Source organism: Podarcis muralis, chromosome 5 (genome assembly GCF_964188315.1).
Source record: "Podarcis muralis chromosome 5, rPodMur119.hap1.1, whole genome shotgun sequence".
Classification (NCBI taxonomy): domain Eukaryota; kingdom Metazoa; phylum Chordata; class Lepidosauria; order Squamata; family Lacertidae; genus Podarcis; species Podarcis muralis.
Window position 1 is genome coordinate 97,331,342 of NC_135659.1, and position 70,862 is coordinate 97,402,203.

The window sequence follows — 70,862 nt, forward strand, 5'->3', positions numbered from 1 at the left end:
TTCCCTCCCTGGCTTCCTGTTGCATCGGAACAGAGGCGATGATGTTTCCAATCTTAATGCGAGAGAGCAAGTTGATTTCCCCCTTTTCAATGCAAACTGTCCAAATGTGTTGCTGAGATCAAGACAGAATTCGGAGAGCAATCCCATAATTTCAGGATAGTGGCGCCATCTGCTGGCGCTCTTGTTAAGGCAGGCACTTCTTCCACATCAAAGACTCTCATATACAGCAAAGGCCATTCCATACAGACTGCTCATATTAATTCATACATTGATCAGGAAACAGGGAAACATTTTACCGCTGGAGATAAAAGCATGTACATAAACACCAAAAAGCAATGCAATTTTAAGGGTCAGGCTGTCCATGCGCATTTAAGCACATTTCTCTCCCACCCAAAATAATGCTGGGAATTGTAGTTTAAGGGTGCTGGACAGTGCAGGGTAAGCTACAATTCCCAGGATTCTTTGGGGATGTATACTTTAAATGTATTATTTCAGAGAATTTATACACTGCTTGATTGTAAAAAAAAAAGACCCTCAAAGAAGTTTGCAAAAAAGATGATAAAATTATCAATACCAAAAATTACGGTAGTAAGAATTTAAGACTTTCAAATTGTTAAAATGGACAAAAGAGAGATGAAAACGTACATCAGCTTTCTAAACATCTATGATAAACAATCTTGTTTTTTGCAGGTGCCAAAAAGAGCACAGTGAAGGCAACTGCCTGATGTCAATAAACAGGGAGTTTCAAAGGATGGATGCTGCCACACACAATAATAATAATAATAATAATAATAATAATAATAATAATAATAATTTATTATTTATACCTCGCCCATCTGGCTGGGTTTCCCCAGCTACTCTGGGCAGCTTCCAACGGAATATTAAAATGCAATAACCTATTAAAAATTAAGAGCTTCCCTAAATAGGGCTGCCTTCAGATGTCTTCTAAAAGTCTGGTAGTTGTTTTTCTCTTTGACATCTGGTGGGAGGGCGTTCCACAGGGCAGGTGCCACCACTGAGAAGGCCCTCTGCCTGGTTCCCTGTAACTTGGCTTCTAGCAGTGAGGGAACCGCCAGAAGGCCCTCGGCGCTGGACCTCAGTGTCCGGGCAGAACGATGGGGGTGGAGACGCTCCTTCAGGTATACTGGACCGAGGCCGTTTAGGGCTTTAAAGGTCAGCACCAACACTTTGAATTGTGCTCGGAAACAGTCAAGTTATCACAAATGCGAAATACACAGCTTTGATTTGTGAAAGCGTTATTTCGCTTCCAGCCGTTTCTAAATCGGGGCTAGCAAGATTGCAGAATAGGCCAGTCCCGGGAACAGGAATTGATTTAGCCAGTAAGCCAAGACAGGGCAGAGAAATGAAGCCAGGTGTGGAAGCAACACCTGGAAGTTGCTGGAAGTTGCCATGGCCCAAACACTCTGGGAGGGTCCGCCGGTGCCTGAACTCTGCTCCTCTGCCTGCCTAGTCCATGTGGTTTTCAGCAGGTTGCCAGCAGGTAAACCTATAGGCAGGGAAGCAGTGTTGTGTAGTGGTTAGAGTGTCCTGGCAAACTAGGGTTCAAAGCTCACTGGGTGACCTTGGGCCAGTCACTGCCTCTCAGCCTAACCTACCTCACAGGGTTGTTGTAAAAGCAGGCACACCAAACTTGGCCCTCCAGATATTTTGGGACTACAACTCCCATCACCCCTAGCTAACAGGACCAGTGGTCAGGGATGATGGGAATTGTAGTCCCAAAACAGCTGGAGGGCCAAGACTGGGGATGCCTGTTGTAAAAGCACAAAAATGGAGAGGAGTAGTGAAACCATGCGGATAAGCTTTGGCTCCTCGGAGGAAGGGTGAAATATAAATGTAATAAAAATAAATGATAAAAGCCTCCATGGTTATACCACCCCCTTCCTTCCCTGCTAAACTCCGAATGGGAGCAACAAGGCCTGACAGGATGGGCAAAATCTTTTCACATTAAGTTACGCATCTCGATCCCGTCTCTCAGTCAAGAGACCCTCAAGACGGCAACTTTTTAAACAGAATTAAACAATTAAAAAACCCAACAACTTCTGATACATTTTCCTTTATTCATTTATAGGCTTCTTTTCAATCTTTCCGAAGCCTATTGTGAAAAGTCCATAAAAAGTGTTTTAAGATATAAAAAACGTTTTTTTAAAAAAATTTACAAAAGCCAGATGACTAAAGCCAGCAGGAGAAATTACCTGAGGTAAAAAACAGTCTCTGTTTCTGTTGCGATTCAACAGTCTCCTTATCGGAAGCCTGCCATCCTGAGAGCAAAGCTCATCTCCTTGAGGAACATAAGAAGAGTGTGGCAGGATGAGGCCAATGGCCCGTCTAGTCCAGCATCCTGTTCTTGCAGGGGCCAACCCGAGGCCCGTGGGAAACCCACAGGCAGGATTCGAACACAAGATCAACTCTCCCCTCCCGAGGACCGCTTGGTCCCAAGAGCATCCCTACCGCAAATCAGGCAGGGAGGAACCCAGGTAAGTGCGCAAGTCGCTGATGGTGGAGCGGATTATTTTAGCCGGAATGGTCTCTTTGCCCAGCCGCTTGTAGGCTGCGTAACGGTGGCACCCTCCAAAGGAGTAGAAGTAGTCGCCCCCTTCTCGGCCCTTGATCCAGAGGACATCTATCGGGGGCACGCGGTCAGCTTCTTCCTAGGAGGGTGAGAGATGGAGTAAAGGGTGATTCGTAAAGAAGGTAAATAATTTAAAAAAGGAAGCTGTCTTCAGGGGCGGAGCAAGGTGGGTGTTAACCTGAGGTACAATTTCTGGGTTAGCGGAGTCTGTCACCTGAAGCATCTGTAACCCGACGTAAAAAGGTAAAGGGACCCCTGACCATTAGGTCCAGTCACAGACGACTCTGGGGTTGCGGCGCTCATCTTGCTTTACTGGCCGAGGGAGCCGGCGTACAGCTTCCGGGTCATGTGGCCAGTATGACTAAGCCACTTCTGGCGAACCAGAGCAGCACACGGAAACGCCGTTTACCTTCCCGCCGGAGCGGTACCTATTTATCCACTTGCACTTGGACGTGCTTTCGAACTGCTAGGTGGGTAGGAGTAACCCGAGGTACCACTGTAGTAAATCCGGCACTGCGACACATGCGAAGATCAGGTTGACCCCTGAGTCTCTCTCTTTTTTTTAATGATATTTATTAAAGTTTCAAACAAAAATACAATAATACGAAAAAGATAAGAAAAAGAAAATACAAAAAGCAGATAAATAAAATAACAATTAAAAACAAATCAGTTTTTCCATATCTTGTCTTTCATTTACTTGTTTCCCTGACCTCCTCACACCTCCCTTTTTTGCATTCCAGTTCAGTTAGTTAATTCAGCAAATCCTTTCCCTCTTTGTTTTTATCTTAATCCTTTATCTTAATATATTATAACTTTAAATTCACATCTATTAGCAATCCATTTTTACATACACCTTTATAACATTGCTGCTAGAACCACTTAACTTCATTCCAACATCGTTCTAACTTTCATTAATTTTACAGTATTTCTGTAGATAATCTTTGAATTTCTTCTGAGTCTCTCTCTCTCTCTCTCTCTCTCTCTCTCTCTCTGTTTTTTGCCTGATGCCGTACCTGGATGGTCCTCATGAGGCTCTCCACCTTCCCTTCCTCCAAGACAGGAGGGATGGGTCTGATGATCACCTTCATGGGCACCTCGTGGACCGCGGCGATGTTGTCCGAATGGATGCTGCGCCCTCCGCCGCCTTCGCTTGCCATCCTGGCGACGTTTTCGCCCCCGATGCGCCTCCGCCTTCCCAGATCCAGCCCGAGCAGCTCTCTCCAAGCTCCCGATCTCACTCCCCACATCCCGGGGCTCATAAAACGCCGTCCATCTGGCTTGCACCGGATCGCACCACCGCTGGGCCGCGGGGGTGGACGAGAGAGAGGAAGAGGAGGCAGAGGAGGCACAGACACCCGCCCCCCCACTTGCCTGGGTTTCAGGACGCCTTGTGAACCCGATCCCCGATGCCGGGCTTGCAAGAGAGCAAGGGATCCCCGCAGGATCCCGACACCCGTTCCCCCCTGCAGTCCCCAATGGAAGCGTCCCGTCCGGATGAATCACACGCGCACGTGGGCAAAGCGCTTTTCCTGGGCTGGGTCATAAGTTTTTTGGCTGAGTCACAATGAGGCAGCAGAAAAGTCGGCGAAGGAGGAAGCGGGGCGCTGCAGCAGCAGCCGTGGCTCGATCTGAACCGGGGATCAGACCCCGAACCGGTTTCCCCTCGTCTTGGGTGGGAGGAAGGGCCGGGGGAATTCCTCCGTACGGAGGTTCGGGGAGAGCCCGGCACTTGTTCCCCGGGAGGGACAGGCAGGTCGCTTTCGGCTGCCGAAACTTCCAGCTGCTGATCCTTTTGGGAAGAGGGACTGTAATAATAACAATAATACAGTGGTACCTCGGGTTACATACGCTTCAGGTTACAGACGCTTCAGGTTACAGACTTCACTAACCCAGAAATAGTACCTCGGGTTAAGAACTTTGCTTCAGGATGAGAACAGAAATCATGCTCCGGCGGCGCAGCGGCAGCAGGAGGCCCCATTAGCTAAAATGGTGCTTCAGGTTAAGAACAGTTTCAGGTTAAGAACGGACCTCCGGAACGAATTAAGTACTTAACCCGAGGTACCACTGTAATTGTTGTTGTTATTTAGTCGTTTAGTCGTGTCCGACTCTTCGTGACCCCCTGGACCAGAGCACGCCAGGCACTCCTGTCTTCCACTATCTCCTGCAGTTTGGTCAAACTCATGCTGGTACTTCGAGAACACTGTCCAACCATCTCGTCCTCTGCCATCCCCTTCTCCTTGTGCCCTTTCTCAACATCAGGGTCTTTTCCAGGGAGTCTTCTCTTCTCATGAGGTGGCCAGAGTATTGGAGCCTCAGCTTCACGAATTGTCCTTCCAGTGAGCACTCAGGGCTGATTTCCTCAAGAATGGATAGGTTTGATCTTCTTGCAGTCCATGGGACTCTCAAGAGTCTCCTCCAGCACCAGAATTCAAAAGCATCCATTCTTCGGCGATCAGCCTTCTTTATGGTCCAGCTCTCACTTCCATACATCACTACTGGGAAAATCCTTTAAGGAAGAGGAATTGATGGTTAGAGACCAGTCTGAGAAGAATCGTAGCTCTGTGGCATCCGGGCTGGAACGCCCAATGGGCAGAGTAAACACGTGGTTGGGTCTCACAAAGCAGAGTCGCCAAAAATAAATGTGGTGATCAGGGCCGGATTTAGATTGGATGAGGCCGTAAGCCATGGGTAGGCAAACTAAGGACCGGGGGTTGGATGAGGCCCAATCACCTTCTAAATCCGGCCCGTGGACAGTCCGGGAATCAGTGTGTTTTTCCATTAGAATGTGTCCTTTTATTTAAAATGCATCTCTGGGTTATTTGTGGGGCAAAGGAATTCGTTCATTTCCCTCTCCTCCCCCAAAATATAGTCTGCCCCCCCCAAGGTCTGAGGGGCCCCCTGCTGAAAAAGTTTGCTGACCCCTGCCCTAAGCTCCTGAAGGTAATGGGGCCCTTTATATGTAAAGCTGTCCTTTGTCAACAACAAATTGCCACTGCTTTTTTGTGTTGAATATATACTATAAGGTAATGTATGGACCTAATAGGTATGTAAAGTCATTTGCACATAACAAATAGGAGCCTACACAACACAAAACACTGTTGCTGTATGTAGGTTTTGTTTTATTTGTTTTTTTATCTTATATTTTGGAAATGCACATCCAATTTTTCCCCCTTTAATTTTTTTTGGGGGCCCCCAAGAGAGTGGGGCCCTAAGCTACAGCTTGTTTAGCTTATACGTGAATCTGACACTGGTGGGGAGTTTTTTTTTGGGGGGGGGGGATTAATTATTTATACCCAATTAGCCATGGGCGTAGCCAGGATTTTTGTTACGGCGGAGCAGGACTTTTGGTTTTTTTTGGGGGGGGCAGAACAGACGTGATTGGTCAGTTCAGTATTTCTATTGATCTAGGGGGGCAGTTGCCCCCTGCCCCCCCGCTACACCCATGCAATTAGTCATCCTGGGAAAAATCAGGGGGTTGTTAAACTTCCTTACATGCCTCCCCACATTTTTCTAAATACAGTGGTACCTCCGGTTACATATGCTTCAGGTTACATACGCTTCAGGTTACAGACTCCGCTAACCCAGAAATAGTGCTTCAGGTTAAGAACTTTGCTTCAGGATAAGAACAGAAATTGTGCAGCAGCGGCGCCGCGGCGGCGGCAGCAGGAGGCCCCATTAGCTAAAGTGGTGCTTCAGGTTAAGAACAGTTTCAGGTTAGGTACGGACCTCTGGAACGAATTAAATACTTAACCCAAGGTACCACTGTAATGCGAGGAGATCAGATCTGGTCCTGTGTTGCAAAGGACATGTTTGCACATGCATTTCAGCATAGCTGTAAGCTTTGTGCCATTTCAAAAAATAAATTTTTATTTTACGGTTTAGTATTTTTAAATTCAAATTACCTATGTGTGGTGTGGGCACCACGGTCTTTTCAGCCCTCTGAAGGTCTGGGTCTTGATCTGGAACAGAGTGTTGAAAGTTTCCCTGCCCTGGTTCCTTGGTGCTTAAATTCTCTCTCCCCCTTTTCCAAAGTGCACCTTGTGATATTTATTGTGTCTCCCCCTTTTGCCTGCAGCATAAATCTGCGCTGTTTGAAGTTTCTTAATCTTTCCCTTAGGCTTCAGTCTTTAGAGACTTCCTTAATTTTAAAAGCATTAGGTGGGTAAATGTCATGTTTTATGTACTGTACTTCCTGATTTCACAACGATGGTCGGCCCCGTTCATGACATCAGGCTATTGCATTATGCTTCCTTCTTGTCACTAAGAACGAGGGCCAAACACGGTGGTTGCTTGTTCATCTATTTCCCCTATTAGTCAAGAGGTCTAGCTCATGGGTAGGCAAACTAAGGCCTGGAGGCCGGATCAGGCCCAATCGCCTTCTCAATCTGGCCCGCAGACGGTCCGGTAATCAGCGTGTTTTTACAAAAGTAGAATGTGTCCTTTTATTTAAAATGCATCTCTGGGTTATTTGTGGGGCATAGGAATTCGTTCATTCCTATAGTCTGGCCCCCACAAGGTCTGAACATAGCTGTCAACTTTTCTTGTGAGGAATATTATTTGGAATAAGGGACTTTCCCTTTAAAAATGGGAAATGTTGGCAGCTATGGGTCTGAGGGACAGTGGACTGCTGAAAAAGCTTGCTGACCCCTGGAACTGCTTAACTTTCAAAATACCTTTTTGCTGAAGTATTGTTATGGAAGAACTATTTTTTTGTTAACTATTGTTATGGAAGAACTATTTTTTTGGGGGGGGGGGGGGCTGAGATAGATCATGTTGAAAGAACCTCTGCCTATAGGTGTATCCGCTGCTAAAAGAACCTCCAGCTTCATAAGAAGTCTATCTCACTGCAAGCTGGTTGCTGGGGACAAACTGTGTAGAAGCCTTTGAGGGATCTAAAATCTCCATAATGCAGCTGGGAAGGTGGATTTGTGGGAGTGGGGTGATAGGGGAATTTAGATCTGCTTGGGAAGAAGTCAAGCTATCCTACTATTCTTCCCAATGATGTATCCATCATCAATTGGGCAATGTACTTTGCAGGGTTTTGTAAGCAAAACCAAGATAACCCACATCCCTAGGTGGTGGGTGCAATTTTTGTTCTCAAAGGGAACAAATGCCATTTGGGTTTTCTGAATCATGCATCTACTCTTTTAAAAACAGGTGGTCTTTTCAGCAAAGGAGGTGTGACAAGGGTGGGATAACTGATGTGATCCTCCCTGATCTGGGGCCAGCTTTCGGGAAGCAAAAGTCTCCCCCTCTTGGGCTGGCCTGCGTTGGTCTTCAGGCCTTTGCAGTGGGACTTCCTCGTGGTGCTGACCTTTAAAGCCCTAAACAGCCTCTGCCCAGTATATCTGAAGGAGCGTCTCCACCCCCATCGTTCTACCCGGACACTGAGGTCCAGCGCCAAGGGCCTTCTGGCGGTTCCCTCGCTGTGAGAAGTCAAGTTACAGGGAACCAGGCAGAGGGCCTTCTCGGTAGTGGCACCCGCCCTGTGGAACGCCCTCCCATCAGATGTCAAAGAGAACAACAACTACCAGACTTTTAGAAGACATCTGAAGGCAGCCCTGTTCTGGGAAGCTTTTAATGTTTGATGTATTACAGTATTTTGATTTTTTTTTGGAAGCCGCCCAGAGTGGCTAGGGAAGCCCAGCCAGATGGGCGGGGTATAAATAAATAAATAAATAAATAAATAAATAAATATTTGAACCTCCTTGTCTCCTTAGGTGTGCCTAGCCCTGTGTCTATTGCAGGGGTTGGCAACCTACGGCCTATGGACTCCCGCCGCCCGCTCCGTCGGCTCCCATGCACCACGCTAAACTGGCACGGAGCAGAGTGGGGACTGCCTTCTGCGACGCTGGCCAGCTTCCCATTGGCTGCAGAAAGCTCCTGCAGCCAATGGGAAACTGCGCACACCTCAGCACGGAAGGAGCGCCGGAAATAGCGTTTGCACATGTATGCACGCACACACACTCCGGCCTGCCGCGGCATGAACCGGCCCAATACACAACAACTTTGATGACCCCAGGTCTATAGCTTTTGGTGATTGGTAAAGACCCACCTTTTCAACATCTGTTTGGAGGAGAGAGAGACCTGCATAGACAAAGGGATTACCGTATTTTTCGCTCCATAAGATGCACCTTTTTCTTCCTAAAAAGTAAGGGGAAATGCCTGTGTGTCTTATGGAGCAAATGTGTGGTCCCTGGAGCCGAATTGTCCAGGGGTGAAAAGCAGATCATGCTCTCTCTTTTTTGAAAGAGGGAAGTGGGTGTTGAAACAAAGCCACTGATCAGCAGGCAATCAGGGAGGGAGATAAGGGACACTAGTAATAAAGGAGGCTGCCTGGGAGGGGGGAGGTAAAGACAGCGAACTTGCAAGGAGAGGAGACAGGAAGACTAAAGCAATAAGGAGAGAAATTAGAAGAAAAGGAGGAGCAAAAAACTGCTGCAGCTAAGGAAAAGACACTAAGGCAAACAAGAGGGAAGGGAGTGTTGAAAGGAAGCAGCTGATCAGTAAGGGATTGGAAGGGAGATAAGGGACGCTAGCAATAAAGGAGGCTGCCTGGGAGGGGGGAGGTAAAAGCCCGTGGATCCTCAGGATTTTTGCATTGGGTCACCCCAAATTCACCATCAGATCACATAGCATGTCCATGGCTACAGCCTGCACCAAAAAAATACTCATCCACTGTTTCGTGGGGCCACAATGGCGCAAAAACGTGGCTAAGAAGCACAGATCCACATGGATTCTCAGGATTTTTGCATTGGGTCACCCCAAACTCACCGTCAAGTCACATGTCTGTGGCCACAGCATGAACCACAAAAATCGTACATCCACTGTTTCGTTCAGAATATTTTTTTCTTGTTTTCCTCCTCTAAAAACTAGGTGCTTATGGTCAGGTGCGTCTTATGGAGCAAAAAATATGGTAGTTGCTGCAGCTATTAACAAACTGAATTATTTGAGTTGTTGTTTTGCTGCATTTTAAGGCCTGTGCTACTTCATGGATGCTTTTTATCTTCCTCGATTCAGTTGTAAACTCCCCTCTTGGTTGTGCAAACGGCGGGACAGCAATAATCGGAATAAATATGTACAGAGCTTTGTGCTTGCCCCTGCTCTCCCCCCCCCCCACTCACTCCACCAATTCAAACACAGACAACACAATTCTGTAGCAGAAGAAGGCCCTTTTTTATTATCCCTGAATTGCGTTTTACAATACTGCAGGTAGTTTCATCTGGGGGAGATTTCTTTCTCTTCCCCGTGATCTGTCCAGTTCAAAATCTGGCAGGAGAAAACAAGACTCTATCATGCAGAGAAAATTATTGCTGTCTTATCTTATTTACAGTATAAACACTGATGAGGATCTGGGTTGACCTTGATTGTTCCCGGTGCAAAAAGCAACAGGCGAGAAACCAGGAACCTTCCTTTACAGAAAGAAGCTTTCTGCTGCTTGTCGCTCATGTCAGAGGGAGGTGGTTTTTATTTTTTTGCAATGAAATGATATCTATGACGAAATAATGTAAGCATCACATGGATGCTGCTTTGAGTGTGCATGTGCAAGCACAGGAATATGGTGGTGCTGAAACCATGTGCAGAATTCCAAAAGTGTCGTCATGGCACCTTAGAAGACGTTAGCAATACCTTGAGCCTCGGCATGTTTTTGAATTGTGCTATTTGTGCCCCGCGGGGGAAATTGCAAATGATTATTGTATACAGCCTTTTCCAACTCTGTGGTGGGAACAGCTAAGACTTGCCCAAGCCCTAAGAGGAGGGGAAATGCCTGTATCGAGGTCCCTGTAACCCATACTGTAGGGATACGGGTAGCGTTGTGGGCTAAACCGCAGAGCCTAGGGCTTGCCGATCAGAAGGTTGGCGGTTCTAATCCCCGCAACAGGGTGAGCTCCCGTTCTTCAGTCCCAGCTCCTGCCAACCTAGCAGTTCGAAAGCACATCAAAGTGCAAGTAGAGAAATAGGTACTGCTCCAGCGGGAAGGTAAGCGGCGTTTCCGTGTGCTGCTCTGGTTTGCCAGAAGCGGCTTAGTCATGCTGGCCACATGACCCAGAAGCTGTATGCCGGCTCCCTTGGCTAATAAAGCGAGATGAGCGCCGCAACCCCAGAGTCGGTCACGACTGGACCTAATGCTCAGGGGTCCCTTTAGCTTTAACCCATACTGTACGGCCAGCCTGCACCATAGATTCCCTCCCAGTGTGTGTGAGCTGCTGGGGTGGCGAAAACCTTGTGTGTTGCTGTTGTTGGAAGTGGGGAAAGAAACCTGGGGGAAAGCGAGAACGATGTTGAGGCAGAGATGGGGAGAGGCAGCTCTGGGGCAGAGAGAGGAGTATAAACCATGTTTCAAATGAGCACATCAAGTTGGAATTGTAGCAAAACTGCTTTTCCACCATTCACACATTCCTGCTCCTACGGAATGGTCATTTCCAAACTTTAGGTAGCCGAGGCACACTTTCCCCCTGAATTAAAATTGGAAGCACGTATTATTTTTTTACATACACACACCCTCAAAAGGGCTTGCTTTTTCTGAGCATGTAACAAACAGGGTTCCTTTTCCCTCAGAGGGGCGATGCTCCCCTTCCCATATAAAGTCACAGGTCTGAGAGCAACTCCGGTGCTCTTGGGGCAGAGACTCATGCAGAGAAAAGAGGCAACCTGGATTCTTTGAGCTCAGAGGAGCCTTTGATTATTAGCTACCCACCCCGTTAACCCTCTTGTGATGCATTAATGTGTTTTGGCTCCCCACCGGAAGTTACAACTCCAGGAGAATGTATGGGACTTGTGGCTTGTGGAAGAAGGGTGCATTCCAAAGGTGGAGGGGGATGCGTTGATGAGTTGTGGCATTTGGCGCACCTGTTCTAACAACAAACAGTTTTCTTGGACAGCCGAGAAGACCGTTGCCGAGTTGTGTCCGTTGTCCTGCGAGATGGCTCATTGGGTCAGAGGTAGAAAATAGGAAGGTGTCACAAAAAGTGGATGAGTCTCTTGTCACATTCATTGTTGGGGCCCTTTCCCGTCCCCAGAGGCTTATATGTCCACATCTGGAAGACACTGATGTTGTCTATGTACTGTTGTCCGCAGCGCCAAAAAGTTTTAAGCACATGCAAAATGGCAGAGGCTGGAGAGCTAACGTTCACCTGGAGAGTTTGCATAGAAGCGGCTGTTGCTTCCCATCAACTGGTATTGCAGCCCACGGAGGAGCCGACGTTTCTCATCAGTGAGGAAGACGTAACGGAACAGCTTTGCCTTCGAACAGGTCTTGCACAGCCCAAAACACAGTCTGTTCCGAAGGGGGCAATGGCACTGAAAAATTATCTTCTGAAACATTCCACTTCCCGCATGGCTTTTACTCGTTCGGCTGAGTGTAGAGTTCTGTGCCCCCCTACCTTTTTTCAATTTAAAAAAATCCATCACTATCAGCAAAATATAAATGTCATTTAATGAGGAGTTGCCCCCTCCTGGTTCTTAACTCTTGTTTTAGGCTGGAAATGATGGCTAGGAAGAGAACGGATGGTTGTTTGAGAAAGACTTTGGTTCCCAGAGCACGCCCGCATTTATTTTGTCCTGCTTTTTGTTCGAGAAAACTGGTGCCAGATATTGGCTACGAGGCAGAGCTGCCAATCAGGAAGTCTCCATCTGAAATATTGCCTCTGTGGCGAGCTGCCTAGGTGAGTTTTGGCTGCCTCCAGACTGTCACTATTTTGCAGGAAGAGTTCGAGCGCATACCGGAAATTTCGGGTTTGTGCAGTTAAAGTGGATTAAAGCGCTCTTGCTACAAATGCGCTTTAAAAGCAAACAGTTTGCACTTAGGGAAGTAATGGCAAAATGCTGTGAAAAGTATGGTATGAGCTAACGCATGGAGATGTAAATATTCCCACAAGCAGATCAGGATGAATGCAGGATGAATGCTCATTGTCATATAGCCTCACCACAAACAATTCAGATTGCTCTGTAGAGACCGGGTACAATCTACCTTTCCCCGTAAGCTTTGTGCAAGCAATTCAGGACACATGTTCAATATACAGGTCATCTGAGGAATCCTGTATTCTCTCTCGGTCTCCCCCCATCCCATCCCAGGGGCAGCATCTGACTAACCTTAGGCAAAGACCCACAGCGCAACGAAATAGGGTATGTTTTGCATGTGAATATTCAAAGTCCAGTTCCCATCATTCAACAACCATCACTAACACAGGTCAAAGTAAATTGGTGATTCTTCCTTGCAAATGGATCCTAGCTCTTTGAAAACAGCTGCCGCCGCTACAGAGCTCTAATATGCCTCCAGCTTCTGTGACAATGGTGTACCTGCAAGCAGCTTCTGCCATCGACGTCCTGCTTGCTAGGATTCATGCAAAGAGACCCCCAATGTTTCACCCACCCATTCTTCTTAAACAATAAATAGTATAAATAGGATAAATTAGAACTTTAAAATAGAGAGCTCCTAAATTTATGGCAGCAGCTGCCATTCTTGCTAACTCGCACGTCTGAAAGGACAAACTCCTCAATCAAAGGGAAATGGATGCACTATATGTCTGCTACGAGAGTGGCATAAAGCCCCCCCCCATTACATCCCATACCTCTGATAGGCTTGCAAAGGCAAGAAGGCGGGAGCTGAGCAGAGAGGCCTCCTGATTGGCTGAAAGGCAAATGGTTCTGCCACAATCCATTGACACTTCTCAAAGGAAGAATATGGGCATCTAATACGGGCGCCTCTGTAGCAGCAAGAAATTCCACACCCGTCATTGACAAATGTGGAATGACAACAGAAACAGGGCTTCTTGGCTACAGTGGTGTAGCTAGCTGCTCTGGTGCCCGGGGCGGTGCGTGCACCCTGCAGCCGGGGGCAGAGCAAGCTGCCCATGGGGACGGGGCGAGCCAAGGCAGGGCGCACTGCGTGGAGCCTCTCTGCAGCCTCCCCCTCAGCTGTAGGGCGGCTGAGGCGGTGGGAAGACGCAAGCCCCACGCTGCTCAAAAAAGCAGCACGGAGCTTGCAGGCAGTCTACCCGTCACCTTCCCCTCAGGAGAGACGCATGGCTCAGGCACGCTGCAGGCCCTGCTGTGTGGAGCCCAGTGCCCCCGGCTCACCTAGCTACGCCTCTGAATTAGGCAGTTTCTTGGAGGAGAGGGCTGTTGGAGGCTACTAGCCATAAGGCTGTGCTCTGTCTGCAAAGTAGGAGGCAGCAATGCTTCTGGTTTATGGAAATCACTCGAGGGGAGAGTGGTCCTGCAGTGGCGTAGCAAGGGGCGTGCGGTGGGTGCGGGAGTTATTTTTTTCAAAAACACATATTTTTGCCATTTTGTCACCCTCAGTGATGACACCCAGGGCAGCCCGTACCCACCGCACCGCCTTCCTACGCCACTGCCTGGCTATGCCGCTGCCTGGAAACGATGTTTGGATTTAGCTATGCAGTCAGTCTGTTTCTTGCCCTTGTCCCTTCCAGCCTTCAATGAAGAATGCTTCTCTTGCGATGACAGGAGGATGGAGAGGTTATGGTTGGGGTTTTTGCGTTGGGTTCTTCTCGGGAACATGGTGTGGTTCCTCAGAAGCTCTTGAGGGCATCCCACAATGTGGAGATGGGTGAATGAGTGCCATCTTTGGTGAAGTTCCCTCTCAAAGGCATCACTGTTAGCAACCACTAGGTGGCGATGTCAAGTAACCGGGAATGAGAAGACCTATAACCTCTGTGCAAACAAATTGGGATGGGTTCTCAACAAACAGGCTGTCTGGCGGAGATCCTAATTCTGACAACCATATGGAAAGAAAGAAATGACTGGTTCTCTCCCCCCACCCACGCATTGTGCCTTCCTGGGTCCTTCAAACATAAAAAAAAGTTCCCGTTTCCTATGCCAAACATGACAAATCAATCTCTTCCTCGCTTCCAAAGCTTGATTTGAGAAGTCGCTCTGTCTAAGCGTCCCACACCCAGCCTTGTCAGCTTCGTGGGTACCCTTCCTCACAATGCCCCCCTGAGTCGGGTTTCACAGCTTCTGCACTCGTTCTGTCCCCAAAAGATCTCAAAGGGCAACACTGATAGCTTTTCTTCCTCCCCATCAAGGGGAGAAGAAGGAGCAGCACACTAAATAAATAACGTAATAAATAATATAAATACACCCGGCATTTCCCAAGTTATCTGAAAGAGAGAGAGAGAGAGAGAGAAATGGAAAGAGAGACGACTGTCTCTTTCTTTCACTCTCTCCATCCCGGTAATCCTGAAGAAAAGTCAAAAGCTTGTCTCGCTCGTGCAAGACCAAGCGAGAAGTCTCCCAGAAGATGGCCTTCTGCTGGCGTTGACTGGAGTTATTGCTTCGGTTGACGATTTGGAGAAGGAAGGAGAAAAAGGCAGGTCAGGAGGACCAGGGGTGGAGAACGTTCTGCGGACCACAGCTCCCACCGCTGCTGAACATGTGGTTGATGGGAGTGACGGTCCAACAATATCTGAAGAACATCCCATGGACCACTCCTGGGTTTGAAGGTTGCTGGGCCTCAGGACCAATGCTTTCCATCTTCCCAAAGTCTCCATCACCTTCTGAGAAGGACAGGTTGCAGTCGCCAGGTTCTTAAGTGCTTCCTCCCAGTAACAGAACGACTTGCAATTTGTTGCGGTGGTCCCTTTCGCCTCCCAGGGCGACGCTTGTCCTTTCTTGTCCAAACCCCAGATCCCTGAAGACGGTTGCCGTGGTCCTGCCCCTGGACCTTCTCTCCTTCCCCTGTCCGGCTCAGTTCTCCTCCTCGCAGGCGTGCTCAGCCCCCTTGAAGCAGGCCGACTCGTAGTGCTTGTTGAGGTACGACTTGAGGGCGAAGGTCTTCTCGCATTGCTTGCACTTGTAGTGCTTGAAGGCAGAGTGCGTCTGCATGTGAGCCCGCAGGTTGGAGCGGTCGGCGAAGGCCTTTCCGCAGTGGGAGCAGCCGAAGGGCTTCTCGCCCGTGTGGGAACGCATGTGTCCCTGCAGGAGCCACGGCCGGCTGAAAGCCTTGCCGCACACGTCGCACTTGTGTTTGAGGTTGTGCGTCAGGATGTGCATGGCCAAGGCGGGCATGGAGACGTAAGCCTTGGAACAGGTGGGGCACTTCCTCGCCATCTTGCTGTCCAGGCTGCGGTGCGTCTGTTTGTGCCGGCTGAGGTTGGAAGACGTGGCGTAACTCTTGCCGCACTCGCTGCACGAGTGGCGGTGCGCCCCCCGCCGCTGGCCCTCTCCCCGGCGCCGCGACCGCCCGTCGGTGATGAAGAAGGCGTCCATCGAGTAGCTCTCGGTGACGGCGGCTTCGCCGTTGAAGTAGTGCGCCGACAAGCTGGATTGGGGGCTCTCGGGGTCGCTGTAGTCTTCGTGGGACGGCGTGTAGATTGGGTCTGAGGACGCCAAGTGGAGCTTCTTCTTCTCATTCTTGTAGCCGGACGACGCGAGGCAGGTCTGGAGATAGCCTACGGAGGACAGAAAGGGTTCAGTTAATCAGGGAATCCTAGAGTTTAAAGGGACCCCCAAATGCTATCTAGGCCAACCCCCTGCAGTGCAGGAATCTCAACTAAATCATTCATGACAGAGGGCCATCCAATTTATTTGTACCCTGCCCATCTGGATGGGTTTCCCCAGCCCCACTGGGTGGCTTCCAACAAAGATTAAAAATACATTAAAATGTCACACATTAAAAACTTCCCTGAACAGGGCTGCCTTCAGATGCCTTCTAAATTCGTGCCGGAGGTCCGTTCTTAACCTGAAACTGTTCTTAACCTGAAGCACCACTTTAGCTAATGGGGCCTCCTGCTGCTGCCGCGCCGCTGGATCATGATTTCTGTTCTCATCCTGAAGCAAAGTTCTTAACCTGAAGCACTATTTCTGGCTTAGTGGAGTCTGTAACCTGAAGCGTATGTAACCTGAAGCATATGTAACCCAAGGTACCACTGTAAAGGGACCCCTGACTGTTAGGTCCAGTCCTGACCAACTCAGGGGTTGCGGTGCTCATCTTGCTTAATTGGCCGAGGGAGCCGGGTCATGTGGCCAGCTTCCGGGTCATGTGGCCAGCATGACTAAGCCACTTCTGGCGAACCAGAGTAGCACACAGAAACGCCGTTTACCTTCCCGCCGGATCTACTTGCACTTTGACGTGCTTTCGAATTGCTAGGTTGGCAGGAGCAGGGACCAAACAACGGGAGCTCACCCCGTCATGGGGATTCGAACCACGACCTTCTGATCAGCAAGTCCTAGGCTCTGTGATTTAACCCACAGCCCCACCCGCGTCCCGGATTCTGAAGTGCTGCACCCCAAATATGCATACAACTAAAATCTGATAGCTATACAGTAAGAAAACAAAATTGCAAAGGAATAAAGGAACTAATCTGAGAAATGTGGTCTCACTGAACAAAGTGCCACATAATTCATTCATGAATCTTTTGATGTCTGCACAGAGCTCCATCTACTTTTGATCAGGGCTAATAATAATAATAATAATAATAATAATAATAATAATAATAATAATATATGCTGCCCATCTGGCTGCGTCAGAGAGTCTTATCGCCTTCCATCTGACGATCCTTATTAACCTAGATTTTCTCAGCACTGAACCTGAGAACCTTTGCACGCAAAACATGTGTTTTTGCCACTAAGTTATGCTTCGGTGTTGCAACTAGGAAACAGAGCATAGGAGAGTGGACAGACATTTGCATAGCCGTGTTTGCAGAATGTCAACTCCTCAAGAAGGAGAGGCCGGTGTGTTCCCTTCCCACCCTGGATGAAGGGAAAACCAAGTCTTCCTCTTGACTCCCTTTTCCAGGGAAGCCTTTGATGGCAGCCAGTGCTGTCAGCGAACAGGGAGTGCAATTCAGAAGGAGCTCAGCAAACAAAGGAGCATCGGGCGCACGGTTCCACAGCGAGAGGCTACTATGAACGCGCTTGTGTTTCCCCCCTTCCCTGGGGAAATAAGAGGAGCTGAAGTGGAAAGGAGTCGACCTCTTTCTCAGGCCGTTCCTTCTGTCTTGTCCAATTTCCTCTTGATTGACGGAGGGAAAGGCAGAGGCGAGCCGGGTCATCTCATTACCTCCCCTCATCTGCCTCACACGAAAATAAAAAAAGGAATTAAATTTTGTCAGCTGCCAAATAGCCTAGAAGTTAGTTAAACGGGAAATGGGTCACAGTCACGCTGAGCGGAAAGGCGCTTTGTACATTTTGTTCATGGGGTGCAATCCTATCCCCAGGATCAAACTCTAGGGAAACTGGGTGCGTGCACAGCACTAATTGGCGTTGGCCTGTGACGTCACCAACCCACCTTCCCAAGGTTTTTTTTTTCAACTGAAAAAGAGTGAAAATTTAAAAGGCTAATACCTTGCCAGAAGCTTTGGTGGAGATGGAAGCTGGGTGACTCTCTAAGCTAATACTGTAGGTCTGTCACTGAGGAGGCTGACTCAAGACAGACAAAAGAGTTTATTCACATAGTGTATAGCCAAAAATTAAAATTAACTCCCACAACATGCAGTGATGGCCAACAAGGTGGAGGGCTTAACAAAAGGATTAGACAAATTCATGGACAATAAAGTTAGTAAGGGCTGTTAGTCACAATGGCTAAGTTGTACCTCCACTGCTTGAACATATATGCCTCTGGCTACCAGTTCCTGAAAACCGCAGAAGGGGAGAGGGCTGCGCTTGTGAATCCTGCTTGTGAATTTCCCATTTGGGGTATCTGGTTGGCTATTGTGAGAACAGGATTCTGGATTAGATGAGCCCTTGACGTGATACCTGAAGGAGCATCTCCACCCCCATCGTTCTGCGGGCCTTCTGGCTGTTTCCTCACTGCGAGAAGTGAGGTTACAGGGAACCAGGCAGAGGGCCTTCTTGGTGGTGGTGCCCTCCCTGTGGAACACCCTCCCATCAGATGTGAAAGAGATATACAAGTATCTGATTTTTAGAAGACATCTGAAGGCAGCCCTGTTTAGGGAAGCTTTTAATATCTGTTGTTTTATCGCTTTATTATCATAATCACCAATTGTGTTGAGAGCAGTCTAGCATGGCTGGGGAAACCCAGCCAGATGGGTGGGGTATAAATAATAAATTATGAATATGATTATGATTTAGCAACCAGGCTCTTCTTATGAGACAGGGAAAACCCAATGGATTTGCTCCAAAGGTGGTCGGCGGACACACAACCAATTCATTTTGGAAAGGAAAGACAGCCCTGTGCTCCCTGCAATACTGATTGTGACTGTTTCCCTCAACTCACTGCAGTCGCTTGCAATTTAAACTGGAAGCCCAGAAATATATGAACAGTTTACTACCACTTCTCCTGAAATATGTAAAAATAAAATCAAATGATGCCTAAATTCCCCCACTCCTCCATTTCTAACTGCTGCCTGTTCTGACCTATATGGTGGCGCTGTGGTCTAAACCACAGCCTCTTGGGCTTGCCGATCGGAAGGTCAGTGGTTCGAATCTGCACAATGGAGTGAGCTCCTGTTCCTCTGTCCCAGCTTCTGCCAACTTAGCAGTTTGAAAGCACGCCAGTGCAAGTAGATAAATAGGTGCCACTGTGGCGGGAAGGTAAACGGCATTCCCGTGCGCTCTGGTTTCCGTCACAGTCCTCCGTGTGCCAGTAGCGGTTTAGTCATGCTGGCCACATGACCCGGAAAGCTGTCTGTGGACAAACGCCAGCTCCCTCGGCCTGAAAGCGAGATGAGCGCTGCAACCTGATAGTCGCCTTTGACTGGACTTAACCGTCCTGGGTCCTTTACCTTTTTACCTTAATATGGGTTGTCAAAAGTGAAAGAATAAAACCTAAAACTTCCGACAAAGTTGTGGGCCACACCCAGTGGGCCACTTTGACAGGTGGATGGGGCTGGACACCTGTCAGTCACCTGGCATTCCCCACGACACCAGGTGATGCAGCTTAAAAAAAAAGTAATGGGATTAAGTACCATCTATACATCATTTTCATAATATTTTCTTTTAATACAGTACATGCAGTAAATTTAACCCCTTTCTTCCACAGCCTTTCCCAATCTTCCCACATTATATTGTGTCCAACATCTCTTGCCCAATCAATCATCACAGATTTAACTTGTTCGTCCTTTGTATGCCAATCTAACAACAAATTACACATTTTGGAAAGATTTTTAACATTAGTGTCTAACAATTCCGTTTCCAATTTGGATTTTTCTGTTGCAAAACCATTTTTCTTATCAAGTTTATACAATTCGTTAATCTGATAATATTGTAACCATCCATCCAATTTATCTGATTCCTTCCTGAGCTCTGATTCCTTCCTTCCTTCCTTTGGAAGGGCCCCCCCCCCTTGAATTCAAGTCGGGGATGCAAAGGAGGAGTCAAGCGAATGTTATGAGTACTCTCCTAATTGTTCGTCCTTTTAACTATGGCTTGAAGTTCCAAGCTTCACCTTGAATATTCCCATATATGACACCAGGGCCAGGAGAAGAGGAAGTAAGTTTATCCTGCAAGGCCAATGTCCGAGGATGGGGGGTCCCCACCCCCGTTGTAAATGATAAGAGGGTAGTTATCCCTGAAGTGTGGATGGCAGCGACCCACAGGGAAGCCCTGTGACTTGGTTTCCAAAAGAAAAAGCGATTAGGGAGAAACGCTCTGGAATTCCAGGCTTGTGCAAACAGAAGCTTGATATTTTAGAAAACCACAACCCTGGAGTAACAGCTTTGGCTGGAGTAACAACTATCTGTGTTCACAATCTGAGAGACGATGTGTGTGCATGTGGGGGTCCTCATAGTCTGTTCTTCACTGAACTTCTGCACCAGTAGGTGGCCCCCTCGGGCAGGAGAAAGCTGCCAAGAAAGAGGAGGGCATGCTTGCAGAAAGAAGGTTGTGTCATTTCTCTGAGATGGGCTAAGTGCATCTCGTTTCTAATGCCCATGCATATAAATGCGCACATGCACAAATATTTCTGCACCGTGAAGTGCCCAGCTTGCTTCTGAGCCTGGAAATAGCACATAGCCATTGTTACTAGTAGCCACTGGTAGCCTTGTCCTTCATGAGTTTGCTTAATCACCTTTCAGTCACCTAACTTGGCCACCATCACTACATCTCAGTGGTCTAAACCACTGAGCCTCTTGGGCTTGCCAATCAGAAGGTCGGCGGTTCGAATCCCCATGATGGAGTGAGCTCCCTGCTCTGTCCCAGATCCCATCCCAGCTCTTAGCAGGCAACACAAATATTTAATGCAGGGATGGAGGGAGGGTGATCTGCAAGAGACAGCAATTGATCTGGATTGGAACTGGACCCAGAGTCATAACTATCAGCTGTTGCAGAAGCTTTTTTTGGAGAACAGGCTCCCACCAGTTAACTTAGAATCAGAAAGGGAAAGGGAAAGGGAAAGGGACCCCTGACCATGAGGTTCAGTTGTGGCCGACTCTGGGGTTGTGGCACTCATCTCGCTTTACTGGCTGAAGGAGCCGGCGTACAGCTTCCGGGTCATGTGGCCAGCATGACTAAGCCGCTTCTGGCGAACCAGAGCAGCGCACGGAAACGCCGTTTACCTTCCCGCCAGAGCGGTACCTATTTATCAACTTGCACTGATGTGCTTTCGAACTGCTAGGTTGGCAGGAGCAGGGACCGAGCAACAGGAGCTCACCCCGTGACGGGGATTCGAACCGCCGACCTTCCGATCGGCGAGCCCTAGGCTCTGTGGTTTAACCCACAGCGCCACCTGTGTCCCAACATAGAATCATAGAATTGTAAAATTTGAAGGGACCATCTAGTCCAGAACTTTCCAAAGTTTTCATGTTGGTGACACACCTTTTAGATACGGTTCATTTCGTGACACAGTTATTCAGTTTTACTAGCAAACCGGAAGTTAAACTAACCAATTTCCAGCGCCAGGAGTGCTGGGAGTGTTTGTGCGACACACCTACACACGGCAGCTGACACACGAACGTGTCGCGACACACAGTTTGGAAAGCTCTGATCTAGTCCAGCCCTCTGCAATGCAGGAATCTTTTGCCCAAGTAGGACTCGAATCCACAACCCTGAGATTAAGAGCCTCATGCTGCACCAATGAAACTATCTCAACACTATAGGACTTCTTTCCATAATGTGCCAAATCACACCCAGTGTGCTCCATGGCTAAGTGGGGTTTTGAACCCTGGTTTCCCAGGTCCTAGCTCAACCCTCTTATCCCCCCCCCCCCCGCATTCATCAGAATGTGTGTGCTGCTTAATAGTCAATGGGGACGTGGGTGGAGCTGTGGTTTAAACCATAGAGCCTAGGATTTGCCGATCAGAAGGTCAGTGGTTTGAATCCCCGCGATGGGGTGAGCTCCCATTGCTCAGTCCCTGCTCCTGCCAACCTAGCTGTTTGAAAGCACATCAAAGTGCAAGTAGATAAATAGGTACCGCTCTGGCGGGAAGGTAAATGGCGTTTCCGTGCGCTGCTCTGGTTCACCAGAAGCGGCTTAGTCATGCTGGCCACATGACCCGGAAGCTGTACGCCGACTCCCTCGGCCAGTAAAGCGAGATGAGCGCCGCATCCCCAGAGTCGGCCATGACTGGACCCAGTGGCGTAGCGTGGGTTGTCAGCACCCGGGGCAAGGCAAGTAATTTGCGCCCCCTAACCCGTGGATTTGCGCCCCCTAACCAATGGATTTGCCCTAAACCCAGATGTTGCGCCCGGTGCGGCCGGCCCCCCCTGCACCCCCCACGCTACGCCACTGACTGGACCTCACGGTCAATGAAACCTCTTAAGCAGTTTACAAAGGAAAGTTAGTTTAGTATAACCACATGAAGAAATCATTTCTTTCTTCTAGTGTAAACCTGCTGTAATCAATTCGACCGGACCATCCAAAGTTCTGGCGCTTGGGCTGACCGTGGTTAAAATGATGTTTCAGAGAAACACAGGAGTGACCATTCCCTGCTAGCTAATTGGATTCTTCCTGCGCAGAGTGGAACTCACACCACAGAAAAGCAACAGGCTCCTTTTATGTATTCAGCTCTAAATGATGTTAGGAAATCAAATTACGCCTACTTGGGAGTCGGTTCCAGAAGCGACCATTTGTCCCAACATCTGTGCCTTATGGAAAAGAACCAGGAGAGATTCACCCATTTGGTATATTCCAGCTACAGATGGCGTTCATGTGGCAAGTGGGAGAGTCGAAATCCCTCCCCCACAAATAAAAGTAAACAAATTGAGGTTTTTTAAAAAGAAATAAATAGCTAAACTGGTATTTTTTCTTTATTTGAGTTTCTGTTCTGATCTTCTTGAGATCTAGGGCAGAAAACAACAACAACAACAACAACAACAACAATAATAATAATAATAATAATTTTATATTTATACCCCGCCCTCCCCAGCCACGGCCGGGCTCAGAGAGGCTTACAAGCAATAATAAAAACAAGAAGAATGATTACAACTTAAAAACAAAAATAAAATACAACATTAAAATAATGGAACATTAAAATATTAAAATGTAGCCTCATTGCAGGAGGAGAAGGAAAAGAAAAAAGAAAGAGAGGGAGGGAGGGAATCAAATTGGCTCCAAGCCAAAGGCCAGGTGGCACAACTCTGTCTTACAGGCCATGCGGAAAGAAATCAGATCCTGCAGGGCCCTGGTCTCATGAGGCAGAGCATTCCACCAGGTCGGGGCCAGAGTTGAAAAGGCCCTGGCTCTGGTTGAAGCCAATCTAACTTCCTTAGGTCCTGGGACCACTAGGGTGTTGCTATTTATGGACCTTGAGGTCCTCCGCGGGGCATACCGGGAGAGGCGGTCCCCTAGGTACGAGGGTCCTAGGCCGTGAAGGGCTTTAAAGGTCAAAAGCAGCACCTTAAATCTGACCCTGTACTCCACCGGGAGCCAGTGCAGCTTGAAAAGCACTGGGTGAATATGCTCCCATGGCAAAGACCCCGTGAGGAGCCTCGCTGCAGCATTCTGCACCCGCTGGAGTTTCTGGGACAGCTTCAAGGGCAGCCCCGCGTAGAGCGAATTACAGTAGTCAAGCCTGGAGATGACCGTCGCATGGATCACTGTGGCCAGGGCGGGGCGGGAAAGGTAAGGGACCAACTGCTTGATGCGGCGAAGGTGGAAAAATGTCGCCTTGGCTGTTGCTGTAACTTGCGCCTCCATGGAAAGGGAGGCGTCAAGGATTACACCCAAACTCTTAACGGAAGGCAATGGTGAGAAAACGAGAGAACAATTTCTTGCTTACGCCCAAGAAGAACTCCCTAACTGGAAAGGTCTCTCCAAATGGATTTGAGGTCATCCACCAAGATGGCTCCAGACGGGCCCCTCGACATATCAGCAGGCAGCTTCCGTGATGCCTCCACAAACACTGTTCTCCAAGATGGTCCAGGACAGAGAAAAGGAAGTCCTTCTTCACGCAGCTTATTGTTAACCTGTGGAACTCCCTCCCACAGGAGCCAGTGATGGCCGCCAAGCTAGATGGCTTTAAAGGACGATTTGACAAATTCATGAAAGAGAGAGGGCTTTTGACGGATACTAGCCCTGGTGGCTATATTCTGCCTTCACAGTCAGAGTCAGTTAGTTGTTGCTGGCACCCGTCTGTCTCGAGGGACAATGCGCCTTCAGGGGTGAAGTCAAACCTATGTGTTAGCTGCCCCAAAGTGACCTCTATGGGGTGTAAGCCTCGGCTGTGTGCATGGAGGTCCTGGGCCACCCAGACGACAAGACCCCCCTCAAGGAGGAGGTGGAGCAGCATAGGCTACAGTATGAAAATAGTGAAATTTCTCACTTCCCACCCCAACTGACACTCCTCGACCTCCCATTTTTTGGTGGGATGTAATCCACTGGGAGCAGTCAATTACAACATTCCTCGTTTTCCTAGAGTGGACATGCAAGGGGATGTTTGGTCCAGTCAGTCGAAAACTTCCTGTTTCCTCCTGGCTGGAGCATCCTTCGTTTTGCATGTGACTAGTAGGTGGGCGTGACCTTACCTGTCCAGGTAACAAAAGGACAAGGCACGCAGCACACTCTCTCTTTTTCACTTCCTCCGTTGTTTGACCAGCTTCTTAGCTAGGAATGGTCCTGCTACCTTCTCAGCTAGCAGAAGAACTGGGATTATTCCCCCATATGGGGTAGAGCCACATGTAGATATTTGTAACTAAGTCTGCCTTCAGGGATCCAACCGTGAACTGATGTGAGTAAACTTCTTTTATTGACTTTGAGTAAGATTGTCATGTCTTTATTCTTTTAAGAGGGATTCAAGGGAACTTACCAGGAACGTACAATTCAATCCGAGACAGACTAAATTGTATAATAGTCAGAGGCTCACACGAGCCTGCAACCAGCTATCTGCTGTGCGTTTAAATGGGAATGTAAACTTTGCTCAGTAAAGGAACTTGCTAACACAAGTTAAAGGTAAAGGTAAAGGGACCCCTGACCATTACGTCCAGTCGTGGCCGACTCTGGGGTTGCGGCGCTCATGTCGCTTTATTGGCCGAGGGAGCCAGCGTACAGCTTCCGGGTCATATGGCCAGCATGACTGAGCTGCTTCTGCCGTTTACTTTCCCGCCGGAGCAGTACCTATTTATCTACTTGCACTTTGACGTGCATTCAAACTGCTAGGCTGGCAGGAGCAGGGACCAACCAATGGGAGCTCACCCCATCGTGGGGATTCGAACCGCCAACCTTCCGATCGGCAAGCCCTAGGCTCTGTGGTCTAACCCACAGTGCCACCCGCGTCCCCAACACAAGTTAGGAAGGATATAAATAAACAATATATCCTCTCCTGCCACCCAGAACATCCCCACCATTTTTTGCCCCCCTCTTTGCAGACCATCTCCACCACCATTATGCCAACTGGACATGCCACACATGCCCTCTAGCATCCGAAGAAAACGCCTTAATCCTGATTTGATTAGATTTGATTCTTTGGTAGATTTACAGAAAGAAAAAACACACACACCCCAATAAATAAATTTTAGAAAGGGGCAAGATTACCAACAGATGCACAAAGCATAACAAAACCCCAAGGCTCCTTGCACTCCTCTCTGCTCCCTGTTTCTTCCCGCCCAGGGTGGTCCTGCCCCCTGCCCACCCCTCAGAGCTGGCAGGTCACATGGGGCTGGGTCTTGGTGGCAGCAGTCTCCTCCTTGCCTGTTTTCAGCTGTGAGCTGCCCAAGGGAGGGGCCAGCAGCAGTGGCCATGGAGAGGCCATGGAAAAGCAATGGGATTACAGTGGTGCCTCGCTAGACGAAATTAATCCGTTCCGCGAGTCTCTTCGTCTTGCGGTTTTTTCATCTTGCGAAGCACGGCTATTAGCGGCTTAGCGGCTATTAGTGGCTTAGCGGCTATTAACGGCTTAGCGGCTTTAAGAAAAAGGAAACAAACTTGCAAGAACTCGCAAGCCCATAGGGAAATTCGTCTTGCGGAACGACTCAAAAAACGGAAAACCCTTTCGTCTAGCAAGTTTTCCGTCTTGTGAGGCATTCATCTTGCGGGGCACCACTGTATTATCCTTTGCAGCTGCGGCAAGCTTGGCAGCAGTGCTGGTGAAGGAAATGGGGACATTCCGGGATCAAATTGGAAGACGGGATGGCTTGTTCCTGGGAAATCAGGGCACTGGGAGGGGATGGAGCAGGACCGCTGAGGGGGGGGGGGGTCTGCCGAGGAGGTGTGGCTTGGGGAGAACCTGGGAGGGGGCAAACGGAGAAACCCAGAGAGCTGAGTTTGGCCCCTGGGTTATGAGGTTCTCCAGATAGGAAGGCAAGGGAGGAGTTGGGTTCAAAACACCCCACAAACATTTTTAGTACAGGCTGAGCAGGAAAGGGATGTTAACCGTTTTGGTGCTGGCCATTTGTCACCCAAACTCTCACACACAGCTTTTTCTCCTCCACAAGGAAAAGGATACAGATCCCCTTAGCTCAGGGGTCAGCAAACTTTTTCAGCAGGGGGCCGGTCCACTGTCCCTCAGACCTTGTGGGGGGCCGGACTATATTTTGAAGAAAAAATGAACAAATTCCTATGCCCCACAAATAACCCAGATATGCACTTGTAAGTGTATAAATTAGGGGTCAGCAAGCTTTTTCAGCCATGGGCTGGTCCACCGTCCCTCAGACCATGTGGTGGGCCGGACTATTTTTTTTTTTGAGGGGGGGGGGGAATGTACGAATTCCTATGCCCCACAAATAACCCAGAGATGCATTTTAAATAAAAGGACACATTCTACTCATGTAAAAACATGCTGATTCCCAAACTGTCCACAGGCCGGATTTAGAAGGCGATTGGGCCGGATCCGGTCCCTGGGCCTTATTTTGCCTAACCGTGCCTTAGCTTTTCCTCTGCAGGGAGCCAAGCAGTTGGAGCTGGAAGGTGGGCAATTCTGGGAGGGAAAGTGGCAGCCTCATCTGCCCACCTTTTTCATTCCAAAATGAAGCTTTTTAAAAACTGTCCAAAAACTTGGACGTCGGGGGAGCACTCCCCAGAACTCTACATAAGGAGTAATTTTGACCTCTGTTATCCTTCCAAAATCTCTTAACTGGCGGTGATGAGTATTATTGTCCCATATTACAAATTTCTTTTAGGGGAGGGGTAGATGATGGTTGAAATGCGCCTTCGTGAAGGCAACACAGGAGTGAAATTTCCACCAGGGAGAACGCAGGTGGATGCCGTCAACATCAGGGTGTGTGTGTGTGTGTGTGTGTGTGTGTGTGTGTGTATCTGTAAATTGGGGCTTTGCCACTCTCAAATGCTTTTGAATTTTTGAATTTATTGTTATTCATGTTTTATACTGTATTTTATGCTGTTTTTTTTGTTGCATCAATTAAGTGTTTTAAATTTGTTGTAAGTGGCCCTGAGTCCGGTTTTCTGAACCGGGAAGTGTGGGATATAAATAAAAAATTATCATTATCATCATCATCATCCCATCACTCATTCCTTTGCAGAGGAAGGAGGACACTAGCAACCTCCCAAACAGAGGGTGAGTTTTCTAAGGCTAGGAAAACACACATTCCCTCAGCGCTGCATTTTGAACACTCAGCACCAGAGATCACTGCAGGATGACAGACGCCTCTCTTGCCTCCCCCAATCTCTGTTCTTGAATACAGATTTTTATATAGAAAGAGAAATCCCTGAACACGCAGAGCTATCCTTGCTTTCTCTCGCTGTTGAAGATCACTGGGAGATGCTTCCTTCTGCCTGCGATGGGTTTTTAAAAATAGAACCCACCTTTGATTTTTATCATTTTGGCAGATGTGCAATTCAGAAGCTTTAAGAGACCCCATCCCCAATCCTGGCAGTCTCTACGATTCCCCCCCCCTGGTTCGCCTTCTCCTCCCCCTCCCCCCTCCTCCTTGTTTACCAAGTGCAGTCACACACTCTTGGCGGAAAAATGCACTCCTCAGCAATTTTTCATACTTTCGCTGGAACGCACAGCAAGGTTATTGCCAAGAGGAGCAAACTATTTCAGGTAAGGAGCTGCTTCCAGCAACAGGGAAAGGAAGCAATGTCTGTGTCACGTTCCGTGTTCCTTCCTGATGAACCTTCTCTCCTCAAATTGTCAAGCAGCGAGTTCCGTTTATCCTCTCCAGCATATCAGAATTATGATTTCTGTTTGGGTTTTTTTGACAGGGGAGGGGGATGCGCTCCAAGACTCTTCCAACCCCCTCAGAGCAGGAGCAACCATTCTTTTCCAGAGTAATTGATGGGCTCCACTTTGCTCCTAATAATAATAATAATAATTTTTTATTTATACCCCACCCTCCCCAGCCAAGGCCGGGCTCAGAGCGGCTTACAAGCAATAATAAAAACAAGAAGAATGATTACAACTTAAAAACAAAAATAAAATACAACATTAAAATAATGGAACATTAAAATGTAGCCTCATTGCAGGAGGAGAAGGAAAAGAAAAAAGAATGAGGTGATAACGAGTCTTTCAAGTCTCCCCGTTCTTTGTGACACTTTAGCACAGAGTAGTCTTTGCCAGCTTGGTGGCCCAGCCAGCATGGTGCTTGTATTTCAAAAACATATAGAGAGCACTAAGAGGGAGTCAGAAAATAATAATTGGGGGGGGGGGATTGGAACAGGATTGCATTTATTGGATATGCTCCCCGTTAGTGAGAAAGGCACCCTGTGCGAATTCAGCTCTATTCAAATAGGTCCACTTCCTCACTGTTGCCAAATGTGTTGCTGGTGTTGGTGGGGGCATGGCTATTAAAAAGAACTCCATTTCCTCCCATAGAGTTGGGAGGTACCTGAGGGTCATCTAGCCCAACCCAGGAATCTTTTGCCAATGTGGGACTTGAACCCACGAACATTGGATGAAGAGTCCTGTGTCCTCACACATTTACTGATTCCTTGGAGTCCCGTCCCCCCACTCTTTATGTGATCTCAGCCAATCAGGGATCACATAGTGAATATGACGATATCGTGGCACCCGTTGACAGACAAATGAGGGTGTGTTGCCTTGTTTGTATGTTTTAATAAGGATTTATCTTCTGCATTATGGTTATTTCTAATTAACACTTTTAAAAATTATATTCATTATTGCCTGTGTGGTATCATGTGAGCTGCTTTGAGCACAACTGTGGAAAAGTGGCATACAAGTAAACTGATGATGATGATGATGATGAATGAGGAGGGGTGGGGAAGAGGAGGCACGTGTCTTTGGAGGATGGCACTTCTGGTTTTAATGAGGGTGAAAGAGGAGAGCGCAAAATATGGTCTGAAACTCAACATCAAAAAAATGAAGATCATGGCCACTGGGCCCATCACCTCCTGGCAAACAGAAGGGGAAGAAATGGAGGCAGTGAGAGATTTTACTTTCTTGGACTCCATGATCACTGCAGATGGTGACAGCAGTCACGAAATTAAAAAACGACTGCTTCTTGGGAGAAAAGCAATGACAAACCTAGACAGCATCTTCAAAAGCAGAGACATCACCTTGCCAACAAAGGTCTGTATAGTTAAAGCTATGGTTTTCCCAGTAGTGATGTATGGAAGTGAGAGCTGGACCACAAAGAAGGCTGATGCTTTTGAATTATGGTGCTGGAGGAGACTCTTGAGAGTCCCATGGACTGCAAGAAGATCAAACCGATCCATTCTGAAGGAAATCAGCCCTGAGTGCTCACTGGAAGGACAGATCCTGAAGCTGAGGCTCCAATACTTTGGCCACCTCACGAGAAGACTCCCTGGAAAAGACCCTGATGTTGGGAAAGATGGAGGGCACGAGGAGAAAGGGACGACAGAGGACGAGATGGTGGGACAGTGTTCTCGAAGCTACCAGCATGAAACTGCGGGAGGCAGTGGAAGACAGGAGTGCCTGGTGTGCTCTGGTCCAGGGGGTCATGAAGAGTCGGACACGACTAAACAACAACAGCAACTTATGGTTTTGCCAGGTTGCCCGATGGCAGCATCATTGCATGCGGGCACAAAACTGTAGGGAGCGCCAGGACTTGTACCCTCCACCGCACAATAGGCAAACATTATTATTATTATTATTATTATTATTATTATTATTATTATTATTATTGCACCCTCTTCAACCCCTCTCATCATTGCAGAAAATGGGTGGGGCTTTTGGAGTGGGTGGCTCAGTCACGAAGCATGCATGGAAATCCGTCCCCTATCGCGGCTCAGATCTCAGCTGCCCATGTGCCCTTGTTTCTGGCGTGCAGAATCCAACCATATCCACCTTGCCTCCCTCTCCACCACCGGGTTGCTGCAAATGCAAACTTCTCTTTATTGGTGTCCTCGCCCAGAAGCATCAGCTTCTCAAGGGCACCTGTTCCCTTCAACAAAGAACATGCCAAGCACCAGGTTTTTCTGCCTCGCTCAGCTTTTCTGATTATGGAAAAGGGTGGGGGGAGGGAAACAGGCCTCAAAGCCCCAGGCAGGTATTTGTGAATTAAGGAGGAGAGGGGGAGGGAGATCTATAGCAGCAGCCCATTCACTCTCTTGCCTCTCCTGCTATTCCCAGAGTCCCTGCTCAAGAACACTTGACACTGATTGCTCCTTAATGCACTAAAAGCACCTTCTCTCTCCTTCGGATTCCTGGATTCTCTCCCTCTCCCCTCCCACCTTTTCAGCGCATGCTTATGCATTGAGAAGAGAGAAACAAAAAAAACGAGGTCTCCTTCATCTGGGCTGGCATCCTGTTTCTAAGAGTGGCTATTAATCTGCTGATCAATTAGCGAACTGTTTGTTGCCCTATATCCAAAGTTCTCTGGGTAATGAACGGTTGAGCAATTTAAAAAGGGTTGCAAATCGCAAACCACAACCCAGGGGCTACAATGACACTCGGGAAATGGAAATAGGTAAAGGTGGAAATGGAAATAGGTAAAGGTGGAAATGGAAATAGGTAAATGGACCCCTGACCATTAGGTCCAGTCATGGCCCACTCTGGGGTTGCGGCACTCATCTCGCTTTATTGGCCGAGGGAGCCGGTGTCCAGCTTCCGGGTCATGTGGCCAGCATGACTAAGCCGCTTCTGGCGAACCAGAGCAGTGCACGGAAACGCCGTTTAGCTTCCTGCCGGAGCGGTACCTATTTATCTACTTGCACTTTGATGTGCTTTCGAACTGCTAGGTTGGCAGGAGAAGGGACTGAGCAACAGGAGCTCACCCCGTCGCGGGGATTCGAACTGCCGACCTTATGATCGGCAAGCCCTAGGCTCTGTGGTTTAACCAACAGTGCCACCCGCGTCCCCAGGGAAATGGAGAAGCCATCACCAAAACAGAGACCAACCGTATTGCCAGCTGGAGTTAAATAATTTAATCATAAAAGCCGTGCAGCTTGGTTAGGGTTGAATCACATTCCAACTGTTCAAAATATAGTGAGTTTAAGAAAAGATCAAGATCATAAGGGAACCTGTGTTTATTTTACTGCACATATCCTGCCCTGTTCCTTGTCCATAGCACCTGACATTCAAAAGCACACTTTCTGAAGGAGGTTCTATTGAACTCAGTGGCGTAGCAGGGGAGGCAGGGGGCTGTGCCCTGGGCACAAAATTCTGAGGGGGCACAACCAGTTGCTCTCATGCAGGATCTTGCACAGGTCCCTATCCTGTCCCGGTGAAGGCAGCAGAGCAGCCCAGGCCTGGAGCTCCTCTCCACGGGCGTTGGGGGGGGGAGGGATTTGCCCTCCAAGGGCTGTGTTGGGTGGCCAGGATCCCCACCCCTATGTGGGCAGGCAGGTGGCGCAGCACAGCCCCACTTGGCTTCGGTGGGGAGGGAGGCACCCCAGCAGCGATAGCTTGTGCGCCCCCGGACTCAGGCAACCCATGGTACGCCACTGATTGAACTGTCATGGATAATCATCCATTGCCACGAATTAGAATTCTCCTTTTAAGAACCGCCCCAAACTCCTCACCCCAAGTTGCTATTTGCCTGAGTAAAAAAGCAGCCACTGTCCTAAAAGTCTAGCAGGATCAGACCAAAGGCCCCTCTAGTTCAGTGCAGAGGCCAACCAGATGTCTATGGGAAAGCAGAAAGTCTGAGGCCTAACTCAGACTTCTTTTCTCTACAAAGGTACTGTAACTGTAACCACAAGATGAAGCCTGGCTTCAGAATACTACTTTGGACTGAATGTACAGTCATACCTCGGGTTACAGATGCTTCAGGTTGCATTTTTTGGGGTTATGGACCTGCCGAAACCCGGAAGTACCAGTTAATTCCGGGTTTTGGCAGCCGCGCATGCGCAGAAGCGCTAAATCGCACTTTGCGCATGCACAGAAGTGCCGAAACGCAACCCGCGCGTGCGCAGACGTGGCACTGTCAGTTGCGAACGCTGCGGGTTGCGAACGTGCCTCCCGCATGGATCACATTTGTAAGCCGAGCGTCCACTGTAAGTAAATTTTACTCTTACTTTTAATCAAGACTGTTGTGTTATTATTAAAATTTTAAGAGGGAAATAAAAGGGGAAACTTACCAGGAACAATCCAGACTGGATTGCTTAACTTAAAGGATTCTAATGAATCATCAGCTTGCTTCCAGAAATCTGCAAGGAAATGTGCTCTGCTGCTTGCTCACTAGAGTGAGTGAGGAGGAATAATATTTAATCAATATATCCTCTCCTACTTTCCTCAACATTCCCACACAGAATTGTAGTGCTGGCAGGGACCCAAAGGGTCATCCAGTCCAACCCTTGCGATGCAGGACATGTAGCTAAAACGGTGTGGTCGCCCTTTTCTGGGCAAGATCCCCAGTATTTGATGATGTGTCCACCACGATTAGGGACAGTATATATGAAGGAGCGTCTCCACCCCCATCTTTCTACCCGGGCACTGAGATCCAGTGCTTAGGGCCTTCTGGTGGTTCCCTCGCTGCGAGAAGCCAGGTTACAGGGAACCAGGCAGAGGGCCTTCTCAGTGGTGGCACCAGCCCTGTGGAACGCATTCCCACCAGATGTCAAAGAGAAGAACAACTACCAGACTTTTAGAAGACATCTGAAGGCAGCCCTGTTTAGGGAAGCTTTTAATGTTTGATGTATTAGAGTATTTTGATATTTTTTTGGAAGCCGCCCAGAGTGGCTGGGGAAGCCCAGCCAGATGGGCGGGGTATAAATAATATATTATTATTATTATTATTATTATTATTATTATTATTATTATTATTATTTGAACTTCCTTGTATCCTTACGTGTGCCTGGCCCTGTGTCTATAGCAGGGGTTGGCAACCTAAGGCCCATGGACCGTCGCCACCCGCTCTGTCAGCTCCCATGCGCCATGCTAAACTGGTGCGTAGCAGAGTGGGGACTGCCTTCCACGATGCTGGCCAGCTTCCCATTGGCTGTGGAAAGCTCCTGCAGCCAATGGAAAGCTGTGCACGCCTCCTCAGTGCTGGAAGCCACCCAGAGTGGCTGGGGAAGCCCAGCCAGATGGGTGGGGTATAAATAAATTATTATTATTATTATTATTATTATTATTATTATTATTATTATTATATTATTATTATTATTATTATTATTATTATTATTATTACTCCCCTCCTGGGCCAAATGCTGCATTTGCGAGGGCTGGCACTTTTCTAGCTGAGGTTGGGCCAAGCTAGCCACCTCTACCACTTCTGCAGTGAATTTTAACTCCTAAAGGAGTTGAAGGATCTCAGGGGAACTAGTAGGAAAAGACTTTGCCACCGCCCTCCTTTCAAGTTCCCAGGTTTCTGCAGCCTCCCTGGGCAGAACAGGCCTGCCAAGACTTTGAAGCGTAAAGCTTTTGACAGCTCATCTTCTCACTCAGCCTAGGACAGCTTAATCCTTCCCCTGATTCTTGCTTTCCTTCCTGAAATGTCTGTTTTTCATTACAGGGAGGGAGGGAGGGAAGGAAGGAAGGGAGACCTTCTCAGAAGCAGCTTTGACTTGTGATCAAAGATGTTGCGTTTTCTCCAAATGTGCTGAGCTGTACGGAGCAGGCAGCCCACAATTCAGGAGAGGGGTGGGCTATCTGCGTCCCTCTGTTCCTCCTCAGCCTACTTTCAAAGGGTCTCTCCAAGCAGCCAGTTCAGACCTCTGGCACAAGCGTTCAGAGCCTGCTGGGGCGGGGAGGTGAGGAAGAAAGAGACAGTGTAGACTAGTGGTTAGAGTGTTGGGCTAAGGCCCGAGTTCAAATCCTCATTCAGCCAAGGGTGACCTTGGGATGGTCATCCTCTCTTTCTCAGCCTAACCTACCTCACAGGGTTGTTGTGTAGGTACAATAGGGAGGAGGAGAGCTCCGTGAGGGAAAGGTGGGGTTATGTATGCAATTTAATACATGAAATAAAAATAAATAGGGGGGAGGGAGACACTGCAATATGGACTCTGACTGGCAGCAACTGTCGAGGGTTTCTGGCAGGAGATAGTCCTAGCCATACCTGGAAATGCCGGAGATTCTTCTGGGAAATGATATATAATGAGATGAAAAAGATGTTGAAATATACATTTATTAAGAAACCAGAAGCATTTTTACTTGGCATTGTAGGAAATGATATTAACAGACAGGATTGTAAGTTGTTTTTATATGCAATGATGGCAGCAAGAATATTATTGGCACAAAAATGGAAGGAAGAAGAATTACCGACGGAAGAAGAATGGAGGATGAAATTGATGGACTACGCAGAATTGGATAAATTAACAGGAAGGATTCGAAACCTGCGGGACCAGAGATTCTTAGAAGACTGGAGTAAATATATGAACTATTTGAAAAGTAACCGTAATGAACAGATTACGTTAGTAGGACTGCAAGAAGTTTTGTAAGGAGGACTATTGCAAGAAAGACTATGAGGAGAATTATTAGTTAATGATAATTAAGAGCAATAGAGAAATTAAGAAATGCAGAATAAGTGATAAAGAATGAAAAATCATCAGAGGTGTTGACGGAAGTCCAAAATATTGTATAAGATAAGAATTTATGTTATATGATTGTTGGAAATGATATGTTAAAAAAACAACAACTAAAAATGTGTGTGTGTGTGTATATATATGAAATGCTGGGGATTGAACCGGTGACCTTCTGCGTGCAGAGCAGAAGTTCTACCACTGAGCTATGGCCCTTTGCTCCACAGCAGTGCAGAGAGGATGGACCTGCTCATGGAGGGCATCTTGCCTCATCCTTCACAATCCCGTGGTAGAGACTGGGCATGGCAGGAACGGTGGAGACCACCTCTCCAGCCTGACCCTTCCAGAGAAGAAAAGACAGTTCAGAATTACAACGGGGGTTTGAGGGGCTCACCCCATTGTGGGGATTCGAACCACCGACCTAGACCACAGCTGGCCACATGACCTGGAAGCTGTATGCCGGCTCCCTTGGCCAATAAAGCGAGATGAGCGCCACAACCCCAGAGTCGGTCATGACTGGACCTAATGGTCAGGGGTCCCTTTACCTAAAAATGGACCCTCCCCGATAAATTGATCAATAGAAACTTTTAGTTGATTAATCTACCGTTGAATGGATTGAGACGCAGCTCTTTGCGCATCCTGTTCCATTGAAGGGAATGGGGAGGCGCCTGCATACAGGACAGCTCTCTCTCTTTCTGTGTGCACATGGAAGTCCTCATACCCTCAAGGGACAACTGAAGGTGGGGGCAGGGAGGCTAAAGTGCAGATCTAACACAATGCAGCTACATGCATGGATGCTTGTAGCTGACAGCCTGGTAGGCCAATGGCAGCACGCTCTGCTGCTTTCTTCCTCTCCCCCCCCCTCTCTCTCTTTGCAGGGTTGTTCATGCTCTCCCCCCACACTCCGGAATCTTCCCCCCTGGGGAAAAGCAATCCATATGGTCTTGCTGCTTTCCTCTTGCCATTGATCTGCCAGCCCCCGCTGCCTGAGACAAGAGAGAGAGCTCTTGCCAGTCAATTTGCCTTTGTTTTGCCTCGGTTCCACCAGGGGAGAATCGACTCTCCAGTTCCTTGCGATGGTTAACAACCCCCCTCAGATGTTGTCCTGCAGGGTCCCCTGTGGAAAGGAAGGGGAAACTATGGAGCCTGCGCAAGACAGAGTCCCAACGGAACACAGAAAGCTGTCTTAGCAGTGAATCAGATTCTTGGTCCACCTATCTCCATATTGCCAGCACAAACTGGCAGTAGCTTTCTAGGACATGGCCTGGGGGCCAGATGCAGCCCAATTGTCTTCTAAATACAGCCTGTGGATGATCCGGGAATCTGCGTGTTTTTACATGAGTAGAATGTGTGCTTTTATTTAAAATGCATCTCTGGGTTATTTGTGGGGCATAGGAATTCGTTCATTATTTCCCCCCCAAAAAATATAATCCGGCCCCCCACAAGGTCTGAGGGACAGTGGACCAGCCCCCTGCTTAAAAAGTTTGAATCATGCCCTGTTTAGGGAAGTTTTTAATGTTTGATGTCGTATTGTGTTTTAATTTGTTGGAAGCTGCCCAGAGTGGCTGGGGTAACCCAGTCAGATGGGCGGCATAAAAAACATTATTATTATTATTATTATTATTATTATTATTATTATTATTATGCCACTGCAAAGATAGATGACTCTTGCTGCAAAACCTCTTGCTGCAAAAACCTTGGAAAACATTTCACACAAGCCATGCAGCGCCACAACAAAATGTTGTAGCACAACAGTGAGAAATAATTTCAGAAGCCCCCCGCTTGCATGTAAGCAGCATTTTGTGCATTCAGCACACCTGTGGGACTGTGGACATGACAGCAGATCAGAGCTGCCTATCCACAGGGTCACATCAGAGAAGTTGCCAAGGCTAAAAGGGAACATGGGGGAATGTGTGCATTGGCTGTATCCCAGGTCAAGGTCAGCTGCAGGTTTGTGGAGGGCCTGGGCAAACCCCCTCCTCTCTGGCTGGGCCCCAGTGAGCTTACCAGCCAGCAGCACTGGGGGCTAGTGAGCCAACATTTACATTTCCCACAATGCCCCAGAACTGCGCTCCGTTGGGGAATCAAAATGGCACCTAGACTCTACCAGATGCTCAGAGCTCTTGGCTGGATAAAAAGGATCTGCCAGGGTTTCTGGGACCCAGGCAGAAAGAGGCCTTTCTCAAGCAGGTACACAAGAGCCTTAAAAAACAAAACAAACCAACAACACCTGGAGATGTTGGGGCTTGGCTGCGGGATGCAAAGTCAGCGCTCTGCTAATGAGCTACATCAGCTGCCTTCTCCAGGGTGCTTTGAACCACAGCTTCCATCTGCCTGCATTGTAACTAAAGGTCACAACTTGATGGTGTGCATTCAGATTAGAACATCCAGCCCACAGCCAATGGTCAAAAGATTAGGGGAGTTGCCATCCCATGTTGGCTATTCCTGGTGCCTTCCTCCAGAGAGGGCGGCTGGTTAGGGATCTCTGAGCTCTATCTCCTCTCGCAGAGGAGGTCTCAGGAGGCAGGACGAAGGAAGGCATCAGTGATAGACTACAACTCCCATCATCTTTGATGACCGTTGGCCATGCTGAGTGAGGATGGTGGGAGTTGTAGCCCACATGTGGAAAGGGTTAGGGATCACTGAGCTCCATCCCCTCTCACAGAGGGGGTCTCAGGACGAAGGAAGGCACCAGAGGCAGCCAACATGGGATGACAACTCCATCATCCTTGATCATGGACTGAATATTTTCATGCACACCATCATCAACGTATGACCTGGGTGGTAAACTTAGAAAGCCAAGAAATAGGGGAGGCGCTGTTCTTGGGGAGGAGGGATAAGGAGAACAGCAACACAGTCCTTTAGTTGCAATGCAGGCAGCTGGAATCGTAGAACTGTAGAGTTTAAAGGGACCCTGAGGGTCATCTAGTCCAACCTCCTGCAGTGCAGGAATCTTTTCACCCAGCGTGGGCTCAAACCCATGGCCCTGGGATTAAGAATCTCATACTCTACCAACTGAGCTATCTGAGTGTAAGGTGAATCTGATTTCCCCATTTTAGCTTAGGCACTGGTAGCGTAGCAAAGAAATGGAAAAGTTCTCCTCCACTTTGAAACTCACAAGGACCCTGTGAGGCAGGTTAGAGAGAGGTTGGCTCAAGGTCATCTAGAGAACCTCATGTCTTGAGTGGGGATTTGACTTTTCCCAGTAGTGATGTATGGAAGTGAGAGCTGGACCATAAAGAAGGCTGATCGACAGAGAATGGATACTTTTGAATTATGGTGCTGGAGGAGACTCTTGAGAGTCCCATGAACTGCAAAAAGATCAAACCTGTCCATTCTGAAGGAAATCAGCCCTGAGTGCTCACTGGAAAGACAGATCCTGAAGCTGAGGCTCCAAGACTTTGGCCACCTCATGAGAAGAGAAGACTCCCTGGAAAAGACCCTGATGTTGGGAAAGATGGAGGGCACAAGGAGAAGGGGATGACAGAGGACGAGATGGTGGGACAGTGTTCTTGAAACTACCAGCATGAGTTTGACCAAACTGTGGGAGGCAGTGGAAGACAGGAGCACCTGGCATGCTCTGGTTCATGGGGTCACGAAGAGTCGGACACGACTAAATGACTAAACAGCAACAACACCCCAGGAATCTCATAGCTTGTCTGGGTCTCCCTGGTACTAGTCCAGCACTCTGGACACTACCTCTCACATGCTTGCAAAAATCATTTGGACACAGGAATGTTCTCTTCCCACCTCCTCCAAATTCCTTGTTCTTAAACAAGGAGGTCCGCTGCCCAAGAGTCACAAAAAATTGGATTACAATCTTGCTTTCTCTCTCCTTTTCTTCCATGACTGCATAGTATATCCTTGTAAATGGGAGGGCAGGTGTGAAATCTCATATGTCAGAGGGTGATTGAGCAGGATTCTCACTAACTGGGGGTGGGGTGAAGGCTTGAATCCAATGCCACCGCCATGTGGTTCTCCTCCTCCCCCCACTATCTCCTGGCTCCCGTCCCTAAATCCCACACCCTCAAATCTTCAAATCATTTTTGCTTCCCATTCCCAATGCTCACAAAAAAAGTTTCAGATCCTCTCAGAAGCCTACATTGTATGCAAGAAGCAGCCTTCTCAAAATAATGCGATAGAGGGTTGTTCCGCAGATTATTCTGATCACAGGAGTCGGATATCCTTAGTACAGTAATTTGATTTAAACAACCACAACCCAACAACCACAGAATATACAACCTCATCAATCCCGTGTAGGTCTACTTGGAAGTAAGACCCACTGATCTCAATGGGACTGACCTGCTCCCTGGTATCATTGTTCACAGAGGAAAGATGGGGATCCCACTTTTGAATGAATGAATGATATGTATCCATCAGAATTTAATTAAAATTTATGGAGGATCAGACTACCACCAGCTCTTAGTCATGGTGGTTTAATCAAGCCTCCTTCTACAGGGACAGTATATCTCTTCACCCCAAATACTGGGGTGAAACAACAGGAGTGTTCCATTGTTTTCTTGCTACAAGCGTTTTAAGGGACTGACCGCTGTTAACAGAGTGTGTGACCTTTTGATCTGGGCCAGCAACACATCTCTTAAACCCTTAGAAGCACATCCACACCCTTGACCCATTGAAGCTTCGCACAGCACTGTCCTGTCGGGGCGAACGGACTGGAGCGACGCCACTCACAGAACCAAAACTCCTTGCAAAGGCCACCGCATCCACTCAGGAAGGAATGTCATATTTCTGCAGACGCAGCAGTTTTACGCAGGGTGCACCTATGGGAATTCATCTGCAATAAACTAGCACGACAACACACAAAAACACGGAGCCGCTCTTTGCAAACGCATCCTTCGCTTTCTCATACGTTGGGCCAATGCCTGAGGTTCGAGAAACACGCGCAGAATGCCCTTTCCAACACACACACACAGCTAGCCACGCACAAGAACGCGAGAGAGACCAAACTTTTCCATGCCCCATTTTTTTGCAACGGCTCCGCTAAAGTCATCCACCTGAGCTGTCCAACATGGGTTTCTGGTGGGGGGGGGGAGGAGAGAATGGGAGGTACTGCTGCTGCTGCTTCTGCTTTGGGTCATAAACTTGGGAGATGGAAGAAGGCAGCCGAGGATGAAAGCGGCTGGGAGGAGAAGGGGGGGAGGGGAGAACATCCTCCCTCTTTGTAGGACGAAATGGATGAAAGAAAGCAAGGAAGAATCCTGAGTCCGGGCCGCGAGCAGAGGCTTTGCCTATCCTACCTTGAGCTCAAAAGCCCCTTTTGCGGCCTTGGGGCGAGCAAACCCTACCCATCTCCCCCCCCCCACGCCCCGTTTAAAAATGTATTTATACAAATCTCTTGGACTCAGAACATTTCTCCCCTTACAGAAAACTCTAAGATCTCACATTGCGTAACGGGGAAAAAAGCATCCCAATTTAAGTACAGTATCATCTCTGCCCTCCCCCGTTTTGTGTACCCTTTCAGTTGTAGGGGGGGGTGAGTGAGGACCACTGCCTGGTCCAAACTTTGCCCAGCCAGACCTTGGGTGCCGATGTGTCATAACGCATCCAACGCTCTCTCACAAAGGTTATTTCTCCCTGCTCACTGGCGATGTACCCCCCCCCCCGGGGGGGCAATCACACACACACACACAATCCTGTTCTAACGTTCAGGACTATCCCTCTGGTACACTAATGCTGTGGGAGGATGGGTGGGAGCAGTAGAAGAGACCCTCCCCCGCGCGCTCACCCTGCAGGCAATTTTGTGTTTTGTGGTTTTTTTTAATATTGACACCACTTTTTGGTGACTGTTTCCGTTCCCTAGAGGAGCCACGGAGGGGGGGGGGGAGAGTGTCACTGTGCCCGGGGAACAGAGAGACCGAGGAAGGGGGAAGGATAACTCCATTAGCACCCACCGTGGTTATAATCGAGGTCCCTCTATGCAAAACGACCCAGACCTTGCCAAATAGGTTGCGCCCGCTCTTGGCTCACCCCGCACGCGCATAACCAAGTGTCCCCCCTTTACACTCTCCTCCTGTCCCCTTCTAAGTCCCCTCTCCCTCATCCCCACACTTTCGCTCTCATGCGCACGGCGCCCCCTTCCTAGCATCGCACGCGCCCCCTGCCCGCCCAACCCGCCCTCCGACCCTTCTCAGAGCGCCTCTCGCCCTCCTTACCATCCTCCACCCCAGGGTCGCCGGCTCCCAGGGGTCCCGCCAACTCATTGTAGGAAGTTTCCAAGGGGTGGTAAGTGGGGGTCGCCGGGCTGGGCTGGAAAGCGTCCGCCTTGATCTTCTTGACCAGGAAAGAGCGAGGCATCGTGCAAAGGACCCGAGACGCCGCCGCCTCCGCCGCCTCTGGCTGCTGCTACTGCTGCTGCCGCCGCCTCCTGAGCCGCGATCAGCACTTTGGACAGCGCCCGCTCTCCGCTTGGGAGCGAGAGGAGGGAGGGGCGGAGATGGGAAGCGGGGGGGGGGGAGGAAAGTGGAGGAGGAGACAAGGTTGGGGGGGGGGAGGCGGGAACTGGCGAGGAATAGCTGAGGTCAGCAGCACGCTCCAGCCTCGCCCCCCCTTCCTCCTGTCTTTATATGGGACGCAGGCTGCGGGGAGTGGGGTTGGGGGGGCGATCAGGTGGATTAATCCATCAACGGTCCCCCAGGACCGTCAGCACGTGAGCAAAGAACAGGCCGGGCTAAAGGATGGGGGCGTTGTGTGTTGGGGGGGGAGTTGGGGGATATTGCGAGAGGCAAGGCAAGGGTGGGAGGAGGGCAGGGGGGCAGGGGAGGGAGAAAGTGAGAGGAGGGTGAAGCAGACAAGGGGACCGTGTTGGCAGTGCGGTGAGGGGGGGGGGGAGGAAGAAAGAGAGAGAGAGAGAGAGAGGAGGAGGGAGGGAACACAGTATTCCATTGCCCATCTGGTTAACACTGCGACACACACACACACACACACACACACACACACACACACACACGTCTAGAGTCCAAGGTTTGAGCCTATAAACACCTTTTCCATATTATTCGACTCTCCCACCCCCGCGCCAGCATTGTATAACCCGCGCGGCGACGGCCAATTTCAGCTCCGGGAGAAATTCTCAGGCAAAGTCTGTACCCAGGATGCGCAGAGAGGCCGGCGCTCTGAAATCTGTTCTAAAATCAGTGCAAGATAACTTTTTTCCTCCCCCTTCTGCACCCCAGAAAATAAAATGGAATGCTGGTTGGCAGAGGGATGGAGGCAAAAATAGGTACCTATCGATCCCTATCGCTCCCTCCACTGCATCCGTCCCTTTCTCTCCCCACTGAGCAAAGCTCCAGAACAGGCCGGCATTTTCTGCCCCTTTTGGAAACACTCTTCCTCTCCTCCCCCCTCCCCGCAACGTTTCCTAACACAGCTACCCAAATTCCTCGCCATGCAGGGAATTCCTCCGCCCCCCTCGTCGTTTCCCCTCCCCTTCCTCCTCCAACTCGACCCCCTCCCCTCGAGCAAAACTGCTCCTTCGACAGTCGTTTCTCTCCACCCGGAGGGTTGATTAACTCTTGCCTCCCCTCCCCTTCCTCGTGTCCAGCCAAAGGCAGAACAATAGGGACACGTGTCTGAGGAAGAAGAGGAGGAGAGAGGGGGTGGGGGGAATTCTCTTTCTCCCTCCCCCCGCCCCCACATCCCTCTCTTCACCACCATCCACGGTTTCTTTGTCTTGGCATAAACCCAGGGTGGTTTAAGACCCAGCAAATTATGATTGTTATTGAGCCTGGATTCAAGGGCGGGGAGAGACCCCGATTTCCCAGTTCAACAAAAGGTGGAGTACTTTGACCTTTGGGAAAGCGAGAATGGAGAAGGGGAAGAGTCAGTTTATTCCTTTTATCTGGAGCCAGCTGAAGTTATTTCGCTGCTTGAGAGGAGAAGGAGAACACAAAACCCTCAATGGTTCCACCACCACCACCCTCCGAAATAATGCGAGGCACACAACCCACGGAGGTAATTCTCCCCCACAAGCCCCAGTGCACAGCTCCTGGTTACTTTTCAACAGGAGACGTTTGCAACGGATTGCACCCCAGACAGAGCCGGATTCAGGGCAGTGCGACTGGTTCGGTCGCACGGCAAGCAGGGTGTGTGTAGGCCGAATTCTGGCATCGCACAGAGCGCCGCTGAAATCTGAGACCCCTGAGGGTCCAGACCTCGAACTTGCTCTCCTCTTCCATAGCCCTTGATCACAGCCCTAATCATCCAGCTGCCCCTTGCCTAGTCGTGAAGCTGCCTGTGTCTTCATTTGACCCCAGAAAAGGGCAGTTGTAATGGGAGGACAGCACAGACCCCAGCTTGTTCAAGGTGCATTGCAAACCTGTGTGTGTGTGTGTGTGTGTGTGTGTGTGTTCTGCACAGACTCTTTTTGACTTTGACCATTTCCAGTTCCTTCGGGGTATAAATCAGGGCCTGTTCCTTACGCTGTGCCATCAGGCCAGGACAGCCACTAAAAAGTCCACCAGGCGTTTGACGGATGGTGTTTCTTTGCCTGTTGCCAATGCCTGTCAGCTTGGGCCAAGCAGCCTGTTGAAATGGCTCCCTCTCAAATCCACAAAGCCTTGCCAGCCTGGGGATGAAATGAATCCTGTCCTCCGTGTCCTTGGATAATTCATTTTATCGCAACCATTGTTTGTTTAGCCTGTGGCCTAACTACTGCACCAGGAAGGCTACAGATTGCAAAGTTTCCCTGCAGCTTTCAGAGCAGAAACTAACGCACCGTCCTTAATCTAGGAAGCAGCTGTGGTGGACCTGTGACATTACAGATGTTGCCATATCCCAGATGTTCACATTATCCTAGACTATTGCCTATTCTGACTGGGGCTCAGGGGTGGACAGTTTGGTTTCTTAAAGTTTCTCATTTTGGAAATAGTTCAGTTCTCCACATTTATGTAACTGCAAAGAGTCCCTATGAAAATCTGTCTTGTGCAAATTTCTCGTAATATTTGCATATTTACCCACTATACACATTTTGCAATCTAATAATAGTAGTAGTACGCTATTACTTTTATTTGAATTATAATGCTCGCTTTTTTGCGGCATATGCATTCTTCAACACATTATTTGGTTGGAAAGCTTTGCTGCAAAACTTGGAGAAGTGTGACATTTGGATACCTGTGTTTTATTTCATGCATTGTTCAGAGTCGTAGCTATTGGGGTGGGGGGTGGGGGCTAGCCACATTTTTTGTTGTTGTTCTGGGTGAAGCCTTCAGAGGGGCACCATTGAGACTCCCAGCCTGTGTTTGTACACAGCAACGTTTCTTTGACCCGGATGAGAATGAGCCTTGTTTCATTCTGCATTGTTTCAGGAACTGTGAATCGTGTAAGGTAAAGGCAAAGGGACCCCTGACCATTAGGTCCAGTCGTGGCCGACTCTGGGGTTGCGGCACTCATCTCACTTTATTGGCCGAGGGAGCTGGCCTACAGCTTCCAGGTCATGTGGCCAGCATGACTAAGCTGCTTCTGGTGAACCAGAGCAGCGCACGGAAACGCTGTTTACCTTCCCACCGGAGTGGTACCTATTTATCTACTTGCACTTTGACGTGCTTTCGAACTGCTAGGTTGGCAGGAGCAGGGACCGAGCAATGGGAGCTCACCCACCCCATCACAGAGACTCGAACCGCCGACCTTCTGATCAGCAAGTCCTAGGCTCTGTGGTTTAACCCACAGCGCTACCCACACCCCGCGTGAATTATGTAGGCTTGCATTAAAATGTGAACTGTGCCAAATTTCTCCCCTCATCCCTACTGGGGGCTGATGGGATTTGGAGTCCCCACAACCTGCCCTGTGGAGTTTTTCTATTAAAATGAATTTTTTTAAAAAAAAAACTTGAAATAAAATTTATTTTGAAATTGGTATTTCAGTTATATACATATTGTATATAAACACAGAATGGAAATTAAATTTAACAATAAATAAAAAGTAAACAATAGCCTGCACCCCTCCACCCTGGGCCACAAGCCAGGCAAGTGATCGTATCACTGCTGTCTGTTTGAATAATTTTGTGTGTTGCTCCTGCAGGGATGATTCTTCAACATCAACTTTGTTGGACTGGTCATGTTGTGCAGATGCCTGATTATCATCTTCCAAAGCAACTACTCTATTCTGAAAGTAAAAATGGAAAGCGTAATGCCGGTGGTCTACAAAAGAGATTCAAAGACTCTCTCAAGGCAAATCTTAAAAAATTCATATCCCCACTTCTCCCTACCCGGGAGCTCAAGGAGGGGTATGTGGTTCTCCCTGCTTCTTATTTAATCCCCACAACAACCCTGCGAGGTAGGTTAGACTGAGAGGCAGTGACTTGCACAAGGTCAGCCAGAGAGCTTCATGGCCAAGGGAGGATTCGAACCCTGCCCTTGTCTGCCCAAGTCCGACACTCTAACCATTGCATCCCACTGGCTTTCTGTATCTGTTTCCCCTTCCTCAATACAGCCCCGTACTCTTAACTCCTTCACCACCCCCACTTTTTTTAAAAACCCTCACCAACCTCACATTGGGGGCTATCACATTCAGCTGAGGAAAATTATTTCCATACAGCTGCCCAGAAAGCCACGAATTTTAAGATCATTGTGGGTTGCTGGAGGCTGGGGGGGGGGGTGTCCTTTCTTCCTAGCATGGAAGAAAAGGTTTGCATTCTTCCTTGTGTGTCTGTCCTTTTTTGTGCACGGAGAAGGGGGTTCTTTGTGTGCATTTGGGGAGGGGGGCTACACACAGAGGCTTATTGCAGTCAGCAGTATTAATGCCACTCGGCAGCTCTGATTGCCGGTTATTAGCATATATTATCTCAGTCCCCTGCTCCTGAAAAGAGGGGGGGGGCTATTCTCTTTCTCCCCTCCCCAGCCGTCCCTCTCACTCCCCCCTCCCCAATCCGCACCCCTACCTTGTCTTTTACACTTAATTACCTCGCTTATTGCACTACATCGGGGTGGGGAGGGGTGCAGAAATATCGCAGGGCGGCGGGCAAGTGTGCTTGGCACAAATAGGGCATGAGTAATCGCCAATTCGCTTGCTGTGCCTCCAAGGAAGGAAAGGGAAACAGGATTCCATATTAACAGATAAGGTACAGGGAAAACCGGACTCTTCTATCTCCCCACCACCGCCCAAGGCCTTGTGAAAGGGAATCTCCGAAGCATGCAATAAAGGAGCAACAAGAAGAGGGGTTCAGGGAGAAAGGGGGGGGGATTGCTAAGCAGCGGCATTTAAATAAGAGCTGCCCTTTGCGGACCTAAAAGGCAAGTTGACTGGAGAGGTGGCTTCTGTTTGCTCCAGCGGGACTGCTAACCTTGAACTTGCAAGGCGTGTGATGTCACGGCTCCTTGCCGGGAGGACAGATGGGCTATGATGTCATAAAGAGCCCCAGATTGTTCTCGTGGGCCATGTGTTGTTTCAGGAGGGTGTTATGTGCATGTGGTGATTTGGAGGTGGAAAGCATGAATGCAGACCTTCCAACTGTCCCGATTTTCCAGGGACAATCCCAGATTTACAGCAGCCATCCCATCTTTCTTTTTTATTTGATCCTGGAATGTCCCGCTTTTCCTGATGACGTCCCTATTTTTATCAGAGAAATGTTGGAGGCAATGAGAGCAAATATGAGATGTGGTTTGAGCAAACAAGTTGGAGGAGAGAAGGCTGGGTGTTGATTTGAGAGCCACCTTCAATCATTATCATCATCATCTTCATTCTTTTATTTGTAGCTGCCTTTCCATAGTTGAAACTATGCTCAAGGCGGCTTACAACACAACAAGATTTGCACAATTACAAACATAGCAGAAGTCATAAACAATAAATAAAACACATCAAAAAGTACACAGCCAAATGGAAACAATTTCCACGTAAATCATAAGATCTAAAACTAAAGATGCAACAATAATATATATAACAGCGGCAGCTCTCTCAATCCTCCGTAAACAATACAGTGGTACCTCGGGTTAAGAACTTAATTCGTTCTGGAGGTCTGTTCTTAACCTGAAACTGTTCTTAACCTGAAGCATCACTTTAGCTAATAGGGCCTCCTGCTGCCGCTGCACCGCAGCTGTGCAATTTCTGTTCCCATCCTGAAGCAAAGTTCTTAACCCGAGGCACTATTTCTGGGTTAGTAGAGTCTGTAACCTGAAGCGTCTGTAACCTGAAGCGTCTGTAACCTGAGGTACCACTGTACTCCAGCCCAAGAATCTGTTCAACAGCCTCAGCTTTTGTAGCTGGAGTCAGTCCGCACTCCACTCTCCCAGGCCAGATGGGAAAGGGCCAGCAAGGCAGGGTGCGGGTCTTCCAGGGCTCACAGCCAAGAAGATGGTCTCATTTAAAACAATGCAGATAAAAATTAAAAACAATTTTGAAAGAGGAGCCCTCTCTGTTGAGCAGCAGCCACAGTCCTTGTGAAGCCTGTCAGGCCCCGCCCCAAGCCAGGTGGAGAGAAGAAGAGGAAGAAGAGTTTGGATTTGATATCCCACTTTATCACTGCCCAAAGGAGTCTCAAAGCGGCTCACATTCTCCTTTCCCTTCCTCCCCCACAACAAACACTCTGCGAGGTGAGTGGGTCTGAGAGACTTCAGAGAAGTGTTACTGGCCCAAGGTCACCCAGCAGCTGGATGTGGAGGAGAGGGGAAGCGAACCCGGTTCACCAGATTACGAGTACACTGCTCTTAACCACTGCACCACACTGGCGTTGAGAGAGGAAAGGACAGGGCCCTTCAGGCCCTCAACAGGCAGTCCTCCTGAAGGGCTGAGGAGCTGCCACGTGGAAGATGGAGCAAGCTTGTTTTCCGCTGCTCCAGGGGCTAGGACCCGAACCAATGGATTCAGATGGCAAGAAGGGAGATTCCGACTAAAAGTCAGGAAGAACTTTCTGATGATAGAACAGCAGAGCAGACTAATCTGGGAGGTGGTGGTCTCTCCTTAAATAGAGGTTGAACGGCCACCTGTCAGGGATTTTCTAGCTGTGATGCCAGAATTGGACTAGATGACTCTTAGGGTCTCCCAAGAGCCAGCGTGGTGTAGTGGTTAAGAGCGGTAGACTCGTAATCTGGTGATCCGGGTTCGTGTCTCCGCTCCTCCACATGCAGCTGCTGGGTGACCTTCGGCTAGTCACACTTCTCTGAAGTCTCTCAGCCCCACTCACCTCAAAGAGTGTTTGTTGTGGGGGAGGAAGGGAAAGGAGAATGTTAGCCGCTTTGAGACTCCTTCGGGTAGTGATAAAGCGGGATATCAAATCCAAACTCTTCTTCTTCTTCCCTTACAACTCTACCCCCACAGACACATTGACTTTTTCTTTTTTTGCCTGCAAAAATGGTTTTACATTATTTCATATTTTCTTACAAAGGAATTAATAATAATAATAATAAACAACTTTTATTTATATCCCGCCCTCCCCAGCTAAAGTCAGGCTCAGGGCGGCTAACATCAGAAACATAACATTGGTATAAAATCAAACAATAATTAAATTACCTCCTAAAAACATGTCAAAATCAAATTAAAGTCTAATTAGATGGCTTTAGGCAGGGTTAGGGTTGGGAACATTAAGTTTTCCACTGAATTGAAATTTCAGCCTTCACGACATAGGAAAATGTCCAAGTAAACAGCTATTTTGGTGAAGGAGGGTCAAGATATTAACTGATATGCATGAAATTTCATATATAGCTATATAATCCCTAGCGTAGTAAGATAAGAACCTTTGGAACAGGCATTTTTTAAAAAAAGTTTTTTATGAACTGCCCTAGTAGGGCAGTTATTGTTCCTTGATAATTTGTCACCCCCCTCCATGATGGGACTTGGGGCTGCCCGCCCCCCCTTTCCTAAGCCCCTGTGTAGGATTAAGCATTGGTTCTGGGAATCATAATCTGAATGCTTCTGTGTTAAACCTAAGAGTTGGAATTGGGGGTGACTGGGCTCTGTTTGGTTATTTCCCTGACACCACCTGCCTGACATGCTCTGGCCCGCTCACTCATGAATCACGAAACTGGCCCCCTCCTTGGTAGCCTGTGGGGCTGGGGGGCAGGCAGTGGGGGGGAGGGCAGAGAGCTCACAGGTGGCACATTCACAACCTCAGACCTCCATCTTTTCTGCTAGGCACACCTGGCTCCTTGTGGCATCTTTCATCCTGCCTGCCCGGCTGCCTTGATTTAAGACAGGTTAGCATCACAGCCGTCCCATAAAACCCCCAGCTGGAGTCAAGGGGCACAGAGAGAAAGGGAAGCATCCCAAATAAAAGAAGAGGGGATGGAGAAAAGGAAAGGGCATCTTGGACCCTTTTAAAGGGGGAGGAGGAAACAGGTGTTTCGGCTGTTCTTCCTTGCTGGCATGAGGAGGGCAGCTGAGGATGGTGGCCTGGGAATTGTGCCCCAGTTTCAGAAGGGAATTGTCGGGCGTTTTCAGAGTGGGATCAGGAGCCGCCCTGCTTTGCATGCTGACAGTGGCAGCTGCTCAAATGGATGGCACAGTCTCTCTTCTGAAGGAGTTTTGCATTTCCTTAAGGCTGCATAACTTGTGGTGGTTGGAGAGTTTTGATCACACCTCCTGAGTTTCTGACTCCCTTTTGTCTATTCAGCGCTGAGCCTGTATCTCAGTATTTTCCTCTCCTGGGTCTTTACTCTTCTTATTTTTTTTTAAAAAAAACCTTAGGTGACTTCCCCTCTGTTTGTTTGTTTTTCAAATGCTTTTTATTGAATTTTCTTTAGCACAAACAAAACTGAAAGTCAGTTGCACTTTATACCTGTACACATAAAGTAAAGGTAAATGTAAAGGGACCCCTGACCATTAGGTCCAGTCGCGGCCAACTCTGGGGTTGCAGCGTTCATCTCGCTTTACTGGCTGAGGGAGCCAGCGTACAGCTTCCGGGTCATAACTAAGCCGCTTCTGGCGAACCAGAGCAGCGCATGGAAACGCCGTTTACATTCCCGCCGGAGCGGTACCTATTTATCTGCTTGCACTTTGATGTGCTTTTGAACTGCTAGGTTGGCAGGAGTTGGGACCGAGCAATGGGAGCTCACCCCGTTGCGGGGATTCGAACTGCCGACCTTCTGATCGGCAAGTCCTAGACTCTGTGGTTGGTCTCTTCTGCCTTGGTCAGACCACACTTGGAATACTGTGTCCAGTTCTGGGCACCAGAGCTTAAGAAGGATGTTGACAAGATGGAATGTGTGCAGAGGAGGGCGACCAAGATGATCAAGGGTCTGGAAGCCAAGTCTTACGAGGAGTCCTCGGAGGAGCTGGGTATCTTTAGCCTGGAACAGAGGAGACTGAGAGGAGATACGAGAGCCATCTTCCAATATCTAAAGGGCTGTCACATGGAAGAGGTAGCAAATTTGTTTTCTCCTGCTCTGTAGGACTTGAACCCATGGCTTCAGGCTACAAGAAAGGAGATTCCAACTGAACAGGGAGATTCCAACTAAACATCAGGAATAATTTTCTGGCAGTAAGAGCTGTTCGTCATTGGAACGGTCTTCCTTGGGAGGTTGTGGACTCTTCTGCCTTGGAGGTTTTTAAGCAGAAGTTGGATGGCCATCTGTCTTGGATCTTTGAGTTGAATTTCCTGCATTGCAGGGGGTTGGAATAGATGACCCTTGGCATCCCTTTCCAACTAGACAGTTCTATGGTACAGTGGTACCTCGGGTTAAGAACGTAATTCGTTCCGGAGATACGTTCTTAACCTGAAACTGTTCTTAACCTGAAGCACCATTTTAGCTAATGGGGACTCCTGCTGCTGCCGTGCCATCATCGTGCAATTTCTGTTCTCATCCTGAAGCAAGGTTCTTAACCCGAGGTACTATTTCTGGGTTAGCGGAGTCTGTAACCTGAAGCGTCTGTAACCTGAAGCGTCTGTAACACGAGGTACCACTGTACTAAGTTTGGTGAGTGAAGGCAAGTAAGTGAAGTATGGGCGCAAGCATATCAACAGAACTTTCCATTCTAAAGATTCAGAATTTGACCGTCTAAATCAGATACAATAACCAGGCATGGCTGCTTCCAAATCTTTGCTATGCTATGTAAATACATATTTATTTGAACAACCTCAAGCTTCGAAAGAGCAGTTGATTTGCCGCAGGGCTTCTCATTGCTTGGCAGGATGACTTACACGGCGGCCAACAATGAGGAGGGTTTTTTCTGGTCTCTTTCTCTCGTAAACCTTTAATCCTCTGGCTGCCCATTGCTTGAGGAAAGAGCCCTGTGGCTTTCGCTTTTGCAACTTGCTCCACTCAGGCCCTCTCAACCACGTATCAATTAGACCCACCACCGCTCAGCGATCTCTGTTCTTCACCACAGGGTGGGCAAATGGAGCCCACCCAGCTTGGCCCTCCGTGCCGAAAGGTCGCAGGAGAAGGTCTCCGGCAGCGGCCAATCAAACGGATCGATCTGCGTATCAATTAAGCAGCTGGAGCACCAGAGGTCTGAGCCGTTTCCAAGCTGCTTCAAACATGATATGTGCGAAGCGCCTCTCCATAGGGGAGAGTGCACAGTGTTTGCGCATGGAATTGCAGAACCACAGAATGGTAGATTTGGAAGGGACCCCTAAGGGTCATCAATAATAATAATAATAATAATATATTATTATTTGTACCCCGCCCATCTGGCTGGGTTTCCCCAGCCACTCTCGGCAGCTTCCAACAAAGATTAAAAATACATTAAAATGTCACACATTAAAAACTTCCCTGAACAGGGCTGCCTTCAGATGTCTTCTAAATGTCAGATAGTTATTTTTCTCTTTGACATCTGGTGGGAGGGCGTTCCACAGGGCGGGCGCCACTACCAAGAAGGCCCTCTGCCTGGTTCCCTGTAGTTTTGCTCCTCGCAATGAGGGAACCGCCAGAAGGCCCTCGGTGCTGGACTTCAGTGTCCAGGCAGAACGATGGGGGTGGAGACGCTCCTTCAGGTATACTGGGCTGAGGCTGTTTAGGGCTTTAAAGGTCACTTTGAATTGTACTCGGAAATGTACTGGGAGCTAGTGTAGGTCTTTCAAGACCAGTGTTATGTGGTCTCGGCGGCTGCTCCCAGTCACCAGTCTAGCTGCCGCATTCTGGATTAGTTGTAGTTTCCGGGTCACCTTCAAAGGTAGCCCCACATAGAGCGCATTGCAGTACTCCAAATGGGAGATAACTAGAACATGCAGCACTCTGGTGAGACAGTCCGCGGGCAGATAGAGTCTCAGCCTGCATACCAGATGGAGCTGGTAGACAGCTGCCCTGGACACAGAACTGACCTGCGCCTCCATGGACAGCTGTGAGTCCAAAATGACTCCCAGGCTGCGCACCTGGTCCTTCAAAGGCACAGTTACCCCATTCAGGATCAGGGAGTCCTCCACACCTGCCCGCCTCCTGTCCCTCCAAAACAGTACTTCTGTCTTGTCAGGATTCAACCTCAATCCATTAGCCACCATCCACCCTGCCCCCGGCAGTAGCCTGAGTCATTCTGCAATTTGCACAAGTTCACCCTTGGCTCTGTCATGAGTTCAGGCAAAATTGAATTCCTGCATTGTGAGGGTTGGACTAGATAACCCTTGGGGATCCCTTCCAACTCTACAATTCTTTGATTCTAACATAGCAAGGGGAAATTGAACCAGGAGTGGCGTGGACAGCAGAGAGGCCCAAGCAGCAGAGTGCCAACGTTTGCAGTCCAAAAAAACCCGAGCTTATAACAGAATGTATCGAATCCTTCTCCAGAGCCTCGGAGGATGCCTCCTTCCCAGATTCCAATTTTAATTAACTGGATTATTATTGTGATCAATCAAGTTCTTGGCTGTGGCTTCCCCCTACTCGGGCTTGCTCTCCTCAGAGCATTTTGCATGGAAGCAAACCAGCAAACAAATGCTGGTATTTTTGTGTGTGGGGTGGTGGTGCTGGGAAACCTGCCTGCCTGCTACCACCAACCCATTTGTTAGATTGTTCTTACCTATTTTCATGTGTGACAGGACCCAGCAGCAAGAGGCCCACGCAGACAAAGTTGTGTCTCCTTGTATGCCGATAGAAAGCGGAAACATAATGAGGCCCCCCAGGCAGCCCAAATTCTGTTCCGAGAAAAAATAGAATCTTTTGTCCTGCATAAAACTGAACGCCGTTGCTGAATTTATATTATTGCCTGCACTTGCCCCAAAATGGGAAGGAGCAAGGATTCCGACATCGTGTTGCACAGCTCCCGTTTATTTGAACTGGGGCAGGAGGCGACTTAGCTGAAGGTGGTCTTTTTTCTCTTTGACATTCCCACCTGGATCCGAACTTCCTGATCTCCATCTCTGAGAGAGGATGGGGAGGAAATAATGGGCCTCTTTCTGATGGCCCCTGGTGACTTCATGATCGGGATGCCAAGTTCAGCTCCAGAACAATTATTTTGCAACCTCCCACCCCCAACCCATTCCTTCCCCAAATAATTATACTTTCATGCAGTAACGAGGACACACAAAAGCCATAGATCAGCTCTCTCTCTCTCTCTCTCTCTCTCTCTCTCTCTCTCTCTCTCTCTCTCTCTCTGTTTCCCCCCTTCCCAGCACCCTGGGGGAATAGTCCTGTGCAAACAGATGGATGGAAGGCGAAAGGGGAAGGAGGAGGGGAGCGAGACAGCCAAGGAGGAGTGTGCCGTGGGGGGGGGGGTTATCCATTTCTCCCTGAGCCCCTCACAAAGGGGGAAGCAGCCTTGGCAGTGTGTCTCTTCCTTATCACCATGAACAGGCCGTGAGCCCCATGGCTCCTGCTTGCACCCCCATCCCATTCATGGCCGCACAATAGCCAGTTGGCTGGTTGAGGTGCGAAGATTAATTGCCCAAAGGACTGGAGTGTGAGATCTGGCTGCCTTGCGTGTGTGTGTGTGTCTCATTGTGGGGGTAGGAGAGGAGAAGGAGGCATAATTAAGTGTGCAAAAGTTAATTTGATCTTGGACGTGCCGCTCCTCAAAAGGGCCAGCGATAAAAAAGGGTCTCCTTGGGGGGGGCAAGTGGGGTTCTGCTTGGGGGATGAAGGGATGGTGGGCGAAAGGAGGAACCTGGTCTCTCCAGGAGGGAAAAGGGAGCCTGGACTTCACAGTGTAGCCACGAAAAGCAACCCCTCTCAACGCCTCTCATTGAGGTTTTCCTTACCATCTGCAGCACTTGCATTGGCGGGTTTTTGGAAACATGTAGAAAGTGCAGTGCTTAATTTTCACATTGAATAATACGTCTGTTTTGGATGACATCCATATCATCTAGTCCACCCCCCTGCCATGCACGTCGCTCCACTTTTGAAAGAAAAAGGCTTTATGAGTCGCTTCATCTAGCTCTTGTCTACACGGACTGGCAGTAGCTGTTCAGAGCGGGTTTCTGTTAAATCCAGTCAAAGGCGACTATGGGGTTGCAGCGTTCATCTCGCTTTCAGGCCGAGGGAGCCGCCATTTGTCCACAGACAGCTTTCCGGGTCGTGTGGCCAGCAGGACTAAACCGCTTCTGGCGCAACCGGACACTGTGACGAGTGCCAGAGCAAATGGAAACACCGTTTACCTTCCTGCCACAACAGTACCTATTTATCTACTTGCACTGGCATGCTTTCGAACTGCTAGGTTGGCAGGAGCTGGGATAGAGCAACAGGAACAAAGCTAGTTGGACCAGTGGTATCTGACTCGATAGAAGGCAGCTCAGTTTTTACAAAAGGGAAACTCCCACAATGTGCAGTCCGGGACTGATCTGAGGTTTCATGAGGCAGCCACCTTGCTGAAGCTAAGCAGGTCTCGGGGTGGTCAGTGCCTGGATGGGAGACCACATAGGACCCACACAGAATCATAGAATCAGAAAGGACACAAAGGGACGCTGGTTCAAACCCCTGCGATGCAGGAATTACCGTACAGGTGTGCCCCATTGGATTTCAAGATGGAAGAAAGGTGAGGTTAGATTATTGTAAGATGTGCAGAATTCTGTGGCCAGGTTGTTCACTGGGGCAAGAAAGTTTGAGCATATTGCACTGATCCTGGCCTGACTGCACTGGCTACCAATTCGTTTCTGGGCTCAATTCAAAGTGCTGGATTTGACCTATAAAGCTTTAAACTGCTCAGGATAGCAATACCTCAAGGACTGCTTCTTTTCATATGAACCAACCCGGACCCCGAGATCACCATCTGAGGCCCTTTGTCATGTGCCTCCTCCACGTGAAATCCAGAGGGCGGCAACATGAGAACGGGGTCTTACCTGCAGTGGCTCCTCATTTGTGGAATGCTCTCCCCAGGGAGGCTCGCCTGGTGCCTTCACTGTGCATCTTTAGGTGCCAGGTGAAAATGGTCCTCCTCAACCAGGCCTTGGGCTGAGTGACACCTGATGCCCCTTTTAAATGTGTTTGTGGGAGGGGGTGGGGCAAGGAGGTTATTGGTCTGTGTGTGTTTGTATTTTGTGTTTTCATCTTGTATTTTTCATGTTGTAAACTACCCTGAGATCTGAGGGGACGCGGGTGGTGCCGTGGGTTAAACCACAGAGCCTAGGGCTTGCCAATCAGAAGGTTGGAGGTTCGAATCCCCGCTACGGAGTGAGCTCGGTCCTTGCTCCTGTCAACCTAGCAGTGCGAAAGCACATCAAAGTGCAAGTAGATAAATAGGTACCACTCTGGCGGGAAGGTAAACGGCGTTTCCGTGCACGGCTCTGGTTTGCCAGAAGCGGCTTAGTCATGCTGGCCACATGACCCGGAAGCTGTACACTGGCTCCCTCGGCCAGTAAAGCGAGATGAGCGCCACAACCCCAGAGTCGGCCACCACTGGACCTAATGGTCAGGGATCCCTTTACCTTTACCTTACCCTGAGATCTACAGAGGAAGGGTGGTATACAAATTTAATTAATCATAATAAAACATGAGTAAATAAAAATACAGGCAACAAGGATGCCTTTGTTTGTTTGCATTCGCTGCGAGGAGGCAAGTTATGCGCCTCTCAGCTTGGTGCCACCATTTTAGGCAATCATACCTAATAGTTGTGGATGGAGCTGTCCGCCATAAGGCTTTCTCTGAAGTCCATTTTGCCCCCCCCTCTCTCTGCATAGTCCCCCAGCCCATCTCTCAGTGGGGTCTCGGATCAATAGTTCAACATCCTAAGCTGAGGATGCAGGTGGAATGCAATTATCAGGCTCCTTGCAGAAACCTTCCTCTCTCGCTCTCGCTCTCAGCAGAAATTGATGTGGTTTTCCTGATAGCTGTGCTCCACACACTGGAGGGTCCTCGCTTAGCACCTTGATTGGATTGAGCTGTTTGTGACACCCCGTGCTGCGTGCTTCATTTGTTGGGGAACCCAAGACAGCAAACAAATTGGAGGATCTGCATTTCTGACTCTTGGAAAGGAAGGGAAGCTCAATTATCCCCTGTTCTCTTGCACTGAATTGTTGTTGTTGTTGTTGTGTGTGTGTGTGGGGGGGGGGGGGTTGACAGCTCCAGATCTGCCCTCAGGACATGGGTGTGGGGTGAGTGGAGGGGACAGCTGCCCCCTTACTGCTCATGGGTTTGCGTGTGTATTCTATGCCACACCAGAAAACTACCAAACTGGCAATGCTGTAAGGGCCAAGTAATATTAATTCTGCACTTGCAAGAAATTGATCTTATAGGGTGGCCAGATCTGTACAGTGGTACCTCGGGTTACAGACGCTTCAGGTTACAGACTCCACTAACCCAGAAATAGAACCTCGGGTTAAGAACTTTGCTTCAGGATGAGAACAGAAATTGCACGACGATGGCACGGCAGCAGCAGGAGGCCCCATTAGCTAAAGTGGTGCTTCAGGTGAAGAACAGTTTCAGGTTAAGAACAGACTTCCAGAATGAATTAAGTTCTTAACCTGAGGTACCACTGTACTTTGGAATGCACTCCTCCATGAGGCAGTGATGGCCCCCAACTTGGCGGGCTTTGAAAGCGGATGAGACCAATTCATGGGGGAGAGGTCTATTGATGACTCCTACCCATGATCTGTATGCTTTCGAAACATGGCCCACTTATAAACACCATCTCCAAATCCTCAAAAGATTCCATCAATGGTGTCTCTGAAATTTTTTACACATCACTTGGGAAGGCAGGCGAACTAATGCCAGTGTACTGGAAGAAGCAAAGATCACCAGTGTCGAAGCAATGAGTCTTCAACGTCAACTTCGTTGGACTGGTCATGTTGTGCGGATGCCTGATTATCAGTGTGGTGTAGTGGTTAAGAGCGATAGACTCGTAATCTGGGGAACCGGGTTCACGTCTCCGCTCCTCCACATGCAGCTGCTGGGTGACCTTGGGCTAGTCACACTTCTCTGAAGTCTCTCAGCCTCACTCACCTCACAGAGTGTTTGTTGTGGAGGAGGAAAGGAAAGGAGATTGTGAGCCACTTTGAGACTCCTTCGGGTCGTGATAAAGCGGGATATCAAATCCAAACTCCTTCTTCTTCTTCTTATTGTCTATTCCGAACTTTAAAATGGAAAGTGTAATGCTGGTGGTCAACAAAAGAGGTTTAAGGACTTGCTGAAGGCAAATCTAAAAAAAATATGTATTATTAAACACCAACAACTGGGAAACACTGGCCTACGAGCGCTCCAACTGGAGAACAGCCTTTACCAAAGGTGTCATGGGCTTTGAAGACCCTCGAACTCAGGACGCAAGGGAGAAACGTGCTAAGAGGAAAGCACGCTTGGCTAATCCACGCCATGATTAACTTCCACCCGGAAACCAATGTCCCCACTGTGGAAGGACGTGTGGATCCAGAATTGGCCTCCACAGTCACTTATGGACTCATTGTTAAGTCCATGTTCATGGAAGACAATCTTACTTGGCTACATGTTGTCGCCAAAGAAGAAGAAAGAAGCTCTGCCTGCACAGTTGCTTCCGAATACAGTTGGGTGAGCTTCCTTGTGCTCCTCTTTTTGCTTGAATGCTTCTCACGGTCATCTGGTTGGCCAAGATGCTGGATTCGATGGGCCATTGGCCTGATGCCTTCTTATGTTCTCATGACCATTGTCCATGCTTCCTGGGGCTCCTGGGAGTCCAACCACCTATGGACGGCCATAGATTTTCCCACTCCTGCTTTACCACCTGGGGAAGGAAAGAGTGCCTGGGTGATATTTGACGGGCTCATTGCCCGCTTGTCTGCAGGGCCAGATTGACATGACGTTGCAACTCCTGATGGATCGAATGATTGATTTAACTTGAAAGCAGCCGTGGAAGTTAAGTTCAAAGCAACTGGGAGAAGAAGGGGGAGCTTGAACCCTTTCCCTTCTTGCCAGGTTCTCAGGCTCAATCCATGGGGTACCTCCAAACACTCTTTTAATTTTCTACCAGTCAGATGGGTGGGGTATAAATAAATTATTATTATTAATTATTATTATTATTACTTATTATTATTATTATTATTATTATTATTATTATTATTATTTACCACCTCCCAAGGGAAACTGTTCCACTGTCAAAGAAGCTCTTTCTGTCATAAAGTTCTTCCTGACGTTTTCAGGCAGAATCTCCTTTCTTTTAACTTGAATCCATTGGTTCAAGTCCTAACACCCTCCCATCAGATGTCAAGGAAATAAACAGCTATCTGACTTTTAGAAGACATCTGAAGGCAGCCCTGTTTAGGGAAGTTTTTAATGCTTGATGTTTTGTATCGTGTTTTTAATATTCTGTTGGAAGCCGCCCAGATGGGCGAGGTAATACTACTACTACTACTACTAATAGTAGTAGTAGTAATAGTAATAATAATAATAATAATAATAATAATAATAATAATAATAATCTGCTTTATTATTATCTATCCTGGCTGTACCTAAGAGTGTCCAATCGTACTGTCCTCCTCTGTACAAACAGAGAGACTTTTGAGGCAAGAGGCCTGAGTGGATGGAGTCAGCCACTTGCAGGAGAAATGGGGTGTGTGGGGAGGGAGGTTTTCTCTCCTGCCTCCCCCCACTCCAGCTCCAGATCTGCACCCTCAGACAAATCTGGCATGTACAGCTGGCCATTCCTGGCCAGCTGCAGCCAAGGAGGGATATCGGCAACCAGGCGCTGACATGATGCACTTTGCATCTCAATGCTGCCTTCTGCAGCCGGCACAAAAGAACCCCCAAATCGGCATTTTATTAGCTCCGAGTTAATTATACCCCTCCCCATCACACCAACACACACGCACACACACAGACGTCTCTTGAGGATGACTCCTGCAGGCTGGAGGCAAAATTGCAACCAAATTTATGCCTGGAAAATTGGCCAGGGCTGGAGCGAGAGGGGAGGGGGGTTGGAATCATTCTACACCTTCTGCCAACTTTATGGGGGATTCCAGACAGATGGAACTTAGCATCAGGGACACACAGACAAACCCTGCTTTCAGAATTTGCCTCTCTGCGTGCAGGTTTCATGCCATTTTAGTACAAAACAGCACCCACCCGTATCTCAAGGGCTCTGTTCAATTTTTTTTCTTGGAAGAGTGTACGTTTCACACACAAATACAGTGGTACCTTGGTTTTCAAACAGCTTAGTTCTCGAACAACATGGAACCCGAACGCTGCAAACCCTGAAGTGACTGTTCCAGTTTGTGAACTTTTTTTTTTTTTGGAAGCTGAACGTGCTCTGTTTTTATAGTTCTCTGCTTCTGATTAGTGTGTTCCTCTTCCTGTTTGGGGACGCGGGTGGCACTGTGGGTTAAACCACAGAGCCTAGGACTAGCTGATCAGAGGGCCGGTGGTTCGAATCCCCGTGACGGGGTGAGCTCCCGTTGCTCTGTTCCTGCTCCTGCCAACCTAGCAGTTCGAAAGCATGTCAAAGTGAAAGTAGATAAATAGGTAACGCTCCAGCAGGAAGGTAAACGGCGTTTCTGTGCACTGCTCTGGTTCGCCAGAAGCGGCTTAGTCATGCTGGCCACATGACCGAGAAGCTGTACGCCGGCTCCCTCGGCCAATAAAGCGAGACGAGCGCCGCAACCCCAGAGTCGGCCACGACTGGACCTAATGGTCAGGGGTCCCTTCACGTTTACCTTCCTGCAGTGGCGTAGCGTGGGGGGTGCAGGGGGGCCGGCCGCACCGGGCGCAACATCTGGGGTTAGGGCAAATCCATGGGTTAGGGGGCGCAAATCCACGGGTTAGGGGGCGCAAATCCATGGGTTAGGGGGCGCAAATTACTTGCCTTGCCCCGGGTGCTGGCAACCCACGCTACGCCACTGCCTTCCTGTTTGAGTTTTCCGTTTCTGATTTGAGCACCCCACTTCCAATTAGATATTTGGAGCTTATATTTGGTGCTTCTGTTTTTGCTTTAAAAAATTGCTTTTTTGTTTGTGTGGCTTTTTTGGTTAATTTGTTTTTCTGACTGTGTAGAACCTAGCTCAGCTACTGATTGATTGATTGATTGATTGATTGATTGATTGTGTGACTGCAGAAATGGATAAAAGCTGTGAAGCCAAGAGAACCATTAACAGAACAACAATAGAAGTAGTAAAATTCATGTTAAATTTCTGTTTTAGGGGTTGTTTTTAAAAGTTTGGAATAGATTAACCCATTTTGCATTACTTTCTATGGGAAAGTGCACCTTGGTTTTAGAATGCTTTGGTTTAAGAACGGACTTCCGGAACAGATTAAGTTTGGGAACCAAGGCACCACTGTTCATCCCCTCTGTTTCTAATGTTCAGAGTGTCAGAATGGCACTTTGCACATGTGCAGGGGAAGTGTCAGCAGGTGTGAGGTTGCACTGAGGTTCGTAGAAGCACCAACAAACTTTACTCCCTCAAACTGACTTCCAATTTCTGTTTGTGAATGGAGTTGGAGAGGCTGGAATCTTGAACCAGGAGCACTCAATGCTGTGGCGTTTTGTTGCAAACCTCTGTGTAGAATCACAGGGTTCAAAACTACGTTTGAGGCCACCTAATCCAACCTCCTGCTCATTGCATCTCTGGAATCAGCAGAAAAAGACAATATGCATGGCCTTTCCAAGAAATTAACTAATTAGAGGGTTTGGTCACATGCCAAGGTTATTTTGCCAGGGACTCATCCACACAGGGAGCAGAATGTGGACTCCTGCCTTGGGGAAATGGAGTCAACCTGTTCTGGGTGCAGGTGACAGATGTCCTTCAGAATGTTCATCTATTATTATTATTATTATTATTAACAAAGGTCCGTATAGTTAAAGCTATGGTTTTCCCAGTAGTGATGTATGGAAGTGAGAGCTGGACCATCAAGAAGGCTGATCGCTGAAGAATGGATGCTTTTGAATTCTGGTGCTGGAGGAGACTCTTGAGTGTCCCATGGACTGCAAGAAGATCAAACCTCTCCATTCTGAAGGAAATCAGCCCTGAGTGCTCACTGGAAGGACAGCTTGTGAAGCTGAGCCTCCAAGACTTTGGCCACCTCATGAGAAGAGAAGACTCCCTGGAAAAGACCCTGATGTTGGGAAAGATGGAGGGCACAAGGAGAAGGGGACGACAGAGGACGAGATGGTTGGATAGTGTTCTCAAAGCTACCAGCATGAGTTTGACCAAACTGCGGGAGGCAGTGGAAGACAGGAGGGCCTGGCGTGCTCTGGTCCAGGAGGTCACGAAGAGTCGGACACGACTAAATGACTAAACAACAACAACAACAATTATTATTATTATTTAAAAAACAGATCTCTCCTGCCACTGAAATGGCAGAGCATCATAGAGAAATACTTTAGCAGAGGAAATCCTTTTCATAAGCCCAGTAACTAAAGAGTGAGATGTACACATTTCATAGTATCATAGAGTCGAAAGGGAGCATGAGGATCATCTAGTCCAACCCCCTGCAGTGTAGGAATTTTTCTGCCCAATGTGGATCTCGAATCCACATCCCTGAGATTAAGAAGCTCATGCTCTACCAACTGAGCAATCTCAGGTGTTTGCTTACTTACATATAAACACGTAAAACATTCACACGGGGCGGGTGAATCCATCAATTTTGATTTATCTCCATTTCTAATTTTTCTTAAATCCAGTTCTCCACATATCCACCTTACTTTGCAGGGTTCTATTTTTTTAAAAGCCCCCATGAAAATTCAACAGCATTCTAGTGCAAATTTCTCCTAATGCAGTATACACGCTTGCAGGCAATTTCACCCAAAGTACATAGCTCTCCAAACCAATTCTCCTCGATCTAATGCACCTTTCTTTTGCTTGTTACCTTCCGTAATATATGCACCTTTATGAACAGGACTTTGCTCCAGTTATAGGAATTATCGTACACATTCCTCAGCTGGGGAATTGCATTGCAAAATTCAGCTTGCGTTTTGCAATGCATGAAATGGTCTTTAAATGCAAACTGAAATCCGTTTCTCCCCTATCCTTACTCCCAACTTGTGCTCAGATGCAAAGATTCCCACCCTGCTCTTAATAGGATCACTTGCTGCCGGGCAAGGGGGGAGCTCAGTGGCCGCCCCCCCTCTCTGACAGGCGAAGGAGCTGCCTTGGCCTTCCTGGGGCATCAAACATGCCATCCACTCACTGGCCTGACAAGCTGGCCGGATGGCAAGTGGGTCACCCAGTCTCTCCTCTGGCCGCCTCTGCCGGCTGTGCCTGCTCTGATTGATGATCTGGACAATGGGGCTGACACCCTCTGCCTAATTGTGATTAAGTGCAGGGCAGGCAAATGGGGGGGGGGAGGCATTGCAGTGTGTGTGAGAGAGAGTGTGTGTATACACATATGTGCGTGTCTCATGCGAGTTGCGAGCCTCCTTAAAGAACAGCTTTTGCGGAGGAGGAAATTGCAAGCAGCTGGGCAACGGGCACAGATAGAGGGAACCCCCCTCTGGCCGATTGTCAAAGGGGGTGGGGAGGAAGATGCTGTCGGTGGACAGGAAAAGGGAAGGATAACAGGAATATACTCTGTCAAGATGCTAAAATCTTTAACCTTTGCTAAAAACAAAACTAAGATCATGGCCACTGGGCCCATCACCTCCTGGCAAATAGAAGGGGAAGAAATGGAGGCAGTGAGAGATTTTACTTTCTTGGGCTCCATGATCACTGCAGATGGTGACAGCAGTCACGAAATTAAAGGACGCCTGCTTCTTGGGAGAAAAGCAAGGACAAACCTAGACAGCATCTTAAAAAGCAGAGACATCACCTTGCCAACAAAGGTCCGTATACTTAAAGCTAAGGTTTTCCCAGTAGTGATGTATGGAAGTGAGAGCTGGACCATAAAGAAGGCTGATCACCAAAGAATGGATGCTTTTGAATTATGGTGCTGGAGGAGACTCTTGAGGGTCCCATGGACTGCATGAAGATCAAACCTATCCATTCTGAAGGAAATCAGCCCTGAGTGCTCATGGGAAGGACAGATCCTGAAGCTGAGGCTCCAAGACTTTGGCCCCCTCATGAGACTCCCTGGAAAAGACCCTGATGTTGGGGAGAAGGGGACAACAGAGGCGGACACGCCGAAATGACTAAACAACAAAAACAAAACCAAAACCAAACCCTGAAGCCTTCCTTTGAGGAATTTTAGGTGCCGAAATCCCAAGGGAGAAGAAAAGACTATTTATGTATGCGACCACAGTTGCACAGATGTTATTGGCCCAGAGATAGAAAGAAGACGAAGTCCCAACCAGAGATGAAGTTGATGGACGTCAAAGTGCAAGTAGATAAATAGGTATTGCTCCGGTGGGAAGGTAAACGGCGTTTCCATGCGCTGCTCTGGTTCGCCAGAAGTGGCTTAGTCATGCTGGCCACATGACCCAGAAGCTGTACGCTGGCTCCCTCGGCCAATAAAGCGAGATGAGCACCGCAACCCCAGAGTCGGCCACGGCTGGACCTAATGGTCAGGGGTCCTTTTACCTTTACCTTATACTTATTGGAGACCTTCCCAGCTGTCACTGCAAACTGCCTCACAGGTGATACTACAAACTTCCTGTAGACTGTGACGCCCCATCCATGAAAGTTATTCCTGCAGGGGGAGAAGCGGAAGGGTTTTGTATCTGAATTGTAGCAGTGGGAAAGGCAAAACCATGCTTAATGAGAGGGCCTCCAGTCCTTGAAATGCCCACAGAAGTTCCATTTTCCAGATGGAGAACTGAGGCTGGGTGCACCATATATTATATCTACAGAACTATAGAACCGCGGGGAGCCGGATCCAGTCATCAGCTGCTCTTCCATCCTTGCCAGAACTGTGTGTGGCAGCTGTTAAGGGATTACACCCATTTCACCAGTGGAGATCTGGGACACCTGGAAGAACCCAAGAGGCAGCAGTTTTTGCATATGTCTATCATCATTTACCCCTTAACACCAGAAGTGACAATGCTCTCTGCGAATGCCTAAAATTATCGCCTCGCAAGCCTTGGTTTTGGCATTTTAAATGCTGGGTGAGATTTCGGTCATTTACCGAAAGCATATTGTAAGGAGCGAAAATGTCCCATGACTGAGTTCCAGAGGCAGAGGTAGCGAAACCTAGTGACTTATGTTGCCCTTTTGAGCCAAGTTACATTAAGCATAACACGGTACCGAAATTATATTTGTCATTCCATGCTCCGCTCACCACTTTATATGATCTTATGCAGTTTGCAGAAGAGAATATTACATGCATGGTTGACCTTAAGATTTGCAAGCAAATGTCTGATCCTCTACAGATTTTCTCTGACCTTTAGATTAATTATAAAATTATATGAATCAGCTGGCAAAATCTGTGTTATCAGCATAGTAAACAGGGGAGGGGAGTATGTGGCCCTCCACACCTCTCCATCTGGACCCCATGATTCTTCTCGCCCTGCTGCCCTCCCCAGTCCCCCCTTTGCACACCATGTCTCTCACTCTCCCTACATCACAGCCTGGAGAGCCAGTGTGGTGTAGTGGTTAAGAGCGATAGACTCGTAATCTGGGGAACCGGGTTCGCTTCCCTGCTCTTCCACATGCAGCTGCTGGGTGACCTTGGGCCAGTCACACTTCTCTGAAGTCTCTCAGCCCCACTCGCCTCACAGAGTGTTTGTTGTGGGGGAGGAAGGGAAAAGGAGAATGTTAGCCGCTTTGAGACTCCATCGGGTAGTGATAAAGCGGGATATCAAATCCAAACTCTTCTTGTTCTTCTTCCTCAAGTGTGTTCACCTGATGGGAATGCGTTCTTGAACTCTAGTTGTTGTTGTTGTTTAGTCGTATAGTCGTGCCCGACTCTTCTTGACCCCATGGACCAGGCACTCCTGTCTTCCACTGCCTCCTGCAGTTTGGTCAAACTCAGGTTAGTAACATAGAGAACACCATCCAACCATCTCGTCCTCTGTCGTCCCCTTCTCCTTGTGCCCTCCATCTTTCCCAACATGAGGGTCTTTTCCAGGGAGTCTTCTCTTCTCATGAGGTACTGGAGCCTCAGCTTCAGGATCTGTCCTTCCAGTGAGCACACTCAGGGCTGATTTCCTTCAGAATGGAGAGGTTTGATCTTCTTGCAGTCCATGGGACTCTCAAGAATCTCCTCCAGCACCAGAATTCAAAAGCATCCATTCTTCGGCGATCAGCCTTCTTTGTGGTCCAGCTCTCACTTCCATACATCACTACTGGGAAAACCATAGCTTTAACTATACGGACCTTTGTTGGCAAGGTCATGTCTCTGCTTTTTAAGATGCTGTCTAGGTTTGACTAGGTTTGTCATTGAACTCTGGTAATGTGGCTCTTTTCCCTGGGTGCAGGATAGAGAATGCCGTGTGCTTAGAAACCACAACAGAAAAACTTGCATTCATTGCTCCGCCCACTTTTGCCCATGGCCCCGCCCACCCCAGCATGTGGCTCCTGGGAGGCTGCTGGGAAGAGAATGTACCCCCCAGACGGAAAAGGATTCCCTGCTCCTGAGAAAAACGAACAAGCCAATGGGAAGTAGAGCAGTGGCTTTCATTCCACTTCTGGGGCAAATCTGAGTTGCTCAGAAACCTCCTGGGCTTTTGGAGGCTGTGCTTCAAGGGCAAGAATGAGCAATGGTGGCTGAGAAGCCCCAAAAGAATCACGTGGCTTGTCTTGCCTTCCTGTTGCCTCTGATTGTGCAGCACCAGTTCCGTAGCATGTGCAGAAAACCACAAAGGCGGAAAGCAAAACTGCTGACCCAGCGTCGGGACCTGGTTCCTTGAACCTATGCTGCCATCTGGTGGATCTCAAGGTAAGTCCAGTCAAAGGCCACTACAGTGGTACCTCAGGTTACAGACGCTTCAGGTTACAGACTCCGCTAACCCAGAAATAGTACCTCGGGTTAAGAACTTTGCTTCAGGATGAGAACAGAATTTGTGCGGCGGCGGTGGGAGGTCCCATTAGCTAAAGTGGTACCTCAGGTTAAGAACAGTTTCAGGTTAAGAACGGACCTCTGGAACGAATTAAGTTCTTAACCCGAGATACCACTGTATGGGGTTGCAGTGCTCATTTTGCTTTTAGGCCCAGGGAGCCAGTGTTTGTCCACAAGACAGCTTTCCGTGTCATGTGGTCAGCATGACTAAACCACTTCTGGCGCAACGGGACACCGTGACGGAAACCAGAGCGCACGGAAACGCCGTTCACCAGGGGTCAGCAAACTTTTTCCGCAGGCCCCAAAAGGTCTTGGGCTGGCCCAGAAATCAGCTTTTCCCAACCCTCTAAATGTTTTGGAGTACAACCCCCAAGAGCCATCCTTTGGAATTTGCGCTTCCCTGAATACTGCAATTCAGTTCTCTAGCCACGTAACGCTTACCAATATGCAAATACTGGGATAAATCGCACATAGAAGTGCATTATATTAGGAGAAAATGCTTTGCAGAAATAAAGCAACCAAAATGGTCAAAGGTCTGGAAATGATGCCTTATGAGGAACGGCTAAGGGAGCTGGGCATGTTTAGCCTGGAGAAGAGGAGGTTAAGGGGTGATGTGATGGCCATGTTCAAATATATAAAAGGATGTCATATAGAGGAGGGAGAAAGGTTGTTTTCTGCTGCTCCAGAGAAGCGGACACGGAGCAATGGATCCAAACTACAAGAAAGAAGATTCCACCTAAACATTAGGAAGAACTTCCTGACAGTAAGAGCTGTTCGACAGTGGAATTTGCTGCCAAGGAGTGTGGTGGAGTCTCCTTCTTTGGAGGTCTTTAAGCAGAGGCTTGACAACCATATGTCAGGAGTGCTCTGATGGTGTTTCCTGCTTGGCAGGGGGTTGGACTCGATGGCCCTTGTGGTCTCTTCCAACTCTATGATTCTAAAGCAAAATTGCAAATAAAAATGTGCAGCTGTTATGGCTCTGCTGGAAACCACAGGAGGGGGGAAAGTCCTCTTGTGTCCAGTTCTTGCTTATGGGTTTCTCACAGGTATCTGGTAGACCACTGTGAGAACAGGATGCTGGACTAGATGGGTCATTGGCTTGATCCAGCAGGCTCACGTTCATATGTGAATTTTCGTTTTTGCAAACTGATGTGGAAATGTGCAGAAATGAACTTCAGGTTGGAAAAATGAGAACTGAAATTGACCAGTTTGCCCACCCCTCCCTGGGCTCCATCCTGGGTGTGGAGTCTGTCCCTTTCCCCCTTTGCACGTGACTTCCATGTGGATTAAGGATCACCCTGTGGATTGCAGCACCATCCACGCTGGAACATGCTACAATTCCTCTGCTGTCTCCCCAGTCTTGCGAAGCTCACTGGTGTGGCTAGTAGAAAAAAGACAGTCGCAGAACCAAGAAATTGCACAAAACAGATGAAATACTGTGAAAATCCCTGAAACGAGAAGTAATCGATTAGAAATATTATCTTATGGAAATAAACTAAATAATAAGAATCAAAACGTTTAAGGAAAAAATTAGAAAAACCTAGAATTTGTACAAAGCCTTAACGGGATGCCGGCTACAAACCTCGTTTCCCTGAACTATTCAGTTTCCTCAGAAGGAAATAGAAAAATCATAAACCTTAAATGACCAAAATTCAAAAAAAAAGGGGAGGTAGAACTCCCAAAAATTCTGAAGTCTTATAATCCTAGCTCGACCTAGGTGAAGCAAAGCACAGTAATAAAGGATTAAGGACTCAAAGGTCCTAATACTGAATTTACAAAAACGGTTTGAAAAACTAAATGGCAAGTTCACTGGTGTGGGCTGCGGCTTACGGCTGCCCAAAGGGACCTTAAGCAACTGGTGGCAACGTCTGTGCTGAATCCAGGTTTGACACAGGACTTGGTAATTCGACTGATTTATTTACAAGGCATTATACAACTCCTTGGCCAGGTTCTGAACCCTGCAGCAGAGTTCTTGTCCATCCAAGGTTAAGAAAGGGCAGGAGGAGGAGGAGCGCGGAGCCATGTCTAAAGTTAATCCATCACCTGTCACCGTTACATGAAGTCAAGGGTGACATTGGCTGACGATCCCCTGCGTTCCTTCGCCTTGATCTTAAGGGGAACTTATTTGCACGGTTCCTTCCTTCAGTTTGGAAACAGGTCAAGCGTCCTGACTGCTGCATTGATCCGAGACAAGCCCTTTCCTCCTCTTGAGCTCACGCCGGGCACCGGAAGCTGCAGTAGTCGGCCGATTTGAAGACGCTGTAGACATTCACCAAGGGGAACATGATGACAGCTCCAATCAGACCACCGAGCTGCTCCATCGCTCCGTACCACACGAGGGCGCTCTGGCTGTGGCCGCGAAGGATCACTCCCAGCATCACCTTGACGTACGCGAGGGTCCCGTTGAAGAGAACCCAGGAGATCACCTGTCGGCACAGAAAAGGTGCAGGTGTGTTTGAACCTCTGCCATTGCATTCCTTTCTTGGCCCAAAGCCAACAAATTATCACCTTCCCCTTTCATTATTCCATTAAGCACACAGAAGCGGCATTGGAACAAGCTAAACATTAACCTAGTTCAGAAATCTGCTTCCCACTTGGCTAGCCAGATACTTGAGATAAGGGCAATAATAATAAATAATAATAATAATTTATAATTTGTACCCCGCCACTCTGGGCAGCTTCCAACAAAGACAAAAAATACACTAAAATGTCACACATTAAAAACTTCCCTGAACACAGCTGCCTTCAGATGTCTTCTGAATGTCAGGTAGTTGTTTATTTCCTTGACATCTGGTGGGAGGGTGTTCCACAGGGCGGGTGCCACCACCGAAAAGGCCCTCTGCCTGGTTCCATGTTACCTCATTTCTCGCAGTGAGGGAACCGCCAGAAGGCCCTCAGCGCTGGACCTCAGTGTCCGGGTAGAACGATGGGGGTGGAGATGCTCCTTCAGGTATACTGGGCCGAGGCCATTTAGGGCTTTAAAGGTCAACACCTTTAATGAAAACATTAGCTTTCCTGTTCCCCACCCATCAGCAAATGGTGGTAGAGTGCTTTTAAACCTGGAGGCTCCATCTTGCCATCACCCTACATGCTCACAGGAAACTCAGTTCAAGAGGGCAATATCAGCAGGCTTGGGGGAATGGCAAAAATACAGAGAAGGGAAATTTTTCCAAACCCCAATGTGGTTTGGATGAAAATGAACCCCTCCAATAAGCACCCAAATGACCATTGAGCATGCTCAGTGGGCACAGAATGCTGATGATGGAGTGGCCGGGCGTGGGGTGGGAACAGGATGAGGTGACACGAAAAAGGGCCTGGCTGGCTGAGTACAAGCATTCCACGCTGCAACATTCTGTTGCAGGCTCCACTTCCCAATGGTCTGTGAGCGAGTGTTATGTAGCCCAAACTGTGCCAACCACACGTGAGAGGGAGGCATGCGCAGGCCCCACAGAACCCTCAAGGTTTGCAGAAGTACAAAACATGTTTGGGGCAAACAAAGCCCCAAAGGCTCAATAAGGACTGGTCGTGCTTTCTGAACAACATACTGAGCAACTGATGGACTGTTGGGGAATGGGAAACATAGCGAGAGGGATTAACTGGAGTGGGTAAAATCCTGAAGAGCATCACTCCCCTTTGTCTTGTGATAGGAATTTTGAGGTCTTAGATATATGTTCAATGTTCATAAGTGTACCAACCAAGCACGTACATAGATCAGCGCAGGGGGACCGACCTGGAACCATTTTTGATTCCCAAACTGTCCCAAACTGACCAAATGTTTTCTCTGCAAGGTCAAAGGAAAATGGAAGAGACTCCCCATTGTCTTTTCCTTCACAAATCCTGTCTTAAGGGTATGTCTGTGTTTGAATAAGGTGTGAGCCTGTGACCTGGCCCAGGAACTAAGTATTTATCATTACAAAAGAATGGCCAGGCTCCCCAGGCAATCCAATCAAGTAACCTGCCAGACAGGAGACTAACAATGACAGGAGAAAAACAACATTCAAATTTCTGTTTAGACCGCCTTTTTCTGTGATGTAGGTGCGATGTATCTGAGGGGTGGTCTTAGGTTACACCCCTTCTGTGATGTATGTATGATGTTTCTGGGGGTGGTCTTGATCTACAGGGTGGGAATTTCAAAAGTCTTTATAAGGCCTTGTGCGCCATTGTTCTGGGTTCCTCCTCCTCTCCTGCGGGTGAGGGGAGCACCCTGTTGCAACAGATCAATAAAGATCAGGCTTACTAGTTGCTTTGCTTCTCAGTATTCTCTGGTTGGCCTCTGTTATTTTCTCCTACCAATAGGGAACCTACGTAAGGACTCTATATGGGCTCTTGGATACCCCATAAGGGGAAAGGGGCAGATTTTTGTTTACAACAGTCTCAGGTCCCACTTGTCTTGGCTAGTAGCCAAGTAGATCTATCCTCCTCCAGGAACTGGCCTCATCTTCTTTCAGGGAGGAGGGGAGAAGCTGTAGGGCTTTCTATCTGGCCTTTGGGACTCTCCCTAGGCCCCACCCCTCCCTGTAGGCCCCACCCCCCTTTGGCCTCATCCTGTTCCCTCCTCGAACACTTTAGCTTGGCTGGAATTTGTCCTTGAACTGGCCGAACGCCTACCTCTTGCCTGAACGGAGGCTGGAGGAAATTGAATTTTCATATGCCTAGAATGGAGCCTGCTGAACAATTGCAAAATCTGCACCCAGTGCCCTGCCCCCGTTGACCCCAGGACACACCCACCACCGGCCCCTGGAAGGCTGCCTGGGGCAGAATGTGGACCTCGCAGCCAGTGAGGAACCGTTGCAGCCTTTGGGTCCTTGTCAAGACCCATTCTGGGTTAGGAAGTTTCCTGGACCCGTTTGCAAGGCTGCAGGGCACCCATCACGTCTCTGAGCAACATCCCTCTTGAGAATGCCAGAGCCTTTGGTGTAAGCTACTTACGATGAGTGCGTCCCCC

General features: G+C 48.5%; 3 protein-coding genes across 3 annotated transcripts in view; all 3 read right to left on the reverse strand.

The window, feature by feature from the left end:
• Positions 1-2,058: 2,058 nt before the first annotated feature.
• SRXN1 (sulfiredoxin 1) lies at positions 2,059-4,175 on the reverse strand. The gene is made up of 2 exons (XM_028732050.2): positions 3,604-4,175; positions 2,059-2,669 (listed from the first exon to the last, which is right to left on the reverse strand). Exons 1-2 carry the CDS (start codon positions 3,847-3,849, stop codon positions 2,466-2,468), a joined length of 450 nt encoding a protein of 149 aa, XP_028587883.2. The 5' UTR covers positions 3,850-4,175; the 3' UTR covers positions 2,059-2,465.
• Positions 4,176-9,742: 5,567 nt separating this feature from the next.
• Positions 9,743-41,240, reverse strand: SCRT2 (scratch family transcriptional repressor 2). The gene is made up of 2 exons (XM_028735523.2): positions 40,961-41,240; positions 9,743-16,005 (listed from the first exon to the last, which is right to left on the reverse strand). The coding sequence occupies exons 1-2, from the start codon at positions 41,100-41,102 to the stop codon at positions 15,302-15,304; spliced, it is 846 nt and encodes a 281-aa protein (XP_028591356.1). The 5' UTR covers positions 41,103-41,240; the 3' UTR covers positions 9,743-15,301.
• A 26,574-nt stretch (positions 41,241-67,814) lies between these two features.
• Positions 67,815-70,862, reverse strand: part of SLC52A3 (solute carrier family 52 member 3) — an 11,093-nt gene continuing 8,045 nt past the window's right edge. Inside the window, exons 3-4 of the mRNA XM_028732051.2 lie at positions 70,847-70,862; positions 67,815-68,343 (exon numbers count right to left, since the gene is read on the reverse strand). The exon at positions 70,847-70,862 is cut by the window's right edge and continues 108 nt beyond it. Of these exons, the coding sequence (XP_028587884.2) occupies positions 68,131-68,343; positions 70,847-70,862 (229 nt within the window). The 3' untranslated portion in view covers positions 67,815-68,130. The remainder of the gene's footprint in view (positions 68,344-70,846) is intronic.

Excerpts from the sequence above, each read along its gene's own strand:
- SCRT2 (XM_028735523.2), bottom strand. The coding sequence starts at position 41,102 with ATGCCTCGCTCTTTCCTGGTCAAGAAGATCAAGGCGGACGCTTTCCAG. Across the intron at positions 16,006-40,960 it reads CGACCCTGGGGTGGAGGATG|GCTATCTCCAGACCTGCCTC; the intron begins GTAAGGAGGGCG and ends TGTCCTCCGTAG.
- SRXN1 (XM_028732050.2), bottom strand. The coding sequence starts at position 3,849 with ATGAGCCCCGGGATGTGGGGAGTGAGATCGGGAGCTTGGAGAGAGCTG. Across the intron at positions 2,670-3,603 it reads GCCTCATGAGGACCATCCAG|GAAGAAGCTGACCGCGTGCC; the intron begins GTACGGCATCAG and ends TCACCCTCCTAG.